This window comes from Pristiophorus japonicus, chromosome X (genome assembly GCF_044704955.1).
Source record: "Pristiophorus japonicus isolate sPriJap1 chromosome X, sPriJap1.hap1, whole genome shotgun sequence".
In the NCBI taxonomy this organism is placed as follows: Eukaryota; Metazoa; Chordata; class Chondrichthyes; family Pristiophoridae; genus Pristiophorus; species Pristiophorus japonicus.
In genome coordinates this window covers 30378755-30450673 of record NC_092010.1, presented here as the reverse complement: position 1 = coordinate 30450673, position 71919 = coordinate 30378755, and the positions used below count along the sequence as shown (strand labels likewise).

General features: G+C 46.7%; 2 protein-coding genes across 2 annotated transcripts; both read left to right on the top strand.

Moving 5' to 3' along the window:
- Positions 1-43375: 43375 nt before the first annotated feature.
- LOC139240849 (keratin, type II cytoskeletal 8-like) lies at positions 43376-50414 on the top strand. The gene is made up of 9 exons (XM_070869335.1): positions 43376-43803; positions 43952-44160; positions 44908-44968; positions 45048-45143; positions 45262-45426; positions 45535-45660; positions 46011-46231; positions 47897-47946; positions 49865-50414. The coding sequence occupies exons 1-9, from the start codon at positions 43405-43407 to the stop codon at positions 50026-50028; spliced, it is 1491 nt and encodes a 496-aa protein (XP_070725436.1). The 5' UTR covers positions 43376-43404; the 3' UTR covers positions 50029-50414.
- A 10013-nt stretch (positions 50415-60427) lies between these two features.
- LOC139240848 (keratin, type II cytoskeletal 8-like) lies at positions 60428-67505 on the top strand. The gene is made up of 9 exons (XM_070869334.1): positions 60428-60855; positions 61004-61212; positions 61961-62021; positions 62101-62196; positions 62315-62479; positions 62588-62713; positions 63064-63284; positions 64950-64999; positions 66956-67505. Exons 1-9 carry the CDS (start codon positions 60457-60459, stop codon positions 67117-67119), a joined length of 1491 nt encoding a protein of 496 aa, XP_070725435.1. The 5' UTR covers positions 60428-60456; the 3' UTR covers positions 67120-67505.
- The last annotated feature ends 4414 nt before the right edge of the window (positions 67506-71919 follow it).

Genomic DNA, 71919 nt, shown 5'->3' with positions numbered 1-71919 from the left:
GTCCTCCTCACAACTTGCTTTCCCACCCATCTTTCTATTATCAGCAAACTTGGGTACATTACACTCGGTGCCTTTATCCAAGTCATTAATATAAATTGTAAATAGTTGAGGCCCCAGCACCGATCTCTGTGGCACCCCACTAGATACCGTTTGCCAACCGGAAAATTACCCATTTATCCCGACTCTCTGTTTTCTGTTAGTTAGCCGATCCGCTATCCAAGTTAATATATTACCCCCAACCCCGTGAGCTTTTCTCTTGTGCAGTAACCTTTTATGTGGCATCTTATCGAATGCCTTCTGGATATCCAAATACACTACATCCCCTGGTCCCCCCTTATCCACCCTGCTCGTTACATCCTCAAAGAACGGCAGCAAATTTGTCAAACATGATTTCCCTTTCATAAAACCATGCTGACTCTGCTTGCCTGTTTTATGCTTTTCCAAATGTCCTGCTACAGCTTCCTTAATAATGGACTCCAGCATTTTCCCAACGACAGATGTTAGGATAACTGGTCTATAGTTTCCAGCGTTTTGTCTGCCTCGGTTTTTAAATAGGGGCGTTACATTTGCGGTTTTCCCATCCGCTGGGACCTCTCCAGAATCCAGGGAATTTTGGTAGAATACAACCAATGCAGCCAATACCTCTGCAGACACTTCTTTTAAGACCCTAGGATGCAAGCTATCGGGTCCAGGGGACTTGTCCACCTTTAGCCCCATTATTTTACCGAGTACTTTTTCTTTAGTGATAGTGAGTGTTTTAAGTTCCTCGGTCCCTATAGCCTTGATGATCCATTATTGGGATGTTTTTAGTGTCTTCTACCGTGAAGACCGATACAAAATATTTGTTCAAAGTCTGACATTTCCCTACTCACCATTATTAATTCCCCAGTCCTTCCAACTAATGTCTACCTGGGCTTTCAGAAAGCCTTTGATAAGGTACCTCATACGAGGTTACTTCACAAGATAGAAATTTGCGTTATCTGTCGGAATTTGATACACTGGATTAGGAACTGGCTCCAATCGCAGAGCCAAAATGTAGCTAATGGATGTGTCTCACCTGGAGGCACGTTACTAGTGGTGTTTCCCCAGGGATTGGTCCGAAGCTACCGAATCTTCACTGCCTTTATGAATGACTTGGACAGTGATGTTGGCAGTATGGTCAGTAGGTTTGCAGATGACACCAAAATCTGTGCAATGGTTAAGACAGTAGAAGAATGCAATCTAAGGCAAAGAAATTTGGATGTGTTCAGGGAATGGGCCACACAATGGCAAATGGTACTGAAAGAGGTTGAGAGAGAAAGGGATGTAGGTGTTTGTGTGCACAGATCACTGAAGTTTCATGACCAATGTAGAGAAGCTGTAGCTACAGCTAACAAGGTATTGGGTTGTTTTAATAGAAGCATTCAGTGCAAATCATAGGACATCATTCAGTCATTATAGAGGTCGTTGGTTAGACCGCATCTGGAGTACTGCGGCCAGTTTTAGTCCCCTCTTATGATGGGTGATATAGTGGCCTTAGAAAAAATTCAGAGGAGAGATACAAGAATAATTCCTAGCTTAAAGAACCTTGGTTACTCAGATAGGCTTAAGGAGCTGGGTCTATTTACATTGGAAACATAGAAATCTACAGCGCAGAAGGAGGCCATTTCGGCCCATCGTGTCCACGCCAGCTGACAAAGAGCCACACGGCCCTCGGTCAGCAGCCCTGAAGGTTACATATAAACCTATGAACAATTAACAATGGTGGAAAGGTAAAGAGCACCCAGCCCAACCAGTCCGCCCCACACTACTGCGACACCCCTTGCACCGAAACATTCTACACTCCACCCCAACCAGAACCATGTGATCTCCTGGGAGAGGCAAAAACCAGATAAAAACCCAGGCCAATTGGGGGAAAAAAAAATCTGGGATGATACCTCTCCGACCCATCCAGATGATTGAAACTAGTCCAGGAGATCACCCTGGCCGTATTTGATTCCCTGCAGTACTTACCATCGTATCTGCGCCAGCCAACAAGAGGCTATCCAGTCTAATCCCACTTACCAGCTCTAGGTCTGACACCGCGGTTGGCCACGAAGCAGAAGCCATCACCCGCAGCAGCCCAGCAGGACTCACCACACCAGGCAGCCCTGCAAGGCCAGCTGCACAGCAGCCCAGTGAGGGCTCAACAAAAGTTTCACCAAAACCAGCATTTGCACCGAGAAGATCAACCAGGGAAAGAAAGGCCCCAGATCGACTCACCTTGTAAATAGTTACACTGTTGCCTTTGTGGGGGTAGTATTGTTATGTATGTAAACTGGTATATGTATATACCTTGTACAGCCACCAGAGGGCTCATCCCCTGGGGTCCCAAGGGATCCCACAATCCCTTGAGAGCACAGGTACTTAAGGAGGCCTCACAGGCCATCCAAGCTCCTTTTAAATGTGGTGAGGGTTTTTGCATCCACCACCCTTCGAATTACTGAGTTCCGGACCCCCACAACCCTCTGTGTGAAGAAGCCTCCCCTCATATCCCCTCTGAACCTTCCACCAACCACCTTAAGACTATGCACCCTCGTAATTGACCCCTCCACCAAGAGAAATAGGCCCTTGCTATCCACTATATCCAGGCCCCTCAAAATGTTGTACACCTCAATGAGGTCGCCTCTCAACCTCCTCTGTTCTGATGAGAACAAACCCAGCCTATCCAATCTGTCCTCATAGCTAAGATTCTCCATTCCAGGCAGCATCCTAGTAAATCTCCTCTGCGCCCTCTCTTGTGCAAACACGTCCTTCCTATAATACAGTGACCAGAACTGCACACAGTACTCCAGCTGTGGCTTAACCAGAGTAATTATACAATTTAAGCATAACCTTCCTTCTCTTGTATTCTATGCATCGGCCAATAAAGGCAAGCATTCCGTATGCCTTCTTAACCACCTTATCCACCTGGCCTGCTACTTTCAGGGATCTGTGGACAAGCACTCCAAGGTCCCTTTGTTCATCTACACTTTTAAGTGGCCTACAGCTTAATGTGTATACGCTTTCCTTATTAGCCCTCCCAAAGTGCATTACCTCACACTGGAAACATCCTTCCAGTCACAAAAACATCCATTACCCTTTCCTTCCTATCTCTAAGCCAATTATGGATCCAACTAGCCACTTTGCCCTCGATCCGATGGACTTTAAACTTTGTGACCAGTCTACTATGTGGGACCTTATCAAAAGCTTTTCTAAAGTCCATATATACTACATCATACTCACTACCCTCATCGACCCTCCTGGTTACCTCCTCGAAAAGTTCAATCAGGTTAGTCCAACACGATCTTCCCTTAACAAATCCGTGCCGACTGTCCCTAATTAATCCTTGCCTTTCCAAATGTAGATTTATCCTGTCTTTCAGGATTTTTTCCAATAATTTTCCCACCACTGAGGTTAGGCTGATAGGCTTGTAATTACTCGGCCTATCCCGTTCTCCCTTCTTAAACAAGTGCACCACGTTAGCAGTTCTCCAGTCCTCTGGCACCATGTCCAAATCCAAAGAGGACTGGAAAATGATGGTCAAGGTTTCTGCTATTTCCTCTTTTACCGCGCTCAACAGCCTATGATGCATTGCATCCGGGTCTGGGGACTTATCTACTTTCAAAGCTGCTAAATCCTTTATTACCTTCTCTCTCAGTATGTTTATTTCATCCAGAATTTCACACTCCTTCTTGATAGCAGTATCTGCATTGCGCCTTTCCTTTATGAAAACAGGCGCAAAGTATTCATGAAGAACCATACCAACATCTTCCACCTCCACACAGAGATTACCCTCATGGTCTCTAATAGACCCTACCCTTTCTTTAGTTACCCTCTTGCTCTTAATATATTTATACAAAACCTTTGGGTTCTCCTTAATTTTACTAGCCAAGAAATTTTCATGCTCACTCTTACCATTCCTAATATCCTTTTGAATTTTCCCTCTTAACTTTCTATATTCCTCCAAAGATTCTATAGTATGTAGCCATCGGTATATGACATAAGCTTCCCTTTTTTTCTTTATCCTCCCCTGTAAGTCCCTAGACATCTAGGGCGTTCTAGAATTGTTATTCCCACCCTTTTTCTTTAAGGTCACATGTTTGGCCTGAACCTTCCGGATCTCCTCCTTGAATGCCTCCCACTGTTCTGACACTGATTTACCCACAGGTAGCTGTTTCCAATCCACTGTGGCCAAATCACTCCTCAACTTAGCAAAATTAGCTTTTCCCCAATATGAGACTTTTATTCCAGGTCTATCCTTGTCCTTATCCATAACTAACTTGAATCTGACTGAATTATGGTCACTGGCACCCAAGTGCTCTCCCACTAATATCCCTTCAACCTGCCCAGCTTCATTCCTCAAAACTAAATCCAAAACCGCCCCCCTCTCGTGTTGGACTTGTTACATACTGACTAAAAAAGGTTCTCTTGAATGCATTTTAAGAATTTAAGAATTAGAGCAGTGTAGACTTGGAGGCAGCCAGATAGAGGTTTATAAAATAATGAAAGGTGCTCGATAGTGCGTCTATTGATAGATTATTCCAGTTTAACAGATTATAGGGGACATGTGGTTAAACTACGCAAGAGTAGGAATCGACTGGGTGTTAGGCGGTTCTTGATAAGTGTCCAGTAGTCATTAACAGGTCTGTGCACTAAGTTTTCTGTGTGGTTGTATTTTTAAACTGATTGAGGCATGTAACAGTTGTGTTTCACAGCCTGAGGCAGGTAACTCTGCTGATCAGTTTCCAGATCTGCACGAAATCCCACCCCAGACCAGGAAATCGAACCCATCACGCCTAACAGCCCAGCAAGGCCAGGCTCACCTAGCAGCCCTGCAGGGCTAACAACACACCAGCCCAGCGAGGGCAGAACCAACACACCAGAACAGACATTTGTACCGAGGCGGTCCACCAGGGAAAGAAAGCCTCACCTTGTAAATAGTTTTCACTTTGACTTTGCGGGGGAGTGATGTTGTGTATCTGTAAAGCATGCACTCCCATGTTCCGCCACCAGGGAGTGCATCCCCTGAAGTCCCAAGGGATCCCAGCATCCCTTGGGAGCACTGTATATAAGCCGGCCTCTAAGGCCTGTTCCTGACTCTGCAGTGTCTTAATAAAGACTGAGGTCACTGTTACTTTAACCTCCCTGTGTGCAGTCTCATCTGTGTTTGGAACACAACAACATCCACTGGTTCTCCCCTGTCCACTCTACTAGTTACATCCTCAAAAAATTCTAGAAGATTTGTCAAGCCTGATTTCCCCTTCATAAATCCATGCTGACTTGGACCGATCCTGTCACTGCTTTCCAAATGCGCTGCTATTTCATCTTTAATAATTGATTCCGACATTTTCCCACTACTGATGTCAGGCTAACCAGTCTATAATTACCTGTTTTCACTCTCCCTCCTTTTTAAAAAAGTGGTGTTGCATTTTCATAGGAACTGATCCAGAGTCGATAGACTGTTGGAAAATTATCACCAATGCATCCACTATTTCTAGGGCCACTTCTCTAAGTACTCTGGAATGCAGACTTTCAGGCCCCGGGGATTTATCGGCCTTCAATCCCATCAATTTCCCGAACACAATTTCCCGCCTAATAAGGATATCCTTCAGTTCCTCCTTCTCACTAGACCCTTGGTCCCCTAGTACTTCCAGAAGGTTATTTGTGTCTTCCTTCGTGAAGACAGAACCAAAGTATTTGTTCAATTGGCCTGCCATTTCTTTGCTCCCCATTATATATTCACCTGAATCTGATTGCAAGGGACCTACGTTCGTCTTCACTAATCTTTTTCTCTTCACATATCTATAGTAGCTTTTGCAGTCAGTTTTTATGTTCCCAGCAAGCTTCCTCTCATACTCTATTTTCCCCTTCCTAATTAAACCCTTTGTCCTCCTCTGCTGAATTCTAAATTTCTCCCAGTCCTCAGGTTTGCTGCTTTTTCTGGCCAATTTATATGCCTCTTCCTTGGCTTTAACACTATCCTTAATTTCCCTTGTTAGCCACGGTTGAGCCACCTTCCCCATTTTATTTTTACTCCAGACAGGGATGTACAATTGTTGAAGTTCATCCATGTGATCTTTAAATGTTTGTCATTGTCTATCAACCCTTTAAGTATCATTTGCCAGTTTATTCTAGCCAATTCAGGTCTCATACAATCGAAGTTACCTTTCCTTAAGTTCAGGACCCTAGTCTCTGAATTAACTGTGTCACTCTCCATCTTAATAAAGAATGCTACCATATTATGGTCACTCTTCCCCAAGGGGCTTCGCACAACAAGGTTGCTAAGGGGGGAGTACAATTAGGGGGATAGATATTGTTCTCTGCAGCCGAGAGCGTGAGTCCCGAAGGCTTTGTTGCTTGCCCGGTGCCAGGGTTAAGGACATCTCTTTTGGGCTGGAGAGGAACTTGGAGTGCGAGGGGAAAGATACAGTTGTTGTGGTCCATGTAGGTACCAACGACATAGGTAGAACAAAGAAAGAGGTTCTGCTGAGGGAGTATGAGCAGCTTGGGACTAAATTAAAAGCAGAACCACAGAGGTAATAATCTCTAGATTACTACCTGAGCCACAAGCAAATTTGCATATGGTAAATAGGATCAGAGAGATGAATGCCTGACTCAAAGATTGGTGTGGGAGGAATGGGTTTCAATTCATGTGGCACTGGCACTGGCACTAGTACTGAAATAGGAGGGAGTTGTTCCGTCGGGACGGACTTCACTTGAACCAGGCTGGGGCCAGTGTTCTGGCGAATCGAATAACTAGGGCTGTAGATAGGGATTTAAACTAAATAGTGGGGGGATGGTGGTGAGGAGGGATTTGATGAGCGGAAATTTTAAAAGTCAAACAGAAAGGAGAAGGCAAAAGTGCAGGGTAGCGATAGGGGTAATGATAATCAGAGTGTGACAGGAAAGGACAGAGCATATACACATAAAACAAAATTAAAAGCTCGATATCCGAACGCACAAAACATTTGTAACAAGACAGATGAGTTGACGGCACAAACAGAAATAAATAGGTCTGATCTGATTGACATTACAGAGACGTGGTTGCAAGGTAACATAAGAACATAAGAAATAGGAACAGGAGTAGGCCATTTGGCCCCTCGAGCCTGTTCCGCCATTCAATAAGATCATGGCTGATCTGATCATGGACTCAGCTCCACTTCCCTGCCCGCTCCCCATAAACCTTCACTCCCTTATCGTTCAAAATCTGTCTATCTCTGCCTTAAATATATTCAGTGACCCAGCCTCCACAGCGCTCTGGGGCGGAGAATTCCACAGATTTACAACCCTCTGAGAGAAGAAATTTCTCCTCATCTCAGTTTTAAATGGGCGACCCCTTATTCTAAGACTATGTCCCCTCGTTTTAGTTTCCCCTATGAGTGGAAATATCCTCCCTGCATCCACCTTGTCGAGCCCCCTCATTATCTTATAAGTTTCAATAAGATCACCTCTCATTCTTCTGAATTCCAATGAGTAGAGGCCCAACCTACTCAAGTTATCCTCATAAGTCAACCCACTCATCTCTGGAATCAACATAGTGAACCTTATCTGAACAGCCTCCAATGCAAGTATAACTAAGGCTGGGAACTAAATATTCAGGGGTATTTGCCATTTTGTAAGGATAGGCAGAAAGGAAAAGGAGGTGGGGTAGCTCGGTTAATAAAATATGAGATTAGTGCAGTCGTGAGAAATTATATTGGCTCAGAAGATCAAGATGCAAAATCAGTTTGGGTGGAGATAAGAAATAATAAGGGAAAGAAGTCACTGGTGGGAGTGGTCGACAGGCCCCCAAACTGTAGCCACACTGTAGCATAGAGTATAAATCAAGAAATAATGGAGGCTTGTAAGAAAGGTACAGCAATAATCATGGGCGATTTTAATCTTCATATTGAATGGACAAATCAAATTGGCAAAGGTAGCCTTGAGGAAGACTTCATAGAGAGTATGTGGGATGGTTTCTTGGATCAATACGTTGTGGAACCAATCAGGGAGCAGACTATTTTAGATCTGGTAATGTGCAACAAGTCTGGATTTTGTAGTGAAGGATCCCCTTGGTAGAATTTCAAATTCAGTTTGAGGGTGACCTGAACTTAAATAAAGGTAATTACAAAGGTATGAAGGCAGAGTTGGTTAAGGTGGACTGGGACTGGGAAAATATATTAAAGGGTAAGACTGTCATCATCATCCTAGGCAGTCCCTCAAGATGGCGGTTGGGATAGCAGCTCCCCCGGGAGCTCTCCCTGAACAAACCTTCCTCTGGCCATCTGCTGTCATCGTTCACCTCTCTCCCCTTCAAACCGCATCCCCCCCCCGCCCCCCGCACTGTTTAAGCCCCCCTGGCCCTAACTTCGCCCCCAAAATATTTTCTTACGCCTAAAACCCATGCTGCAAGGGCCCACTGCCCATCCCCCAATCAAGACTTACCTTCCAGGTCAACCTCCCTGCTGCCAAGTCCCTCCAACTGGACCCTCGCTTCTCAATCCCCATTGGCCGACTCAGCTTCTCCAACCGATCCCCAGCGATCTCAACGGTGGTGAGCCTCCGACTAGCTCCAACCACAGGTTTGGGCCCTACCTTCACTCCTCGCCCTGACGCACAGGCCTTCCCTCCGGCTACGTTCAGGCCTCCATCCCCCGGCGACATTCGGGCCTCCATCCCCCGGCGACGTTCAGGCCTCCATCCCCCGGCAACGTTCAGGCCTCCATCCCCCCGGCGACGTTCAGGCCTCCATCCCCCGGCAACGTTCAGGCCTCCATCCCCCCGGCGACGTTCAGGCCTCCATCCACCCAGCGATGTTCGGGCCTCACTCCCTCCGGCTACGTTCAGGCCTCCATCCCCCCGGCGACATTCGGGCCTCCATCCCCCCGGCGACATTCGGGCCTCCAGCCCTCCGGCGACATTCGGGCCTCCATCCCCCGGCGACGTTCGGGCCTCCCTCCCCCGGCGACGTTCGGGCCTCACTCCCTCCGGCGACGTTCAGGCCTCCATCCCCCCGGCGACGTTCAGGCCTCCATCCCCCCGGCGACGTTCGGGCCTCACTCCCTCCGGCGACATTCGGGCCTCCCTCCCCCGGCGACGTTCGGGACTCCATCCCCCCGGCGACGTTCAGGCCTCCATCCCCCCGGCGACGTTCGGGCCTCACTCCCTCCGGCGACATTCGGGCCTCCCTCCCCCCGGCGACGTTCGGGCCTCACTCCCCCCGGCGACGTTCGGGCCTCGCTCCCCCCGGCGACATTCGGGCCTCACTCCCCCCGGCGACGTTCGGGCCTCGCTCCCCCCGGCGACATTCGGGCCTCACTCCCCCCGGCGACGTTCAGGCCTCGCTCCCCCTGGCGACGTTCGGGCCTCACTCCCTCCGGCGACATTCGGGCCTCCCTCCCCCCGGCGACGTTCGGGACTCCATCCCCCCGGCGACGTTCGGGACTCCATCCCCCCGGCGACGTTCGGGACTCCATCCCCCCGGCGACGTTCGGGACTCCATCCCCCCGGCGACGTTCGGGACTCCATCCCCCCGGCGACGTTCGGGACTCCATCACCCCGGCGACGTTCGGGACTCCATCCCCCCGGCGACGTTCGGGACTCCATCCCCCCGGCGACGTTCGGGCCTCCCTCCCTCCGGCGACATTCGGGACTCCCTCCCTCCGGCGACATTCGGGACTCCCTCCCTCCGGCGACATTCGGGACTCCATCCCCCCAGCGACGTTCGGGCCTCGCTCCCCCTGGCGACATTCGGGCCTCGCTCCCCCTGGCGACGTTCGGGACTCCATCCCCCCGGCGACGTTCGGGCCTCCCTCCCTCCGGCGACATTCGGGCCTCCCTCCCTCCGGCGACATTCGGGACTCCATCCCCCCAGCGACATTCGGGACTCCATCCCCCCAGCGATGTATGGGCCTCCCTCCCTCCGCCGATGTTCGGGCCTCACTCCCTCCGGCGATGTTCGGGCCTCGCTCCCCCCGGCGACGTTCGGGACTCCATCCCCCCGGCGACGTTCAGGCCTCCCTCCCTCCGGCGATGTTCGGGACTCCATCCCCCCGGCGATGTATGGGCCTCCTTCCCTCCGGCGACGTTCAGGCCTCCCTCCCTCCGGCGACGTTCAGGCCTCCCTCCCTCCGGCGATGTTCAGGCCTCCTTCCCTCCGGCGACGTTCAGGCCTCCCTCCCTCCGGCGACGTTCAGGCCTCCCTCCCTCCGGCGACGTTCGGGCCTCCTTCCCTCCGGCGACGTTCAGGCCTCCCTCCCTCCGGCGACATTCGGGACTCCATCCCCCCGGCGACGTTCGGGCCTCCTTCCCTCCGGCGACGTTCAGGCCTCCCTCCCTCCGGCGACATTCGGGCCTCCTTCCCCCCGGCGACGTTCAGGCCTCCCTCCCTCCGGCGACATTCAGGCCTCCCTCCCTCCGGCGACATTCGGGCCTCCTTCCCCCCGGCGACGTTCAGGCCTCCCTCCCTCCGGCGACATTCAGGCCTCCCTCCCTCCGGCGACATTCGGGCCTCCTTCCCTCCGGCGACGTTCAGGCCTCCCTCCCTCCGGCGACATTCGGGACTCCATCCCCCCGGCGACGTTCGGGACTCCATCCCCCCGGCGACGTTCGGGACTCCATCCCCCCGGCGACGTTCGGGACTCCATCCCCCCGGCGACGTTCAGGCCTCCCTCCCTCCGGCGACGTTCAGGCCTCCCTCCCTCCGGCGACGTTCGGGCCTCCTTCCCTCCGGCGACGTTCGGGCCTCCCTCCCTCCGGCGACGTTCGGGACTCCATCCCCCCTGCGATGTATGGGCCTCCCTCCCTCCGGCGACGTTCGGGACTCCATCCCCCCGGCGACGTTCGGGCCTCCCTCCCTCCGGCAACATCCAGACCTCCATCCCTCCGGCGATGTTCGGGCCTCCCTCCTTCCGCCGATGTTCGGGCCTCCCTCCCTCCGGCAACATCCAGACCTCCATCCCTCCGGCGATGTTCGGACCTCCCTCCCTCCGGCGATGTTTGGGCTTCCACTCCATCGGCGACGCTCGGACCTTCTTACCACCTGCGACATCCTGGCCTCCCCCCGGTTGCTGCCCCACTCAACGGCGGAGTCTCTGTCCAGCAGGTGGTGTGCACAATGATTGTGGCCACTCTGACCTCTCTGGTAAGACTGTCGAAAAGCAGTGGCAAACATTTAAGGAGATATGTCATAAGTCTCAGCAAAGATTTATTCCAGTGAGAAACTAAGAGAAGGATGAACCATCCCTGGTTAACCAAGGAAGTAAAGGATGCTATCAAAGCTCATCATAGGCAGTCCCATGGAATCGAGGAAAACATGCTTCCACTCTTAAAATGAGTCCTTAGGTGGCTGAACAGTCCAATATGAGAACCATAGTCCCTGTCACAGGTGGGAAGGGGTGGGTGGGACTGGTTTGCCGCACGCTCTTTCCGCTGCCTGCACTTGATTTCTGCACGCTCTTGGCGATGAGACTCGAGGTGCTCAGCGCCCTCCCGGATGCACTTCCTCCACTTCGGGCGGTCTTTGGCCAGGGAATCCTAGGTGTCAGTGGGGATGTTGCACTTTATCAGGGAGGCTTTGAGGGTGCCCTTGTAACGTTTCCTCTGCCCACCTTTGGCTCGTTTGCCGTGGAGGAGTTCCGAGTAGAGCGCTTGCTTTGGGAGTCTCGTGTCTGGCACATGAACAAAATGTGGCCTGCTCAGCGAAGCTGATCAAGTGTGGTCAGTGCTTCAATGCTGGGGATGTTGGCCTGGTCGAGGACGCTAATGTTGGTGCGTCTGTGCTCCCAGGGGATTTGTAGGATCTTGCGGAGACATCGCTGGTGGTATTTCTACAGCAACTTGAGGTGTCTATTGTACATGGTCCATGTCTCTGAGCCATACAGGAGGGTATTACTACAGCCCTGTAGACCATGAGCTTGGTGGCAGATTTGAGATCCTGGTCTTCAAACACTCTTTTCCTCAGGCGGCCGAAGGCTGCACTGGCGCACTGGAGACGGTGTTGGATCTCATCATCAATGCCTGCTCTTGTTGATAAGAGGCTCCCGAGGTATGGGAAATGGTCCACGTTGTCCAGGGCCGCGCCGTGGATCTTGATGACTGGGGGGCAGTGCTGTGCGGCGAGGACAGGCTGGTGGAGGACCTTTGTCTTACGGATGTTTAGCGTAAGGCCCATGCTTTCGTACGCCTCAGTAAATATGCTGACTATGTTGTGAAGAACAGTGGAAGGCCAAAGGATTGGGAAATTTTTAGACACCAGCAAAAGACGACTAAAAAAATGATAAAGACAGAGAAGATAGCATATGAGAGTAAACTAGCAAGAAATATTAAAACAGACAGTAAGAGCTTCTACAGGTATATAAAAAGGAAGCGAGTAGTTAAAGTAAATGTTGGTCCCTTCGAGGCTGAGACTGGAGAATTAATAATGGGAAACAGGGAAATGGCAGAGACTTTGAATGGTTTTCACGGTAGAAGACACTAAAAACATCTCAATAATTGATAATCAAGGTGCTAGTGGGGATGGGGGAGGGGGACTTAAAACAATCACTATCACTAGAGATAAAGTACTAGGCAAACTAATGGGACTAAACGTGGACCAGTCCCTTGGACCTTATGGTTTGTATCCTAGGGTCTTAAAAGAAGTGGCTGCAGAGATAGTGGATGCATTGGTTGTAATCTACCAAAATTCCTTGAATTCTGGAGAGGTCCCAGCGGATTGGAAAACCGCAAATGTAACGCCCCTATTTAAAAAAGGAGGGAGACAGAAAGCAGGAAACTATAGACCAGTTAGCCTAACACCTGTCATTGGGAAAATGCTGGAGTCCATTATTAAGGAAGTAGTAGCTGGACATTTTGAAAATCAGAATGCAGTCAAGCAGAGTCAGCATGGTTTTATGAAAGGAAAACATGTTTGACAAATTTGCTGGAGTTTTTTGAGGATGTCACGAGCAGGGTGGATAAAGGGGAACCGGTAGATGTCTGTATTTGGATTTCCAGAAAGCATTCGATAAGGTGCCACATAAAAGGTTGCTGCACAAGATAAAAGTTCACGGGGTTGGGGGTAATATATTAGCGTGGATAGAGGATTGGCTAACTAACAGAAAACAGAGAGTCGCGATAAATGGGTCATTTCCAGGTTGGCAATGTTATGTATGGAGAAAGAGTCAGACTGAACACTGTGAGCTCAAAGTAAAGTGTGACCTTAGTCTTTTATGGCAGGTCTCCAGAGTGCCTCTCCAACCTGTGAGGCTTCCTTAAATACCTGTGTTCCTAAGGGATTATGGGGTCCCTTGGAACTCCAGTGGATGAGCCCTCTGGTGGCTGTACAGAGTAAATACAAGTTTACATATATAACAACACTCCCCCCAAAGTCAATAGTGTAACTATTTACAATGTGAGTCGATCTGGGGCCCTTCTTGTCCTGGTTGATCGTCTTGGTGTGAAAGCTGGTGTTGTTGAATCATTTGTTGGGCCCTCGCTGGGCTGCTGCGCAGCTGGCCTGACTGGGCTGCCTGGTGTGTTGGGCCCTGCTGGGCTGCTGTGGATGATGGGTTCTGCTTCGTGGTGCCGGTTGCCACTGGTGTGTATGTTGGAGGGTCAAAGAAGGTAGGGTCCAAGGTGGGTTGCTCAGGATAGTCCGTGCATCTGAGTTTGATTTGGTCCAAGTGTTTCCGGTGAATGAGTCCATTTGAAAGTTTGACCCGAAACACCCTGCTCCCCTCTTTGGCCACGAAAGTGCCGGGAAGCCACTTGTGACCTTGTCCATAATTCAATACAAATACAGGATCATTGATTTCAATCTTGCTTGACACATTTGCGCTATCATGTTATGCACTTTGTTGACGTCGCCTGCTCTCTACCTGTTGGGCAATGGCAGCCTACTGAGAGTATCAGCACAGTTTTCAGTGCCTGGCCTGTGACGGATGGCTTAGTTGTATGCAGACAACGTGAGCGCCCATCTCTGGATGCGGGCCGATGTGTTGGTATTTATCCCTTTACTCTCGAAAAACAGGGATATAAGTGGCTTGTGGTCAGTTTCCAATTCGAATTTTAGCCCAAATAGGTATTGATGCATTTTCTTTACTCCATAGACACACGCTAACGCTTCTTTCTCAATCATGCTGTCGGCTCTCTCAGCCTTAGACTCCTGGATGCATAAGCAACCGGTTGCAGTTTCCCAAAATCATTAGCTTGTTGCAATACACACCCGACACCATATGACGACGCATCACATGCTAATACCAAATGCTTACATGGATCATACAGCACGAGCAATTTGTTTGAGCATAACAATTTTCTCGCTTTTACAAAGGCATTTTCTTGGCTTTTGCCCCAAACCCATTCGTCCCCTTTTCATAGTAAGACATGCAGTAGTTCTAACAGTGTGCTGAAACCCGGTGAGAAGTTACCAAAGTAGTTCAGGAGTCCCAGAAACGACCGCAGCTCCGTCACGTTCTGTGGCCTCGGTGCCTTCTCGATTGCCTCCGTCTTCGCATTGGTGGGCCTGATGCCATCCGCCGCAATCCTCCTTCCCAAGAACTCCATTTCAGGCGCCAAGAAAACGCACTTCAAGTGTTTTAACCTGAGCCCCACGTAGTTGAGTCAACTAAGAACCTCCTCCAGGTTCTGCAGATGCTCGACTATGTTCCGACCTGTGACCAAGATGTCGTCCTGGAAGACCACGTTTTGGGGGACTGACAATGTGAATGTTTAAAAATGTATAGAGACATTGAAGTTGAGAACGTGGGAATTGTATAGGGACAGTATAAGCTAACAAAGAATTCATGGAGGAATAGCCATGACATCTCTGACTCGAGACTGCGAAATGTTACAACACTAACACATATTGAAACAAAACCCACAGCTTGCAGAAAAACCTCAAGGTCTTATTAAATCATGTTATTAACCTGAAACATTAACAGAAGGTCTTTGTTTAAAATCAGACCATACTTAGGTCGGCTTATGAGTGGACAAAGGGAAAGAGGGATCAAAAGAGATAGGTTGAACTAGGATGTCACTCTGGCCCTATCTTGTTATCTTTTGCCGAAAATGTATAACCATCGTCCCTTTACAATGTAACGTCACTTTTTCCGTAGAAAGTGGGTGCGTTCGAACAGACTTGCATTCCTTCTGTCTGATAAAGTCCCCGATCGGGATTTGCTTTTTAAATAAAAGCTTGCTTTGTTTAAAGCACAAACGGTATTCGTTTCAGTAATTTTGCTGAAGCAGATTGAGGTAAAAGAATCCAGGAATCAACATTTGGTGTCAGAAGTGGGATCTCAACGGACGACTGCCGAAAACTTGTGAATTAAGAGCCAGACTAGCCTTGGACGAGACGAGGGGAAAGTGGCCACTGGAGTGAGTATGATTTCAATACTGCTCCAGTTTCCCCCGGTTTCAAAAGTCTGAGGAAAGTTTAGCCACTCGCTGGTTCTCAGGTAGTGTCTGAACGAGATCCAGGACAATCTGGTGAATACCTTTCAAACTTAGAATAGGGATAGAGATAGGGAAATTGCGCGGTGACGCAAACCAAACAGCGACTTGGAAAGATAGGTTATAGTTAGAGCTAGATAGGGATAGATGATCAATCATGGATCCAAAAATTAATAGGAAAGAAAAGAGACTCTTGTGAACGTCTGTTTAACTGAGAAATGCTTCTGTGATTTTTACTGTAAAAAAAAAAGCTGGGGTGTGTTTTAGCTCCACCCACTTTTTCAAACAGAATGAAAGTTTTTTTAACCCTTCGTAGTGTTGTCCTGTATGTGGGAAGTTTAAGAGTGTGAACCTTATTGAATTACGTATATGAAAGTTTTTTGTAACCCTTCGTAGTGTTGTCCTGTATGTGGGAAGTTTAAGAGTGTGAACCTTATTGAATTACGCATATTCGGATGATAAGTTACGGAGCCAGGAAATGCACAAAGGATAGGTTTGTTGAGTAAAAAAAAAGAAAAAAAATACATGGTCCCGGTGGTTAAAAAAAAAGGATTTAACATGCTCACTTACTTGTCGAAAGAAAACATTCAGAGAAGGCACAGCAAAACAACTGAGATGGATTCAAAAGGATTAAAAAAAAAAATATTATATTAAATAACACGACCTTGAGGCTGGAACAATTGAGATAACGAAAAGCAGTCCACAGCCTACGTGCCAGACTTCTCTCTAGTTATGGAAAAGACAAAAAAAAAGTAACGTACAAAATAGGTGCTAAAAAATTTTTTTTTCGGAGATTTTAAATTATGAGAAAAATTCCACTGCAGTCTATAAAAAAAAATCACTCCTGTCCAGTTGGCAGAAAAACTCCATTAAATTAGGGCTTTCATTGACTGATTGGATTTAAACTGCGCAGTGACGCGAAAGGATAGGGAAATTTGGAGACTAAAAGAAATTAAATAAGGCTCATAAGAAATCAAATTTAGAAAATTGGGCTCACAGGGAATTAAGTAAGGCTTATGGGAAATTAAATAGAGGATAGGTGTTCAAGTGAGGTGTGACGTCGACCTCGTATATCACTTGGCCCGTCGAGGCACTGATTGAATTTAAATCACGCAGCAACTCGAAAGGTAGGGCTGGATAGGCGCGCGGCGGCGCGAACGCGCAGCGGCGTGGGACGTGCGGCGGCGCAAGCGTGCGGCGGAGTGAACGTGGGCCGACACAGACGCGCAGCAGCGTGAAACGCGTATCGACGTGGGACGTGCGGCGGCGCGAGGCCGAGTGAACGTGGGCCGACGCGAACGCGCAGTAACGCGAACCGCGGGGTGATACCAAAGTCAGTGCTGGTTTCAGTAAGTCTGTTTGTTTTAAGTTTGTTTCAAATCGCGCGGCAACGCGAACCGCGGGGCGACGCAGATCAGTGTTAGTTTTAGTAAAGTCTGTTTATTTTAAGTGTTTCAAATCACGCGGCGACGCGAACCACGGGGCGACGCGGATCAGTGTTAGTTTTAGTAAAGTCTGTTTATTTTAAGTGTTTCAAATCGCGCGGCAACGCGGACCGCGGGGCGACGCGGATCAGTGTTAGTTTTAGTAAAGTCTGTTTATTTTGAGTTTGTTCAAAGTCAGTGTTAGTTTCAGTAAAGTCTGTTTGTTTTAAGTTTGTTCAAATCGCACGACGACGCGAACGCGTAACGACACGGTAATATGAGGGACAGCGTGAAAATGGGTAATCAGTTGGATAAAACAACGGATACGGATAGTCCGCTACAAAAGTTATGTGAGGAATTCCCTGAAAGAGCTGAAGACTTTAGAACATTATCAGGAGCCCTGAACAAATTATTAGGAGATGACCAGTGGCCTCTAGGTGGCACTAGAAGCGTAGAGGTAGCAAAAAAAGCACAGGGATTAATTTGGAGAAGGGGACGAGTAAAAGGGGACAAAAATTTAATTGCAATATGGCGACACTATTGTCAAAAATTAAAAGATGCATCACTTCTGTCAAGTTGGCAAATAAATGCTATTAAATTAGGATTCTCATTGACAGAGGGAACACATGTTAAAACTGTAGACGTCTTAAAAAAAGAATGTGCGCATGAGAAACTTACTAAGAGATCCTCTGGGACCTCTGAGAAAGGTATTGACCGACTACGTAGTCAAATGGCTGGCTTTGTGTTAACCGAGGCTGATGATGAAATTGATGAGTGGTCACTGACTCAGCGCCCAACGGCGCCTCCCGCACCCCTTGGCCCCTTGCTCCAGTCCTCTTCCCAACACCCTCCACCTTACACTCCGGCGAGAGGAGTTAAAAAATAACCCCATACCACCAAAGCAACAAACCCAAACTGACTCCTCATCCTCTGATAGCGATTCGGATCCCCAGTTCACAAGCAATATAGCCGAAAGGACCAGATCTCACACTCGAAAGGGCAGAACTATATCTCTATATCACAGACAGTCCCGTAAATCTTCTAGTCAATCTACCAGTCCAAGTTGTGAAAGACATAGCAAACACCCCCACCGATCGAGACGCAGAACTGTCAAGCAGTCAGACAGCTCCGAAACATCCTCCGACCTAGAAATGATTTCCAAGATCCCAAAGTCCCGACACCAATTCCCTGTCAGACCAACGCCAAACCCTGATGCACAACAAGCTGCAGACCACCCCACTATTTCTAACTCACCTAGGACGTGCTACTCATGATGCATTGTTGGTTGCTCACCCTAACGATATCCAGGATCGCCTAAACGCTATCTTCAATTCTCTCACCACGACCCTTCAGAAGCCCATCAGTATGGCCACAGTATTAGAAACTAAACCCAAGCGTGAAGAAACTGCCGATTGAAATATACGGGAGTCAATCAGGAGATAATGCCTTCAGGGCAGGAGAGCATTCTCCTCAATTCTGCGCTATCCTACTTCAGTGCCTGCCCTATTCGATTGCTCATGCTATCTGGACAAATGGAAAGGGCGGTTAGATATTATTGGCAGGAAAAGAAAGGGGAGGGGGGAGGTGCGCCCCCAACCCGGGTCAAGACTGAATACGTGACTAGAAAGGAAGAGCCATCTCGGGAGGAAGGACCAATAGGACAGCAGTGTTGCATACAGGATTGGATGGATAAGCAAGGATACGGTTATACTAAACAACCAAACGGCCCAAGCCCTGCTAATAAACTTCTATATTGTCCCCGGCATGGTATGGGAAGAGGCCGGGACTGGGTAAGAGGAATTGACTGTTTTAATTGTGGGCAGGAAGGACATTGGAATAAAAATTGCCCCTACCGTCAGCATGGAAAAGGAAGTGGAGGAAGAGGAGGGGGGCAAGGGGGGAGAGGACAGGGATCTTACACTAACTTCTCCCAGAACAACCCCTTTGGCCAACCGTCCCCCGATTCGTATTGACTACGCAGGGACCCTCCCCGGATGACGAACCGATGATATTGTTAAAAACTCGGAATGAGTGGCAACCCTTCTTGATAGATACGGGAGCCTTCATGTCTTCTGTACAATCAAAGCTTAAACTCCCCGCCTTCACTGAAACAAAGTGACTGTCAGGATTACTGGGACAAGTCTCTACATTCCCGGTGTCAGAACCGGTTAAAATGGGTTACCAGGAAGAATCGGTGGAACATCGATTTGTTATCACAACCAATCTGGACTGTAACTTGATGGCTAGAGACTTCCTCTGCAAATTCCAGTTGCATTTGGAGTGCGGAGATGATGGGATTATTGTAAAACAGGGAAACCTTAAGCGGCAGTATACCACTAGAACCCCTCAGTGGTGGTCTCTGGACCTGCCGCAGGCACCCTATCACGTGACCCTAGCATACGATCCCAGTGGAAATGGGAAGACCTCTTCACTCCAGCAATCGATGTCCCCCATGCTCAGAGGCAGAGCAAAACCTCACCTTTGCTTGGGCCAGGCACCAGAGAACAGACCAGTGCAGCACCTGAGGCACAGACCATCCATCACGACTGCGTGGCAATGATCCGACTGGAACGATCTAAAAATACCTTCCCAGCTCCAGTGGCAGGACTCCTGGGGAAGAAGATCAATTTCATAGGTACCCTTCCAGCAGTTGTGGCAGAATCGCGGGAGAGAAGGATCAAGGCAGTCGACCTCAAGGAGAGAGGCAAGATGGCGTTCCTGCTGCAGCGAGGGGCAGCGTGGTTGAAAAAGAGATGGCCGTGGCAACATCACGAGATGCAACGCTGAGGGATCAAAACATGGTGTCTAACAAAGGATTTGATTGGGGTAAAGCCAGCAGGGTTCTCTTAAAGGAGACCTGAACTGAACTTAAAGAAACATTGTATGCATGGCAATTAATGTAACTCTGCAGCATCATACTGGCTCTGGCATACCTGACTATGTGGATCCTCATGTGTGGGCAGAGGACCCCTCCCAAGTGGGTTATACTCCCATTGATCCGATTGAGATCCCAGTGCAGGGCAATGTGGACTGGCCCTCCATCCGACAGAACCCACTGAAATCACAGGCAATCCTAAACTGACCTTTCGGCACTGTACTGCAATTAATCCGGTCTGTTTTCTTACTGAGCCACCTAAGATGAGGAAGAACCCAGTCATGATTGTTTATCTTTAATTTATGAGGCCACATCAGTCAGGGAAGATTTTGTTGATGCACCAATTGAAGATCCAGACTGTATTATGTATGTTGACGGAAGTCCTTCTATTAATCCAGAAGGTACACGAATCTCAGGATACACCATAGTAAACCAGGAGAATCAGGTCTTGAAACCGCCGCTTTTGAAACCGCCTATTCTGCCCAACAAGCTGAACTATTCTCTCTCACCCGAGCCTGTATCTTGACCAAAGACCTCAAAGTCAATATCTATACCGACTCTAGGTATGCCTTTGGGGTGGCCCATGATCTGATTTGTTGCAAGCCCTCATGCTCCCCAAGCACATTGCCGTTGTTAAATGTACCGCCCACACCATTGGAAAATCTCCGTTTGAAATGATGAGTCAGACTAAAAATCCTGCGAAGGATAAGTTAGCCTCGGAAAAACCAATGCCAACCATCCAAGATGTTATCAAAGCACAGGAGGACGCTCCTGAAAAAGATAAACTGTTGTGGAAATATTATGGATGTACTTATGACAATGTTTCTAAACTCTGGACCACTCCCGCGGAACAGACTTGCAAGTCTGACGAGTTGGCTCTATGGGTTATTGAATGTATGCATTTTGCTACTCATTGTGGAGCAAGGACCACGAGTGACACACTTTTGGCTACTTGGTGGCACCCTAGACTCCAGGCGCTCACCCAGAACATCAGTAGTCGTTGCCTGGTTTGCCAGCAACATAATCCAGGGAAGGGAGTTCCCTGTGATTGGGGTAAAACGCCCCTACCCGAAGGTCCCTTTGAGACATTTCAGTTGGACTACATTGAGTTGCAAAAAGTTCAGTGTTACAAATATGTGTTAGTAATAGTAGATGTGTTTAGCAGATGGATTGAAGCCCACCCTACCCTGGACAATAAGGCTCAAACTGTTGTTAAGGTGTTAAGGAGGGAAATTGTTCCTAGATATGGTATCTCAGCTCGACTGATGACCACCTATGTTCTTTCTCTGACTAAGGCTCTGCGACTAGCTCACAACCAGGTTCAAGATGCTCACCTCGACCTCCCACTTTTACCCGAATTGTCCCTCGTGGCACCAGGGAAGTATGGATTCGGAAGGGATTAGAGCCACAATGGGAGGGGCCTTTTCAGGTGTTACTCACGACCCCCACTGCAGCCAAGGTTGAGGAGAAAAGTGCCTGGGTTCACCTGCACCACTGCAAGCTCACCACCCTCTAACGAACCTATTTTACTGGTTATTCTAACTCCTGTTTCTGTTCCAGACTTCATCTTCTCCATAGCTGAACAAGGCCGTTGGCATCCTAATTGGAACGTGGACCAGTTTGAACTTTTACCCATAGTGATAGACAGCCAGCTACACCGACGGTGACCTGAGAAGAGAGACGGGAAAACTGAACTCTTTTAATCAGCAAAATAATTGGACTATTTATCTGAATCCTGAGCCATAAGATGAAACTGTCTGTATGCCACAGTCTGTATAATAGTGTTGATATATGACAGTTTCGGCGCATGGGAGGGGAGACAGAGACGAGAGCTCCATGTAAACACCTTTTTGTACATGTCTTGTTTATGCGCAAAATGGAAACTTGTCTAGATGTTGGGTGTGTTCACATTCCCTATACATTCCCTATACATTCCAAAGGGGGAATTCCTTTGCGCTCCGTTCCACTAACCCTAACTGAGACTGTCAGATGGATTCAGAGCCAAACTATCACGAGAGGAGGGGGGCCAATACAATACTGCTGAAGCTCTGGAGGGCATCACAGCTGAAATGGTAGCAATAAGGACCGTAGCATTACAAATGGCCCTCAATTACCTGTTAGCTGAGAAAGGGGGAACGTGTGCCCTGATAGGATCTGAATGTTGCACTTACATTCCTGATAGTTCAGAAAACATAACCAATCTCGCTGATCACATAAGAAGGAAGGTGAAGAAGTTATCTACACCAGCAGAAGGATCTAGCTGGTTTGATTGGCTATCAGATGGATCTTGGAGATCCTATCTAATTGTTGGTTGCCTTAACCTTTGTTGTAAAGTAATGATGGCAAGGTTAGCAAACCCTCTTGTGGTCAAGGGCTCCCGAGTTATGATCCAACGAACTAAAGAACTACTCGACACTAACAACAATATGATTCAGGAAATAGAGTGTGAACGGATGAATGCGATACTCCTAGAATGATCCTAAGTGTTATCATGGAATGATAAAAGGGGGGAATGTGAATGTTTAAAATGTATAGAGACATTGAAGTTGAGAACGTGGGAATTGTATAGGGACAGTATAAGCTAACAAAGAATTCATGGAGGAATAGCCATGACATCTCAGACTCGAGACTGCGAAATGTTACAACACTAACACATATTGAAACAAAACCCACAGCTTGCAGAAAAACCTCAAGGTCTTATTAAATCATGTTATTAACCTGAAACATTAACAGAAGGTCTTTGTTTAAAATCAGACCATACTTAGGTCGGCTTATGAGTGGACAAAGGGAAAGAGGGATCAAAAGAGATAGGTTGAACTAGGATGTCACTCTAGCCCTATCTTGTTATCTTTTGCCGAAAATGTATAACCATCGTCCCTTTACAATGTAACGTCACTTTTTCCGTAGGAAGTGGGTGCGTTCGAACAGACTTGCATTCCTTCTGTCTGATAAAGTCCCCGATCGGGATTTGCTTTTTAAATAAAAGCTTGCTTTGTTTAAAGCACAAACGGTATTCGTTTCAGTAATTTTGCTGAACCAGATTGAGGTAAAAGAATCCAGAAATCAACAACTTCAGTAAAATTTCCATGTTTTTCTGGAATATCGCCACCGCTGATCAGATTCCAAACGGGCATCTGTTATAAACAAAAAGACCTTTGTACGTGTTGATGCAGATGAGGGCCTTCGATGATTCCTCCAGTTCCTGCGTCATGTAGGCTGAAGTCAGATCCAGCTTCATGAACGTCTTTCCTCCCGCGTTGCAAAGAGGTCGTCAGCCTTTGGTAGTGGAAATTGATCCTCCAGGGAGAAACGATTGATAGTTACTTTGTAATCGCCACAGATTCTGAAGGTGCCGTCTCCCTTGAGGACTGGGACGATAGGACTGGCCCACTCGTTGAACTCGATCGGTGAAATGATGCCCTCTCTTTGCAGCCGGTCTTGTTCGATCTCTACCCTTTCTCTCATCACGTACGGTATTGCTCTCGCCTTGTGATGGATGGGTCGCGCCCCCGGAATTAGATGGATCTACACTTTTGCTCCTTGGAATTTCCCGATGCCTGGTTCGAACAGTGAAGGAAATTTGTTTAAGACCTGGGCACACGAAGTGTCGTCAGCGGGCGATAGCGCTCGGACATCATCCCAGTTCCAACGTATCTTTGCCAGGCAGCTCCTGCCGAGCAGTGTGGGACCATCGCCCGGTACTACCCAGAGTGATAGCTTGTGCACCGCTCCATCATAGGAGACCTTTACGGTAGCACTGCCGATTACAGGAATCAGTTCTTTTGTGTAAGTTCTTAGTTTCGTGCGAACTGGAGTTAAGACTGGCCTTGAGGCCTTGTTGCACCACAATCTTTCGAAAGTCTTTTTGCCCATGATGGACTGGCTCGCGCCCGTGTCCAGCTCCATTGACACCGGGAGTCCATTTATTTCAACATTCAGCATTATCTGGGGACAATTCGTGGTGAATGTGTGCACCCCATGTACCTCTGCCTCCTCAGTCTGAGTGAGGCTCTGGTTCGTCGTGATCCTCCGTGGATCTGTCCTCCTCTGCAACATGGTGATTTGCAGGTTGGAGGTGTCCCATTGTTTCACAGCCCTTGCAAACGTATCCTTTGAATCAGCATGAATGGAAACGATGATCACCCCCACAGCGCCAACAAGGTGTTAATGGCCTTGCATTCATCACCCTTGATGGTGGACTCTGAGATATCTGCGGACGTGCAGCTGCAGGTATGTGTGACCTGCCCTGTACGTTACGATTCGAAAGCAACATCACTTTGTTCACAATACTTGTAGCAGCACTTGCGTGCCGAGAGATTTGCTTCGTATTGTCACTGGTGGCAATGAACGCCTGGGCAATCGCTATGGCCTTACTCAAGGTTGGGGTCTCTACAGTCAAACGTTTGCGAAGTATGGTTTCGTGGTCAATGCCAAGTACGAAAAAGTCACTGAGAATGTGCTCCAAATGTCCTTCAAATTCGCAATGTCCTGCAAGGCGTCTTAGCTCGGCGACATAACTCGCCACTTCCTGGCCTTCAGACCTTTTGTAGGTGTAGAACCGGTACCTCGCCATCAGAACGCTTTCCTTCAGGTTCAAATGCTCTCGGACAAGTGTGCACAAATCGTCGTACGATTTCTCCGTGGGTTTCGCTGGAGTGAGCAGATTCTTCATGAGGCCATACGTTGGTGCCCCACAGACGGTGAGGAGGATTGCCCTTCATTTGGCAGCATTCTCTTCCCCATGCAGCTCGTTGGCCACGAAGTATTGGTCGAGTCGCTCCACTAAAGTTTCCCAATCATCTCCCTCCGAGAATTTCTCCAGGATGCCCACTGTTCTCTGCATCTTTGGGTTCGCTATCTGTACCTCGTCGCTAGTTGTTATGTATGGAGAAAGAGTCAGACTGAACACTGTGAGCTCAAAGTAAAGTGTGAGTTTAGTTTTTTATTGCAGGTCTCCAGAATGCCTCTCCAACCTGTGAGGTCTCCTTAAATACCTGTGCTCCCAAGGGATTATGGGATCCCTTGGGTCTCCAGGGGATGAGCCCTCTGGTGGTTGTACAGAGTAAATACAAGTCTACATATATAATACGCAAACTGTAACTAGTGGGGTGCCACAGGGATCAGTGCTGGGGCCTCAGGTATTTACAATCTATATTAATGACTTGGATGAAGTGTAATGTAGCCAAGTTTGCTGATGATACAAAGATAGGTGGGAAAGAAAGTTGTGAGGATGACACAAAGAATCTACAAAGGGATATAGATAAGCTCAGCAAGTGGGCAAAAATTTGGCAGATGGACTATAATGTGGGAAAATGTGAGGTTATCCACTTTGATAGGAAAATTAAAAAAGCAAATTATTGTTTAAATGGGGAGCGATTACAAAATGCTGCAGTACAGAGGGATCTGGGGGTCCTTGTGCATGAAACACAAAAAGTTAGCATACAGGTACGTGATCAGGAAGGCAAATGGAATGTTGGCCTTTATTGCAAGGGGGATAGAGTATAAAAGTAGGTAAGTCCTGCTCCAATTGTACAAGGCGTTGGTAAGACCACACCTGGAGTACTGAGTACAGTTTTGGTCTCCTTATTTAAGGAAGGATATACTTGCATTGGAGGCAGTTCAGAGAAGGTTCACGAGGTTGATTCCTGAGATGAAGGGGTTGTCATATGAAGAAAGGTTGAGCAGGTTCTGCCTATACTCATTGGAGTTTAAAAGAATGAAAAATGATCTTATTGAAACATACAAGATTCTGAGGGGGCTTGACAGGGTAGATGCAGACAGGAATTTTCCCCTCATGGGGGAATCTAGAACTAGGGGGCATAGGTTCAGAATAAGGAAAAAAACAGAAATGAGGAGGAATTTCTTCCCACAGAGGTTCGTGAATCTTTGGAATGCTCTGCCCTAGAGAGCTGTGGAGGCTGGGTCTTTGAATATATTTCAGGTGGAGATAGACAGATTTTTGAATGATAATTTTGAATCAAGGGTTATGGGGAGCGGGCGGGGAAGTGGAGTTGAGGCGAGGATCGGATCAGACATGCTCTTATTGAATGGCGGAACAAGCTCAAGGGGTTAAATGGCCTACTTCTGCTCCTATTTCTTATGTTCTTATGAAATATGGCAGCCAATTTGTACACAGCCAGCTCCCACAAACAGCGATATGATAATGACAAGATTATCTGCTTTAGTGATGTTAGTTGAGGGATATATATTGGCCAGTGGTTGCATGCTCGCCTCTGAGTCAGAGGGTTGTGGTGTTCAACTCCCACTCCAGAGATTTGAGCACAAAAATCTAGGCTGACACTCCAGTGCAGTACTGAGGGAGTGCTGCACTGTTGGAGCTGCCGTCTTTTGGATGGGACGTTAAACCGAGGCCCCATCTGTCTTCTCAGGCACTATTTCAAAGAAGGGTTTTCCCCGGTGTCCTGGCCAATTTTGTTCCTCAATCAACATCACTAAAAAAACAGAGTATCTGGTTATTATCACATTGTTGTTTGTGGGAGTTCGCTGTGCGCAAATTGGCTACCGCATTACAACAGTGACTGCACTTCAAAATTATTAGTTGTAAAGCACTTCAGGACATCCTGAAGCCATGAGGCATATAAATTGGCTAGAAAAAGCAGCAAACATGAGGACTGGAAGAAATTTAGAATTCAGCAGAGGAGGACAAAGAGTTTAATTAAGAGGGGGAAAATAGAGTACGAGAGGAAGCTTGTCGGGAACATAAAAACTGACTGCAAAAGCTTCTATAGATATGTGAAGAGAAAAAGATTAGCGAAGACAAACGTAGGTCCCTTGCAGTCGGATTCAGGTGAATTTATAATGGGGAACAAAGAAATGGCAGACCAATTGAACAAATACTTTGGTTCTGTCTTCACGAAGGAAGACACAAATAACCTTCCGGAAGTACTAGGGGACCGAGGGTCTAGTGAGAAGGAGGAACTGAAGGATATCCTTATTAGGCGGGAAATTGTGTTCGGGAAATTGATGGGATTGAAGGCCGATAAATCCTCAGGGCCTGATAGTCTGCATCCCAGAGTACTTAAGGAAGTGGCCCTAGAAATAGTGGATGCATTGGTGATCATTTTACAACAGTCTACAACTCTGGATCAGTTTCTCTGGACTGGAGGGTAGCTAATGTAACACCACTTTTTAAAAAGGGAGGGAGGGAGAAAGTGGGTAATTATAGCCTGACATCAGTAGTGGGGAAAATGTTGGAATCAATTATTAAGGATGAAATAGCAGTGCATTTGGAAAGCAGTGACAGGATCGGTCCAAGTCAGCATGGATTTATGAAGGGGAAATCATGCTTGACAAATCTTCTGGAATTTTTTGAGGATGTAACTAGTAGAGTGGACAAGGGAGAACCAGTGGATGTGGTGTATTTGGACCTTCAAAAGGCTTTTGACAAGGTCCCACACAAGAGATTGGTGTGCAAAATCAAAGCACATGGTATTGGGGGTAATATACTGACGTGGATAGAGAACTGGTTGGCAGACAGGAAGCAGAGAGTCGGGATAAACGGGTCCTTTTCAGAATGGCAGGCAGTGACTAGTGGAGTGCCGCAGGGCTCAGTGCTGGGTCCCCAGCTCTTTACAATATACATCAATGATTTAGATGAAGGAATTGAGTGTTATATCTCCAAGTTTGCAGATGACACTAAACTGGATGGCGGTGTGAGCTGTGAGGGGGACGCTAAGAGGCTGCAGGGTGACTTGGACAGGTTAGGTGAGTGGGCAAATGCATGGCAGATGCAGTATAATGTGGATAAACGTGAGGTTATCCACTTTGGGGGCAAAAACGCGGAGACAGAATATTATCTGAATGGCGGCAGATTAGGAAAGGGGTAGGTGCAACAAGACCTGGGTGTCATGGTTCATCAATCATTGAAAGTTGGCATACAGGTACAGCAGGCGGTGAAGAAGGCAAATAGTATGTTGGCCTTCATAGCTAGAGGATCTGAGTATAGGAGCAGGGAGGTCTTACTGCAGTTGTACAGGGCCTTGGTGAGGCCTCACCTGGAATATTGTGTTCAGTTTTGGTCTCCTAATCTAAGGAAGGACGTTCTTGCTATTGAGGGAGTGCAGCGAAGGTTCACCAGACTGATTCCCGGGATGGCTGGACTGACATATGAGGAGAGACTGGATCAACTGTTCCTTTATACATTGGAGTTTAGAAGGATGAGAGGGGATCTCATAGAAACATATAAGATTCTGACGGGACGGGACAGGTTAGATGCGGGTAGAATGTTCCCGATGTTGGGGAAGTCCAGGACCAGGGGACGCAGTCTTAGGATAAGGGGTAGGCCATTTAGGACTGAGATGAGGAGAAACTTCTTCACTCAGAGAGTTGTTAACCTGTGGAATTCCCTGCTGCAGAGAGTTGTTGATGCCAGTTCATTGTATATATTCAAAAGGGAGTTAGATAAGGCCCTTACGGCTAAGGGGATCAAGGGGTATGGAGAGAAAGCAGGAAAGGGGTACTGTGGGAATGATCAGCCATGATCTTATTGAATGGTGGTGCAAGTTTGAAGGGCCGAATGGCCTACTCCTGCACCTATTTTCTATGTTTCTATGAATGGCATTATAGAAATGCAAGTCTTTCTTTCTTTACTATGTAATTTTATAAAATTTAGAGGATGGAAATTATGTTGACATAATTCAAGGACAGGATAGCTTTCTCACCGCTAAGTCACAAGGCTATGAGTACAAGCCTTCCTCCAGAATTGGGGCACATAATCTCGGCAGACACTCCAGTGCAGTACTGAGGGATTGCTGATTTGTTGTAGGTCACATTCTTCAGATGGAACTTTAAACCAAAGCTCTATCTGCCTGTCCCAGTGGTTCAGGTGGATGTTAAAGATTCCAGAGCACTATCTGAAGAAGAGCAGGGAGTTCTCCCAGTGACATGACAATACTGTTGCAATAATCAACACTACTGTCATCCTATTGTTGCTTGTGGGAACAGGCTGTATGGAAAATGGCTGCCTTGTTTGCTTACATAACAAGTGACTGCAATGCAAAGCCATCCGTTGTGTGTGAAGTGCCCTGGGATGTTTTTGAGAGACGTAATCTCCTATATAAACATGTCTTTCTTTCAAGAAACAAAAATATTACTGGGACTAACATCATACCCCAGATCTATTCCGTTTTCTTAAGCAACACTGCCTCTTCGTGGCAGACACAGTACTTGACTGGAAGCAACATGTCTGACAGCTATCGCCACAACAGTGTGTTTATGGCTCGATTGCATGTAGTAGCGTGGTGATTAAACTTGAATGTTTGTCAAGGAAGGTAACAATGGGTTATTTACATAGAATACATTTTTCCTCATTTGAAGCTTTGCTCCCTCTATGTCTGCTTTTGTATAAACGATATATTGAGCACTGGATGGTGCAGTGGGTTAGAACAAAGCTCGAGGTTCAGTTCCAAGCAAACTGATAGGATCACACTCTGATAGCTGAAAGGGCCACAAAATAAAATGCGTTTGCCAGTCTCAACCCAGTTTATAATGGTACACAGCACAAAACTTCTGAAATTGTGGTTAAGGCAGATTGCAGTCGGAGCTTCACTTTGTAACCGGCAATGTTCTACCTATGCCAAGCCTGACCAATAAATAAAGAAGTTGGAACCTCGCTGATTCTTTGTACACAAACAGTAGAAAGATTTTCCATCCCCCAGCACATGTATTCGTAACCTCAATTATGTCACAGAAACTGCACATTAACGTAAAGCTGTCATCAAAAATGGAAGAAATTCATGAAAGATTTTAAAAGGCTGGATTTTCGGTTGTCTAACGCCTCAGTTAGTGCCCAGAGGGGGTGTTAATGGGAGCGTTAGAGCTTAGCGACCGGGAGCACTGCTTTTAGCGCCCCGAAAATTCATTCGAGGCTCACCGGGGGCACAAACCATTAGCGCCTGGCTGCTGGCGATCGCTCCGATCCTGACGTGTTCCTGGTGCAACGCCCACACTTGCGCCCCGGTCGGTAAATTCAGTGCGTGCGCCTCACTGAGCGCCCGCCAATAACAACGTCTGGAAAAACAGTCAGTCCAGGCTTGCAGAGTCGTTAACTGGCGGCTGCTTAAAGGGATGAGGAAGCACTTCCCTCAGAGGTCACAGTCAGTGCAACGTTTACACACAGCACGGTGCGTGAGACTCCCAGTTTGCAGCAGCAGACAGTTCAGCGTGACAAAAAGTAATTTGCTAAACGTTGATGGGTGCATTACTATGCTGCCAGCATCGCACTCTACATGCTCGAGTAAGACGGCATCAATAGAGAAGGAGGAGAGCCCCTAGACATCAGGGCAGGAGGCCTCACCCCCCACGGCTTTACCGGTGGCAACGGACCTGTCCGAGGAGCAGTGTGTCAGAAGGCTGCGCTTCCGAAAGGAGGTAGTTACAGAGATATGCCATCTCCTGCAGGCAGACCTGCAGCCTCACATCGGCACCAGGACTGCGTTGCCCGTCGCAGTGAAGGTCACGGTGGCACGCACCTTCTCTGCCTCCGGCTCCTTCCAGACTGCATCAGAGGACATATGCAGCATCTGACAATTCGCAACACATCGCTCCATCCGTGACATCACACAGGCACTCTACACAAGCAGCATGGACTTCATTATTTTACAGAGGACGAGGGAGAAAGAGGATGAGTGCGCGTGTGGGTTTGCCAGGAAAGCGGGCTTCCCGAGGGTGCAAGGAACAATTGACTGCACGCACGTGGCCTTGCGAGCACCAGTCGAGAATGCTGGGGTATTCAGAAAAGAAAGGGATACCACTCCCTAAATGTGCGACCACACGCAGTGCATCCTCGCAGTCAATGCTCGGTATCCTGGGTGCGTACATGATGTGTTTATCCTGCGGGAGAGCACTGTGCCACGACTGTTTCAGCCACCATGGGAAGGCCGAGTCTAGCTGCTCGGGGACAAGGGATGGCCACCTGGCTAATGACCCCCCTCCGCAAACCCACCACACAGCCGGAGGAACGCTACAATGAGAGCCATGCCGCCACCCGCAACATCATTGAGCAGACAATAGGGCTGCTGAAGCAGCAATTCCGACGCGTGGATTGCTCTGGAGACAGCCTTCAATACTCCCCTCAACAGGTTTCGCTATGCATTGTGGTGTGCTGCATGCTGCACAACTTGGCCAGCATGAGGGCCCAGGCCTTGGCAGTGGGGATCACAGACCCACCTGAGGAGGAGATGGAGGAGCCTGGTGATGCCCCGAATCTCCAGCAAGAGGGCGACGACCAGGAGCAGCCACGAAGGAGGCAGTGCGTCAATGTTGGCGGCACCAGGGCTATTTGGCGGCGGCTCATAAGGGAGCACTTCACTTAAATGGAGTGAGCTGAGGGATGCAGCTAATAATGAGCGCATATTGAGGCACAATAACGGCACACCTCTGTCACAACTGAACAGTCAGACATCAGAGGCTGAATGAAATGGTTGAACTAACATTTTATTTGGCAAACGTGCCTCAAACAACCCCAAAAACCTCACACCCTCCAATAAAACAAAATGGAGCACCCGGCCCTTCAAAAAACACAACAGATGCTGAAACTTCCCAACATGTATATAGGTTCCATGGGGATACATTTATTCAGTGCGTCTTCCGCTGGCATTTCCCACCTCTCTGCCTCAACCCCCTCCCTCGCCGACTGCTCCTCCTCAATGGGTCCTCAGTGCCTGAAGTAAGGCCGCTTGAGGGCTGCTGTGTGTCTGAGGAAAAGACAAAGTGTCCGCAAAATTTACCGATCAAACTTTTGTTATCGCCCCCCCCCCCCCACACCTCAGCTCTGGTGTGCACCGGCTGATTTATCGCCCCTGTCAGTTCTTCGATCAATTCTGACGAATTTCTGGTCAGGAGGCACAAACTTTTTCAAGGCACTAAAAGTACCACTTCACCTGGATTAACGCCACAACAGAGGTGCGACTGAATTTCTACCTGTAAAGTCCGGTCCCCTCAGTACAGATTCACACGAGGCATGTAGTGAAGTCAAGGTCACTCTGGACCTGCACCTTTATTTCACAGCTCTGGAATGCTGCACTTGCCTGAGACCTGTCCTTATATACCTATCTCTTGCAAGTGCACCCCTGGTGGTAAGGTTTTTCTTGAGGTTACAGGTCATATCTTATTACAGTCATGTATAGCATGTTAGGATACAGTTATATATAATAATGTAAGATACATGACATCACCCTCCCCCAAGGTCTTATTGTCTTTACAGGTTCAGTCTCTCAGGTGGTCTACGCTCTCGCGTGGAGCGCCTGAGTTGTGGTTCAGTTGTTTGCCTTGGTGTCTGTTTTTCTTTGGGTGTGGTTGCTGGTATCTCGCCTGGGCTGTCTGTTTCCATTGGTGTGATTGCTGTTGACTCGCCTGGGCTGTCTGTTGGGATTGCCCTTTCCTCAGGTTGTTCCCTCTGTCTGTCCACCAGGTGTGGTGCGAGTTCCACATTGTAGTCTGCCTCTGGTTCCGCAGTGTTGTTGGTAAATCTGCTTTTGACTTAGTCTACATGCCTCCGGCAGGTTTTGCCATTGTCCATTTGTACTACCAGTAGCCTGTTTCCTTCCTTGCCCGTTTCTGTCCCTGCAAGCCATTTGGGACCCCTGCCATAGTTTAGTACAAACACTTTGTCCCCTATCTCATTCCATCTCCCCCTCGAATTTCTGTCATGGTACTCATGCAGCTTACGACGCTTTGCCTCAACGATTTCGTGCATGTCTGGGAGGATTAATGAGAGCCTTGTTTTTAAAGTCCTTTTCATCAACAGTTTCATCCCAGTCAATGAGTGCGGATGAGATCTGTATGCCAGCAGCAGTCGCGACAGGTGACCCTGCAGCGTGTGACCTTGGATTTTAAGCATGCCTTGTTTAATGATTTGCATTGCTCTCTCCACCTGGCTGTTGGAGGCTGGCTTGAACGGTGCCGTCGAGATATCATTTATTCCGTGGTCAATTGTAAAGTCTTGGAATTCTGCGCTGGTGAAGCACGGACCATTGTCACTGACCAATATGTCAGAGATTCCGTGCATTGCAAACATGGTTGCGAGGCTCTCCACAGTGGTGGAGGTTGTGCTCGAGTTTAAAATGCTGCATTCGATCCACTTTGAAAATGCATCTACAACTACGAGGAATATTTTGCCCATGAATGGGCCCGCATAGTCTACGTGCACCTGCGACCACGGTTTGGTAGGCCAGAGCCAGGGGCTCAGGGGAGCCTCCCTGGGGGCATTGCTGAGTTGGGCACAAATGGTGCACCTTCGGACGTAGAGCTCCAAGTCTGCGTCAATACCAGGCCACCAGACGTGGGATCTGGCTATGGCCTTCGTGAAAACGATCCCCGGGTGCTCGCGGTGGAGCTCCCGGACAAATGCCTCTTTGCCTCGCAGAGGCATGACTATTCGGCTGCCCCACATCAGGCAGTCTGCTTGTAGTGATAGCTCATGCATGCGCCTGTGAAAGGGTTTTAATTCCTCGGGGCAGGCATCGCGAGCCTCTGCCCAGTCACCGGTTAGGACACATCTTTTTTACTAAGGATAACGTGGTGTCGCTGACGGTCCAGGCTCTGATTTGGCGAGCCGTCATGGGCGAACCTGTGGACTCAAAGGCATTGATTACCATGACTATCTCACAGTCCTGTTCGTCAGACCCTTCCGTGGTCGCCAGGGGTAACCTGTTGAGCGCGTTGGCACAGTTGTCTGTGCCTGGTCTGTGCCTTATGGTATAGTCGTAGGACGCCAGCATGAGTGCCCACCGTTGAATTCGCGCCGAGGCGTTGGCGTTTATTGTCTTGCTCTCGGATAGGAGGGACGTGAGGGGCTTGTGGTCGATTTCTAATGCGAACTTGGCCCCGAAAAGGTATTGGTGCATCTTTTTGACACGGTACACGCACGCGAGCGCCTCCTTCTCTACCATTCCGTACCCGCGCTCCGCCCGTGAAAGTGATCTGGAGGCATAAGCTATGGGTTGTAATCTGCCCGCACTATTGACATGTTGCGAAACACACCTAAGAACTCATGCTCAGAGTGAAAGCAAGTCTTCCTCAATTCCGAGGGACTGCCTATGATGATGATGATGATGATGATGATGTGAATGTGTGTGTGTGTGTGTGTGTGTGTGAATGTATGTGTGAAAATGTGTGTGTGAAAATGTGTGTGGGGTACCGCAAGGATCAGTGCTTGGGACTCAGCTATTCACAATCTATATCAATGATTTGAATGAGGGGACCAAGTTTGCTGATGATACAAAGCTAGGTGGGAATGTAAGTTGTGAGGAGGATGCAAAGAGGCTTCGAGGGGATATAGATAGGCTAAGTGAGTGGGCAAGAACAAGACAAATGTGGAGAAATATGAACTTATTCACTTTCTTTGGAAAAATAGAAAAGCAGAGGTTTTTTAAATGGTGAGAGATTGGGAAATGTTGGTGTTCAGAGGGACCTGGGTGTCCTTGTTCATGAATCACTGAAAGTTAACATGCAGGTCCAGCAAGCAATTAAAAAAGCAAATAATATGTTGGCTTTTATTACAAGAGGATTTGAGTATAAGAGTAAAGACGTCTTACTGCAATTATATAGGGCCCTAATGAGACCACACCTGGTGTATTGTGTACAGTTTTAGTCTCCTTACCTGAGGATATACTTGCCATTGAGGGAGTGCAATGAAGGTTTGCGAGATTGATTCCTGGGATGGGGGGATTGTCCTATGAGGAGAGATTGAGCAGACTAGGCTTATATTCTCTAGAGTTTAGAAGAATGAGAGGTGATCTCATTGAAACATACAAAATTCTTACATTGCTTGACAAGGTAGATGCAGGGAGGATGTTTCCTCTGGCTGGAGAGTCCAGATCCAGGAGTCACAGTCTCAAAATAAGGGGTCAGCCATTTAGGACTGAGATGAGGAGAAATTTCTTCACTCAGAGGGTGGTGAATCTTTGGAGTTCTCTATCCCAGAGGGCTGTGGATGTTGAGTCACTGAGCATATTCAAGGCTGAGATAGGTAGATTTTTGGATATTAAGGGAATCAAGGGATATTGGGATCGGGTGGGAAAGTCGAATTGAGCTCAACGATCAGCCACTGAATGGTGGAGCAGGTTCAAGGGGCCGAATGGCCTACCCCTGCTCCTAATTCTTAGGTTCTTATGATCTTAGTGTCAGCTGTGGCTCAGTGGGTAGCACCCTCGCCTCTGAGGCAGAAGGTTGGGGGTTCAAATCCCACTCCAGGGTCTTGCGCACATAAATCTAGGCTGACACTCCCAGTGCAGTGCTGAGGGAGTGCTGCACTTTCAGAGGTGCCATCTTTCAGCTGAGACATTAAACCGATGCCCTGTTTGCCCTCTCAAGTGGGCATAAAAGATCCCATGGCACTATTTCGAAGAACAGCAGGTGAATTATCCCCAATGTCCTGGCCAATATTTATCCCTCAATCAACATAACAAAAACAGATTATCTGGTCATTATCCCATTGCTGTTTGTGGGAGCTTGCTGTGTGCAACTGCCACGTTTCCCACATTACAACAGTGACTACACTCCAAAAGTACTTCATTGGCTGTAAAGCGCTTTGAGACTTCCAGTGGTCGTGAAAGGCGCTATAGAAATGCAAGTTTTTCTTTTCCTTTTATATTATCTTGACCCCTCCACGGTCTCTAAATTGTCAGGCTGCTTGTTCGACATCCAGTTCTGGATGAGCAAAAATTATCTCCAATTAAATATTGGGAAGACAGAAGCCATTGGGGCCGAAATTCAGGCCTTCCAGAAAGCTGGCGCACTTACCACCTTTTAGATGTTTTTACCATCGGGTTCGATGAGGCGGGCTCTCGATCGATTTTCTTCTCTTTGCCGTTTTTTTCGCGTCAGACGGTCATAATGGGGGCGGAAGTGCGGCGGTAAGTGCTGGAAGTGGGGGCGGGACGGAGTCTCCGCCACTGTCACTCAGCGGCGGAGCGGTGGTGACGTCAGTGCGCGTGTGCATCACCACGTTTCCCTCTCCCCCCCGCCTCACTTAAAGGGGAGAGAAGCACCATTTTTTAGGTTCAGCCATTGGGCCACCAGGGAGGGTTTCGGCCGGGCCAGTGGCCTGGCACCCAAGAGGGGATGCCAGGCTGCCTGTTGGCGGCCCGGCCGAACCTGGGGCATAATTGTCCAGCCGATCGGGAAGTCGGCCGGCAAATAAAAAATATGGCAGCCGTGGCAGTGTGCCCTCCCATTGAAGGGTCACCACACTGCCATGGCTCACACACAAAAAAACAGGTGCACCGACAGAAAAAGCTGTCGGGGGCACCGCGCGACAGATCAACGATTTTCTGAGGTAAATTTCACGCGGAGTGGGATGGAGGTGCGGGAGAGCAGCAGTGCGCAATTTGATGATGCGTTTGGGGCGGCCGGCAGCAGCGGGGTGAAAGTGGGGACCGCTCGTAAAATCACCACGGTGAATTTGGATTGGGGCCACCAATGGACTGCAACACAGCGGCTACTTGATTCCGCCGCATGGCCATCGCAAAACGATGGTAACAGGCCTGATCCAGACCCTGAATTTCGGTGCCATTGTTTTCGGTCCCCGCCACAAACTCCTTTCCCTAGCCACTGACTCCATCTGTCTCCCTAATATTTGTCTGAGGCTGAACCACACTGTTCGCAACCTTAGTGTGATATTTGACCCTGAAATGAGCTTCTGACCACATATCTGCAGCATAACTAAGACCACCTATTTCCACCTCTGTAACATCGCCCATCTCCGCCCTTGCCTCAGCTCATCCACTGCTGAAACCCTCATCCATGCCTTTTTTACCTCTAGACTTGACTATTCCAATGCACTCCTGCCTGGCCTCCCACATTCTACCCTACGTAAACTTGAGGTCATTCAAAACTCGGCTGCCTGTGTCCTAACTCGCACCAAGTCCCGCTCACCCATTGACTCCCAATTCAGCAACACCTCAATTTCAACATTTTCATCCTTGTTTTCAAATCCCTCCATGGCCTCGCCCCTCCCTATCTTTGTAATCTCCTCCAGCACCACAACCCCCCCCTCCCCCCCCACCGAGTTATTTGCGCTCCTCTAATTCTGCACTTCTGAGCATCCCTGATTGTAATCATTCAACCATTGATGACCGTGCCTTCTGTTGCCTAGGCCCCAAGCTCTGGAACTCCCTCCCTAAACCTCTCCACCTCTCTACCTCTCTTTCCTCCTTTAAGACGCTTCTTAAAACCTACCTCTTTGACCAAGCTTTTGGTCATCTGCCCTAATTTCTCCTTATATGGCTCAATGTCAAATTTTTGGTCTTATAATACTCCCGTGAACCACCTAGGGACATTTCACTTCGTTAAAGGCGCTATATAAATAAACATTGTTGTTGTTGGTGTTATGCGAGTTGAGGAAGTTAGACCTTTTACTCCTTTTATTTTTGCACTTGTCATACAACTAATTTGAACTTATTCTCTCTGGTTATGTATTTCGTCAAAGCATGTAGATATCCAACAGCTAGGCATGTCGTAACGATCGCAGAACAATTTTAAAGTAACATGTAGATATGAGGATATGCTGAAGGGACATGGACTTCTCAGCCTGGAAATAAAGCATCTGAGAGGTGATTTTATGGAGATATAACAAGATGGTAAATCGTATGGAAAAAGTTAATCCAGGATATTACATTAAATTAAATTGTGGGAGTATACAGATTCAAACTTGCAAAAAATCATCCCAGGACTGATATCGGTAGGTTCTTCAAACGGAGAGTGATCAACACTTGGGATGGACCTCAGGGCAAACTGGTGCAGACAAAAACCCCAGATGCATTTAAGAAACAATTCAGTGCTGCAATGGGGAGACTTTAGGGTGTTTCTGGCTGGATGACCAAATATGGACCAAATTACCTTCCACATCCACAATTATCTTGTGAATAAAGATTATGAAAAAAAAGAAAGGACATTAAAATGTCAACATAATTCTTTGTAACACATTTTGCAAAGAATACAGACTGTGGGACTCCTTCAACTCAACATATATCTTTTAAAGCAACAGAAATAGTCTGAAAACATTAGAAGAATGATAATTTGTCAAAATAATTTGAACTGTTTGCTTTTGAAACCAGACGGAGATTGTGAGGCTCCACCATCTTGTTTGTCTCCATGGGTTGTCACAACCACTTATGGCCTGTAGATGGCATGGTTTAACTTCAAATGAACAGCAAAATTTTGTGGCAGGCTGATTTTTGCGTTAAATTTTACATTTCAAACTTTAAAGATCACCCTCCCGAATCCATGAGGAAAATAGTCCTTTATCTAATAAAAAATTATAAGTAATTTTAATAACGCTTGGCTCTGGAATACCCTCCCTCAACCTCTCCACCTCTCTCTCCTCCTTTAAGACGCTCCTCAAAACCTACCTCTTTGGACAAGCTTTTGGTCATCTGCCCTAATAAGTCCTTATGTGGCTCGGTGTCAGATTTTGTTTGATACTGCTCCTGTGAAGTGCCTTGGGACGTTTTACTACGTTAAAGGCGCTAGATAAATGCAAGTTGTTGTTTTCATGACTTGAGGTATAATTGCAAGGAATCATTTAGCAGAAGACCACTGAAGGGCTTTATACTGGAGAACTTCTTTAAAAATTGGAACGTTCTCAGAAATTTATCATTCACATCTAATAAAACCATCCCATCTGGAAGCTGATGGCACAGCAACAGTGTCTGGGCATGCCATTCCACACCTTTGTTTTTAAAGGAAACAAGCCAACTTGATGACCCTGGAATTACTTGAATCAAATAAAATTCGGGTGATTGTGAATTAACCCCAGAATTCAATATGTGCCACATTTCTTTGATATTTTCCTGTATATTTCATTGAACTAGAACCAAAGTGCCTGTGTTTCATTGCTCCCTCATTACTTTTGAGGTAATCTCTCTCTCATTATTGGCTCTTTACTTTCTTTTCGGGCTCTCTTTCGGGGCTGCACTCGTGATTTGGCTTTCCCTGCCTCACTCACATAGAAATAACAAAAATAGTCAATCTTAAAGAGGCCACAGATGTTCTCAGAGAGTCTCTGCAGCCATTTTGAAAAGTAGGGCAGGGGAAGATGTGTTGGTTCTGGCCTTTCCCTTTGAACTCTTATCTTCTGCTACCGATTCAGTGGACAAGGTATTTGGGCGGGGGGGGTGTGCTGTATGGGAAGGCAAATTGGTAATTGGAAAGCATAAACTGTCAGGATCAAGTGGTCAAGTTCCTTTTGTGTCTCCTCATACTCAAGCTTCTCATCCCTGCTGTCTTCTAACTAAATCCCTTCTGCTTTCCTCTCCATAGCGTTGCCATCCAAACGTCATCTCAGAGCTTTCTGCAGAGATAGTGAATAGATGTTGTCAACAAATATTCGAGAGATTCACTTAGAACCATAGAATGGTTACGGCACGGAAGAAGGCCATTCGGCCCGTCGAGCCCGTGCCGGCTCTCTGTAAGAGCACCTCAGTTAGTCCCACTCCCCCGCCCTTTCCCCGTAGCCCTGCAATTCTTTTTCCTTCAGGTACTTATCCAACCCCCTTTTGAAAGCCACGATTGAGTCTGCCTCCACCACCCTCTCAGGCCGTGCATTCCAGATCATAACCACTCGCTGTGTACAAGTTTTTCCTCATGTCGCCTTTGGTTCTTCTGCCAATCACCTTAAATCTGTGTCCTCTGCTTCTCGACCCTTCCACCAATGGGAACAGTTTCTCTCCATCTACTCTGTCCAGATCCCTCATGATTTTGAACACCTCTATCAAATCTCCTCTTAACCTTCTCTGCTCTAAGGACCCCCAGCTTCTCCAGTCCATCCACGTAACTGAAGTCCCTCATCCCTGGAGCCATTCTTGTAAATCTTTTCTGCACCCTCTCTAAGGCCTTCACATCCTTCCTAAAGTGCAGTGCCCAGAATTGGACACAATACTCCAATTGAGGCCGAACCAGTGTTTTATAAAGCTTCATCATAACTTCCTTGCATTAGTCCTCTAGGCCTCTATTTATGAAGCCCAAGATCCCATCCGCTTTTTTAACTGCTTTCTCAACCAGCCCTGCCACCTTCAACGATTTGTGCACATATACCCCCAGGTCTCTCTGTTCATGCACCCTCTTTAGGATTGTACCCTTTAGTTTATATTTCCTCTCTTCATTCTTTCTACCAAAATGTATCACATCACACTTCGCTGCATTAAATTTCATCTGCCACATGTCCACCCATTCCACCAGCCTGACTATGTCATCTTGAAGTCTATCACTATCCTCCTTACTGTTCACTATACTTTCAAGTTTTGTGTAATTTGCAGATTTTGAAATTGTGCCCTGTACACCCACATCCAAGTTATTAATATATATCAAGAAAAGCAGTGGTCCTAGCACTGACCCCTGGGGAACACCGCTGTATACCTTCCTCCAGTCCGAAAAACAACCGTTCACCACTACTCTCCGTTTCCTGTCACTTAGTCAATTTCTTATCCAGGCTGCCACTGTCCCTTTTATTCCATGGGCTTCAACTTTGCTGGCAAGTCTATCATGTGGCACTTTGTCGAATGCCTTTTGGAAATCCATGTACACCAAGTCAACCGCATTACCCTCATCAACCCTCTCTGTTACCTCATCAGAAAACTTGATAGCGTTTAAAGTGCTTTTGCGACCCTGGTCTCAGAAGGTGAAATGGATGGGGGTAAATCAATTGGCCTCAAATTTAGAATTCTCCCCCTTGTGTTCAAAGCTCCCCATGGCTTCACCCCTCCCTATCGCTCCAGTCCTCTTCCAGTACAACCCTCCGAGATCTCTCCGCATCTCCAATTCTGGCCTCTTGAGCATTCCCGATTTCCTTGACCCCACCGTGGGTGGCCCTGCCTTCAGCTGTCTAGGCCCCAAGCTCTGGCATTCCTTCCCTAAACCTCTCCACCTTTAAGATGCTCCTTAAAACCTCCATCTTTGACCTGTCCTAATATCTCCCTATGTGGCTCGGTGTCAAATTTTGTCTGATAACGCTCCTGTGAAGCGCCTTGGGATATTTCACTACGTTAAAGGTGCCAGATAAATGCAAGTTGTTGTTGTCGAGTCCATGATAGGGTATATTGTGTGTACCCAGTGAATGGAGAGGGGTTGGTGGGACAGATTCTCATTCCACAATTTCTAATATTCTGATGTTCAAGGTTAACAATATCCCTTTTGGAGGCATTCCAATATTCATTTAAATCTAAGATTATGTTTTTTTTTCTCTTTTTAAAAAACTAGGTAAAGCTTCACAGTGAGACAATAATTTGTTTGAGACAACCCGCTGAACCAGTTTGTCTTCCTGATATAGCTCCAGGGTGATGGGTGGTAACACTGCCTTAGTCACGAAAGCAATAAAGTATGTAATCGGATTGGCACACTGTTAAGAGAATCCATGTTAACCTAAATCACAGATTTAACGTTTTCAACTGGAGTAATGGACATCGCGCATACAGGAGATTAGCACTGTACGATTTATAGCAAACAGTAATTCCCATAAACCGAATTAAACAAGTATTCTCATGTATTTCCGAGTTTGCAGAGGTTCGGAAGTAAGGCACAATTCTCTATCTCAGAGTTGTAAAGACAGACTTGTTAATTACATTGACAATTTCCATCAGATATCCCAGGCACACAAAAAAATTAAAAGTCGGAAGAATGATGCAGGCTGTTTAAAAATTCTGCACCAATTTATATATTGCGGCCAATCACTTCACTTCCGCAGAGCTGGTGATCCGATTTTTAGCAAGATTGTGTTCATCACACCTAAAAACTGAGTGAAAGAAAAACGTAGGAGCTCGCTACACTATACACAGAAAAGAGATTTTGCTTTTGGAAGGGTGAGAAATCAGGGCAGTACGTGACTTTGGCAAACAACAGAGCCGAATGCACCCCGAAAAACGGCAGTGATTCAGTAAACGGTGACAGAGAAGGAAAGTCTTGGCAACACCGCCAATGGGAGACACACGGAACCAAGTTCTCAATCACCTTTCTCCTCGACTCCTCAGTGCTCATGGGCTATTTTAACCCTCTCTTCCCAGCTGAGTCAACGCTTCCTGTCCGAATAAACATTTCTCCAATTTGAGACTGTTCTAAAATAAACCGGTTGCATTGTTCTTTACAGATTGACAAGTGACTGTTTACGGTAAACTCTCACTTGGAATTCCGACTGGTTGGGAAAAGCTTTCCAAGATTGTTTTGATCTCACACTTTTTTTGCCCCTTTGACAGTCGCTCGGTATTTTGTGCTAACCTGTGAACACTGCAAGGGGCACACGGTGGGCTGTCTCCTTGGAATAGAATCAGAGAATGGTTGCAGTATGGAAGCTCATTCGGCCCGACGACACGTGTCGGCTCTGTGCCCGTGTCCCACTCCGCCACCCCTTTCCCCACAGCCCTGCAAATTTATCTCCTTCATGTATGTGCCCAACCTCCTTTGGAAAGCAGCGATTGAGTCTGCCTCCACCACCCTCTCGGGCATTCCAGATCCTAACCACTCGCTGCGTAAAAAAAGGGTTTCCTCATGTCGCCTTTGGTTCTTTTGCCAATCACCTTGAATCTGTGTCCTCTGGTTCTGGACCCTTCCACCAATGGGAACAGTTTCTCTCTCCCTATCTCTGTCCACACCCCTCATGATTTTGAACACCTCTATCAAATCTCCTCTCAACCTTCTCTGCTTCTCCAGTCTGTCCACTGAACTGAAGTCCCTCATCGCTGGTACAATTCGTGTAAATCATTCTTGCACCCTGCCTTCACATCTTTCTCAAATTGTGGTGCCCAGAATTGGACACAATACTCCAGTTGTGGCCCAACCAGTATTTTATAAAGGTTCATTATGAGTTCCTTTTTTAAGTGCCTCTCTTTATAACGCCCAGGATGCCGAATGCTTTTTTAACCGCTGGAGAGTAAGAAGCGGCTCCACACTCTTTCCCCTCACCCACACCGTCTCCTCGTGTTGTTCTGCACTGAATTCTCTCAATACATTGGGCTTCCGACCTGTTTGGGGACAACTGGCATTGCTTGTGCTGCGGGTCCGCGACCTGGAACCCTGCCCAAACAGACAGCCCCAGACACAAGCCCAAGGGTGTGACCGAAATGCGAGCTCAGGCAATCCCTCCATCAGGATTTAACGCTTTATTTACCGCACCGTGCAGCTACCAACAGCGAATAGGCGACTTGAACATCTACAAATTCGTAAGCCCATTTGTCCAAGCACAGAAAGCAAGTGAGCCATGGACAAACGGTGCAGATACATCAACAAGTGATGACCCCCACCGCCCCCCAACACTTAATGTCACGGAATGACCCTCACTAATGGACTATCTGCTGTCGAATACTGCGAGCTGCTATCTCCATTTACAATAATGATATGAACAGGAGTTGCTGGGCTAGCAAGCAGCTCCTCCACATGGCCACTTCACAGACCCACACACAGCTGATGATTTGCAGGCTTCCAAGATCCACACATTGTTGCTGACGCCAAGGTGGCCTGTGGAGGTAAAAGCAATATGCAGGTGTTGCTGCTCGGCAGAGGGACAGGTTGGAACCCATGCCACAGGGCGGCGGGTGGCTCCTCCTCTATATCGGCTGCTCCATTCCTGTCCCTGTTACCCGATACCCTGACCAAGCCCAGATCCACACAGCCCATAAAAGCAGCTAAAGTCGCCCTCACCACCACCAGCCCTTCAGTTTCGGACTCTCCGGTCTCTCAAACAGCCTCAACATGCAAAGCAGCAGGACGAAAACCATTATCTCCAGTTCCAGCGGTGGATGGGGCGGGAGCGGGAGCACGAGATCCGCCGGCATAAGCGGCTCATTTACCCCAGGGAGACGCGCATACAGTATGGTCCAATCTCCCGGGACGAGAATGTCAATCTCTCAGGGCCACAGTAGCATCAGAGGTTTCGGTAGCAGTATCGGTAGCGGTCGCGTTTTCGGTAGCGGTCGCGCTAGCGGTCGCGCTTTCGGTGGCAGTATCGGTGGCGGGTTGATCCAAGCAGTCTCTCAGCTTGACCTGAGTACCCCTTTCCCCCAAAATGACACCAGCCTGCAACAGGTCCGGGCGAATGAGAGGCAGCAGATGATGGGGCTCAACAACCAGTTCGCCAGTTTCATCGACAAGGTAATTTTAACAGTTCTCCAGTCGGTCGTGTTTGTAACCCAGTGTTTTGTGTCCCTGCTCAATGACTTGGCGTGACTCTGGAAATGGCTCATCTCACTTTGCGACCAGTTCAGTTCAAATCTAACCGTGCATTCATTCTATCCGTCAGGTTGTTTTCTTGGAACAGAGAAATAAGGAACTGGAGATCAAACTGAAACTTATGAAAGAACAGGGAACTTACAAATCCAACATCGACAGCATGTTCCAGGCTTACATTGACAACCTCAAAAGGCAACTGGATACTCTTGGGCAGGAGAAGCTGAAGTTCGAGGCTGATCTTCTGCAAATGCAAGGTCTCGTTGAGGACTTTAAGGGCAAGTAAGTGTGGTGCTGCTGAATTTCGTAATCCATGTGTACTGATCCTGTCATGTCTCAACTCAACAAAGTCCCAGGCGAACAATAAGACCATTTTGACAAATTGACCAGGGCCCGGCAAAATGTCACCTGGAGAAATAATCCGCAGGAAAGTCATGTATCCTAAAGTGAAGGGGTGACCATAAATGGTTGTACTCGTCACAGTTCCATTCCTCTGTGCTAGCTGTGCTGCCACATTTGCCCTCAGTATCCCGGGTTGTGGACAGGGAAACATCAAACAGCGTCCTTGCTCCTGAAGGTCTGGGGTGTACCCGACGGGACGGGGAAGTTACTGAGTCGGGACAGCTGTGTCTTGAATCTGAGCTGTGGTGAGGGTGGAGTCTCCCAGAGCTTTGAAGGTCATTTGGGTAAATAAAAGGTGGGGTTAGTAAACTGGGGGTTCTAGTCGAGCTGATCCCATCTGTTGAAGCGCCAGCAAGACTGATGGTTCCAAGAGCAGAGTTGTTTACACTTTGGGGACGGTGTGGATCTTGTGGAGGGAAGCCGATGAAGAATGGTGCATACGTGGATGGATGTTTCATAAAGGAGTGTGTAGAAATGACGGCTCAGCGCCGCGGAGCATGCATTTACTCGGTGCAAGGGGGCAGATCAGTAACTTAGGACGGGACAAGCCAGAATTGGTTCACCACGCAAACGGGCACAGAGGGTTATTTCCTCGGGATTACCAGTAAATAATCTGTTTCATTCCAGGTATGAAGATGAAATTAACAGGCGCACAGAAATGGAAAATGAGTTTGTCCTGGTCAAGAAGGTGAGCATTACTTTTTATCTGTCTGCAAAGGGATCTCTTGCCAGAGTTGTTCAAAGTAACGTGTCCCTCTCCTCTTTAGGACGTCGACGACTCTTACATGAACAAGGTAGAACTGGAAGCGAAACTGGAAAGCCTCACCGATGAAATCGACTTCCTCAGATCAATCTTTATAGAGGTAAAAATGGGACATAGTCCAAGAGTTGTCCTTTTGCTGTTTAATCAAATTAAGTCTAACCCAATCCAGCTCCAATGCTTACAATCTCATTTCAATATTTTTCCCCGACGATCTTTAGGAAATCAATGAGCTACAAGCACAGATTCAGAACACTTCTGTCTCCGTGCAATTGGCTTGCAGACCCGCTCTGGACGTCAACAGCATCGTGAGTGAAGCCAAAGCGCAGTACCAAGCACTCGCAGCGAGAAGCCGTGAGGAAGCTCTTCAATGGAAAGCGAACAAGGTTAGCTCTTTGAGATCCCGATCCCCATGGACCACAGTATTGATAGGTCTGCAGCCGCTGCTGAAATGTGAAATCTTGTACTAACCAGTTGCAAATGTTTCATTGCAGATGCAGGAACTGTCCAATTCATCTGGACAATACGGCGACGACCTCCGTTCGTTGAAATTAGAAATAACTGAGCTGAACAATCGTATCCGGTCACTGACTACTGAAATCGACCGTCTTAAACAGGAGGTAGGCAAAGAACTGAAACCAAACAGGATACCGGTACCATTTGAATAACTGTTGTAAAGTCTGTCTGTCTCTCTGGGTTTTTCTCTTCTCCCCCCTCGCCTATCCAAAAAATTGGTCAAGAAACGGTTGAAGGGGCAGCTCAACCTGGTCCAGTTGTGCCACTCTTGGTCGCTCAGTAATGATTACATTTCGAATGGGAATCCAATCCCAGTCAGCCTACAATACTCACCGCACTGCTCTTCCCAATTCATTGACATGAGGGAGAGGGTTTCCCGATGACTCAATTTGAGTGCTGCTCTGATAGGCGAAATGCCAATGAAACTGACCATATTAATATTTGTGCTACTTAGCGTCTCAAACTGGAAGCTGCAATCGGAGAAGCCGAGGAACGCGGAGAGATGTCCCTCAAAGACGCCAAGCTTAGGATTCAAGAGCTGGAAGCTGCCATCGTCAAAGCAAGCCAGGAGTTGGCCATCCAAGTCCGCCAATACCAGGAACTGATGACTGTCAAGCTGGCTCTGGATCTTGAAATTTCCACCTACGGGACTCTACTGCAGGGAGAGGAGCAGAGGTAGGACATGGGACAGTTACAAATTCCAGCCACACACTGAGCATAGTCCAGTGTCCTATACTGGCACATTACAATCTGTACTTTCATTTTATTGGTATCTTCATTGCTATAGCTTTGATCTCTGATAATGGAATGAAGTCCATGCACTGGGAGTGGCAGGGCACTCTACAATCACTTCCTTAATGATTTAGACGAGGGGATTAAATGTGGTATCTCCAAATTTGCGGATGACACTAAGTTGGGTGGCAGTGTGAGCTGCGAGGAGGATGCTATGAGGCTGCAGAGTGACTTGGATAGGTTAGGTGAGTGGGCAAATGCATGGCAGATGAAGTATAATGTGGATAAAAGTGAGGTTATCCACTTTGGTGGTAAAAACAGAGAGACAGACTATTATCTGAATGGTGACAGATTAGGAAAAGGGGAGGTGCAACGAGACCTGGGTGTCAGGGTACATCAGTCATTGAAGGTTGGCATGCAGGTACAGCAGGCGGTTAAGAAAGCAAATGGCATGTTGGCCTTCATAGCGAGGGGATTTGAGTACAGGGGCAGGGAGGTGTTGCTACAGTTGTACAGGGCCTTGGTGATGCCACACCTGGAGTATTGTGTACAGTTTTGGTCTCCTAACTTGAGGAAGGACATTCTTGCTATTGAGGGAGTGCAGCGAAGATTCACCAGACTGATTCCCGGGATGGTGGGACTGACCCATCAAGAAAGACTGGATCAACTGGGCTTGTATTCACTGGAGTTCAGAAGAATGAGAGGGGACCTCATAGAAACGTTTAAAATTCTGACGGGTTTAGACAGGTTCGATGCAGGAAGAATGTTCCCAATGTTGGGGAAGTCCACAACCAGGGGTCACAGTCTAAGGATAAGGGGTAAGCCATTTAGGACCGAGATGAGGAGAAACTTCTTCACCCAGAGAGTGGTGAACCTGTGGAATTCTCTACCACAGAAAGTAGTTGAGGCCAGTTCACTAAATATATTCAAAAGGGAGTTAGATGAAGTCCTTACTACTCGGGGGATCAAGGGGTATGGCGAGAAAGCAGGAAGGGGGTACTGAAGTTGCATGTTCAGCCATGAACTCATTGAATGGCGGTGCAGGCAAGAAGGGCTGAATGGCCTACTCCTGCACCTATTTTCTATGTTTCTATGTTTGGTTTAAAGGCTGGTTTGTATCTAACCAGACACAAACATCACATTCACTCCCAGAATGAACACACAGATGGCGATTCATTCTTCCCTTTATAGAGATAGGCTTGTAAAGCTCTCCCGATGGCTCAGTGGGTGAAGGCATTGTGGAACGGAGCCACACTGAGCAGAAGTTCCACCAGGGCAGCAGTTGTGGACTATGGTTGGGCTCTGTGCCCTGAGCAAGAGAGGGTAAAACCAGCCAAGGATCCTGTTCCTGATTGCTACACAGTGAGTCCTGCTGTAGATCTTCCTTCCCCATGGTCAATTAGCCTGCTGGCATTTGCTGTCTGTGCTCACACATGAAGAATGGGCACTTTGGGCAAGGGGCTGGAGGGTGACTGTGCCCATGGAGCTTCACCCCAGCAGAAGCCAGTGTCCCAGGGAGAGGGAGAAAGTTGGTAAACTAGAGGGAAATATGACTGTGAATACACTGCAAATACCTATTATAATGTGATGTGTTTCCTTTATCAACAGGATGATAACTGGGGTAAAAACCCTCAACATCCAGCAAGTACAGGGACAGGGTAAGAAAATTTATATAATTCCTAGTTTGAGCTAATAATTCCTCGAGGAAATACTATAACTCGGATCCAAAAATGGGAAATTGTGGAAAGACGCAGTAGGCCCGTCATCAACTGAAAAGGGAAAAAACAGTTTGTCATTTCAGGTTTCCACCCTTGGTGCCCTTGTTCTGAAGAAGGGTCTGCAGTGCTCCCCAAACCTTAACCTCTCCTTGTTCTGATTTCAGAGGCTGATGGACCCGCTGTGTATTTCCAGCATTTCTGTTCTCATTATAGTCAATCATAATTGTTATCAATGTCGCTGTGTTTAATGATGAGAGCAGCAGTTATTTTATGTTAGGACATGAAGCAATTACTTCTAATAATGCTGACTACCCAACTTGCTTTTCTGGCCCCCAAGCTGACTGATATTGTTAATGCTTCCCTCTCCTCTAGTACTGTCCCCCTCCCTTTCACATCACCCTCCACCTCAAAAAACCCACACTTGACCCTCTGCCCTTGCAAACTGTCACCCCGTCTCCAACCTTCATTACCTCTTCAAAGTCCTCGAATGTGATGTTGCCTCCCAAACCCATCTTTCCTAAAACTCCATGCTTGAAATTCTTCCGTCAGGTTTCCACCCCGCCACAGCACTGAAACAGCCCTGATCAAAGTCACAAATGACATCCTATGTGACTGTGACCGTGGCAAACTATCCATCCTCATCCTTCTCTACCTGTCTGCAACCTTTGACATGGCTGACCATACCATCCTCCTCCAATGCCTCTCCTCCATCGTCCAGCTGGATGGGACTGCCCATGCCTGGTTCCATTCCTGTCTGTCCAGTCATAGCCAGCGAATTTCCTGTAATGGCTTCTCTTTCCACCCCAGCAGTGGTACCTCTGGAGTCCCCCAAGGATTTATTCTTGGCCCTCTCCTATTTCTCATCTACATGCTGCCCCTCAGCGATATCATCCAAAAACACAACATCAGGTTACACATGTACGCTGACGACACCCAGCTCTACCTCATCACCTCTTTTGACACATCCAATGCCTCTGATTCATGCAGCATTGGATGAGCAGAAATTTCCTCTAATTTAATATTGGGAAGACCAAAGCCATTGTCATGTGCTTCGCCACAATCTCCAATCATGAACCACTGACTCCATTCCACTCCCTGGCCACTGTCTTCGGCTGTACCAGATGTTTGCAACCTTGGCATCCTATTTGACCCCGAGTTGAGCTTCCGAACCCATAACCATCCCATCACTAAGACCGCCCACTACCACCTCCGTAATATCATCTGTCTCCACCCCTGCCTCAGCCCATCGACTGCTGAAACCCTTATCCATGCCTTTGTTATCTCCAGATTTAACTATTCCAATGCTCTCTTGGCTGGCCTCCCACCTTCCACACTCCATTAACTTCAGCTCATCCAAAATTCTGCTGCCTATATCCTAACTTGCACCAAGTCCCGATCACCCATCACCCTTTGTACTCATTGACCTACACTGACCTCCCGATCTGCCAATGCATCGAATTGAAAATTCTCATTCTTGTGTACAAATCTCTCCATGGCCTTGCCCCTCCCTTTCTTTGTAATCTCCTCCAGCTCTACAACACTCCGAGATCTCTGTTCGTCTCCAAATCTGGCCTCTTGTGCATTCCCGATTTCCATCATCCCGCCATTGGTGGCCGCGCTTTCAATTCCCTCCCTAAACCTCTCCGCCTCTCCCGCCTCCTTTAAGACCTATGTATTTGAGCAAGCTTTTGGTCACTGTCCTAATATATGTGACTTGGTGTCAATTTTTTTCTTGATAAAGCTCCTGCGATGTTTTGCTAAATTAAAGGTGCTATATAAATGCAAGTTGTTTTTATTGTTGTACTTGTTCTTTTAATTGTAGGACCCAGATTTTAAGAGTATTTTTCCCCCTATACAGGTCAATTTCAGCAGTTTAATGACACGAGTAAGGCATTGACTGGATTTGGCCTGGAAACCTCTATGATCGGTCATCAGCAATCTGGCGGCAGTATTGGTATGGGAGGTAACAAAAGCGTGATTGTGAAATCAGTGCAGATGAGCAGCAGTGGATATACAGCTTGAACTTGAATCAGCGAGGGATCAACTAATGCCAGTAGTGTCTTTTACCAGCCCACTGATGAGCTCATTGTCAGAGGCTGTATTTCCTCTACGTACTGTGCAGCGGTTAACATATTTGGATTAACTTCATGTCTGCTATTTGGAACACCTTCATTAACCTGTTCATTTTCCATAGTTGAACAACATGAAATTAACATCGACATCTTAACCAGTGCACAGAGGAAATTAAACCTAGTAAAGGCCTTTCGTTTGGGTTTATGAGAAAGTTGGTTAAGAAACTCACACTTTATTTGTTGGTCCCTTTAAAATGGGAAATAAACCAAAGTTTTCGGTGTTGAACTATTTCTTGATTCTCTATCATTTTGTACTGGGGAGTTACCTTTACATGACATTCCTGTTATACTGAATAAATTTCTAATCTACAAATCTGGACTGTATTTTGCTTAAGCACAATGTTAAGTTACTGAAAAGAACAAGTTTCATACTTTGAAATATTGTAACATTAAGGTTGGAGCAATGTTATGAAATATAGAAAGATTACTTTGTGTATTCCATATAAAAACACAACAGACCATCACTGAAGTCATTCAGTGCACATATACAGATAGAGCAAAGTTTAGCAGCAATTTAACTTCACCTCCTCCACCAATGATATTACTGTTGCCATCCTGAGATTATCAGCACTGCACACATGATTATTTTGAATCTCCAGAACATTCTCCTTTCACAATGGTCACAATGCAGCTTGTGTACCAAAAAGGCAGCTCACCTCATATCTATGGGATAGTGAGAGATGCATTGGGTTAGAACACTAATCCTGGGATCTGTGTTCACATCCAGTCCAGACTGATTGAGGAACGTATCCTTCAGCTACAGGCTGTAAGTGTCCTACATGAAATGAGTTTGTACAGTCTCTAACCTGTTCCGAGTAAGTACAGGCCTACAGTACAAATGGTCCCTAATTTACAGTAATAACCACTAAGTAAGCAGCGACACTCAGAGACCACAGGATAGTTCAGGACTGAAGCATATTCTTGGGGCAGAGAAGAGGAGCTCTACCCCGTGCTTCCAAAACTGACCTGGGCATGCTTGATGTTGACTGGGTGACCAAAATGGAAAGTGTCCCATTCCCCAGCACTATATCTGTTAAGATTACGTTACAGTATAACTCGGGAATCCATAAGGAGGGCTTCTGTGAAAATGGAAATGTCCCTCAGGTGTAATAAAGAACTATATAATAATTGCGTACAATGTTGAAGTTGTAGTTCAGGCACATTTTGGGATAAAATCAGAAGGTTTTTTAATTCCCACATAGTACACAACCTGGGAGCACTTGATGATGACACTGAGTGTTAACAGTGGGAAATATTATATTGCCCAGTGGTGACACCCTTTACAATGATGGGCACAAGGAATTCCCCAAGAATTGTTGTTAAAAACATATAGTGGTACACATGGTGTACAGGCTTAGCTGCTTGTTCAGATTTAGTTACCAATAGAATAATATATGAAAACCAGGAGATGTAGATTTCAAGACACTAATAACATCATCAACAACAACAACCTGTATTCATATAGCACCTTTAACATAGAAGATTTGCAAAGGCGTGTTACAGAGAGGACAGAGAAAATAAATAAAATGCATAAAGCTATAGGTCGAGAGCCATGGTCGGAGAGTTTGAGGAAATGATCAAAGGCTTGTTTGTAAAGATGGGTTATGAGAGAGAGAAGTGATGAGTCAAAGGGATTTGGAGGGAGGAGGAGAGTTCCAAAGACCAGGTCCAAGGTGGCTGAAGACTCTTACCACCAACAGTAAGGTGAAGGGAGTACAGGATATACAAAAGGCCAGAGTTGGAGGAAGAAAGAGAGCAGCAGGGGATATAAGGCGGGAGAAGGATGCAGAGACAAGGAGCATCAAGTCTGCAGAAGGATTTCAAGACTTGGAAGAACATTTTAAATTCATGCATTGGGAGACAGGGAGTCAATGGGAATAAGCTGATGGGTGAATGGGGCTTCGATTAGGGAAAAGTTGGAATTTATGATAGATGGGTAGCCATTAAGAAGAGTTATCGGTCTTGATTTTAAACAGCCTAACACCGGCGGGCAGGAAAGGGTCAGGCGAGGGGTTCAGAAATGGTGATCCCGTCCCCAACCGGCGTTCCCAGCCTCTACGATATTAACAGCTGCGAATGGTAACAAAGGAACTGGAGTAGGCCATTCAGCCCCTCGAGTCTTATCCTCCATTCAGTTAGATTATGGCTAATCTGTATCTTAACTCCATCGACCCACCTTGGCCCTGGAACTCTTTATCCCCTTGCCCAACAAAATCGATCAATCCCAGTTTTGAAATTGTCAATTGACCCCCCCAGCATCAACAGCTGTTTGGGGGAAGAGAGTTCCAGGTTTTCACTATCCTTTGTGTGAAGAAGTGCTTCTTGACATCATCCCTGAACAGCCTAACTATAATATCATGGTTATTCCCCATTGTACTGGATTCCCCCACCAGAGGAAATCATTTCTCTCTATATATCGTATTAACTACTTTAATCATCTTAAACACCAATTAGATCATCCCTTAATCTTCCGTGCTCAAGGAAATACAAGCCTAGTCAGTGAAACCTGGCCTCATAATTTAACCCTTTAATTCCAGTATCATTCTGCCGAATCTGCAACTCCTCCAAGGCCAATATATCTTTCCTGAGGTACGGTGTCAAGAACTGAATGCAATACTCTAACTGGGATCTAACCAGAGCTTTATATAACTGTAACATAACTTGCACCCCTTTGTATTCCAGCCCTCGAGATAAACGTCAGCATTCCATTAGTCTTTTAAATGATCTTTGTATCTGCCCACTAGCTTTTAGTGATCGACGAGAGGCGGGGAGGCTCATGAATATACATACATCGTAGTCCGATGATACAATTAGATCCGATAGGATTGCATGCTAACTGATCAGTGTGCTGAAACTAAAGGGGACCCGATCTGAATAAAGGTGCAACACCCACACGTGCTCTTTCAGTTCATTGTGGGCTATGATTCTGTGATCACTGTTTCAGTTGGGTTGTGCTTTCGATACTCTTTGTTAATAGAAAACAAGAATGTGATAATGCGTTCTGCTCTCGCTGCACTCTATTGGAGTGAAGAAGAGGAGGAGGAAGAGGAGCACCAGCAGCAAGGGCATACTGTAGAAGGAGTTGCAGGTGGACTGCAGCGAAGTCAACAACAGAGGTGGCATGCGCGCAACAGGCCTTACCCATCTCACAGGATGTACACACAGGCTCAGCTTCCTTGACCTGTCCGAGGAGCAGTGCTTCAGGAGGCTCTGACTGTTAAGGCAGTTGGTCGCAGAGCTCTGCAGTCTCATCGTTGAAGTCACAGTCAGCCACCCACAAATGCATCAGGCAGGTGACCGATGCATTATTAGCCAGGGCAAGTCGATATAAGAACATAAGAAATAGGAGCAGGAGTAGGTCATTTGGCCCCTCGAGCCTGCTCCTCCATTCAATAAGATCATGGCTGATCTGATCATGGACTCGGCTCCATTTCCCTGCCCACTCCCCATAACCCTTTACTCCCTTATCGCTCAAAGTCTGTCCATCGCCGCCTTAAATATATTCAATGACCCAGCCTCCACAGCTCTCTGGGGTAGAGAATTTCATAGATTTACAACCCTCAGAGAAGAAATTCCTCCTCATTTCAGTTTTAAATGGGCGACCCCTTATTCTGAAACTATGCCCCCTAGTTCTAGATTCCCCCATGAGTGGAAACATCCTCTCTGCACCAACCTTGACGAGCCCACTCAGAATCTTATATGTTTCAATTAAGATCACCTCACATTCTTCTAAACTCCAATGAGTATAGGCCCAACCTACTCAACCTTTCTTCATCAATCAACCCCTTCATCTCAGGAATCAACCTAGTGAACCTTCTCTGAACTGCCTCCAATGCAAGTATATCCTTCCTTAAATATGGAGACCAAAACTGTACGCAGTACTCTAGGTGTGGCCTCACCAATACCCTGTTCAGTTGCAGTAGGACTTCTCTGCTTTTATACTCTATCCCCCTTGCAATAAAGGCCAACATTTCATTTGCCTTCCTGATCACTTGCTGTAACTGCATACTCACGTTTTGTGTTTCATACACAAGGATCCCCAGGTCCTTCTGTACTGCAGCCTTTTGTAATTTATTTCCATTTAAATAATAATTTGCTTTTTTATTTTTCTAGCCAAAGTGGATAACGTCACACTTTCCCACGTTATACTTCATCTGCCAAATGTTTGCCCACTCACTTAGTCTGTCAATATCCCTTTGAAGATTTTTTGTGTCCTCCTCACAACTTGCTTTCCCACCCATCTTTCTATTATCAGCAAACTTGGCTACATTACACTCGGTCCCTTCATCCAAGTCATTAATATAAATTGTAAATAGTTGAGGCCCCAGCGCCGATCTCTGTGGCACCCCACTAGATACCGTTTGCCAACCGGAAAATTACCCATTTATCCCGACTCTCTGTTTTCTGTTAGTTAGCCGATCCGCTATCCAAGCTAATATATTACCCCCAACCCCGTGAGCTTTTCTCTTATGCAGTAACCTTTTATGTGGCATCTTATCGAATGCCTTCTGGATATCCAAATACACTACATCCCCTGGTCCCCCCTTATCCATCCTGCTCGTTACATCCTCAAAGAACGGCAGCAAATTTGTCAAACATGATTTCCCTTTCATAAAACCATGCTGACTCTGCTTGACTGTATTATGCTTTTCCAAATGTCCTGCTACTGCTTCCTTAACAATGGACTCCAGCATTTTCCCAACGACAGATGTTAGGATAACTGGTCTATAGTTTCCAGCTTTTTGTCTGCCTCGGTTTTTAAATAGGGGCGTTACATTTGCGGTTTTCCCATCCGCTGGGACCTCTCCAGAATCCAGGGAATTTTGGTAGAATACAACCAATGCAGCCAATACCTCTGCAGACACTTCTTTTAAGACCCTAGGATGCAAGCTATCAGGTCCAGGGGACTTGTCCACCTTTAGCCCCATTATTTTACCGAGTACTTTTTCTTTAGTGATAGTGAGTGTTTTAAGTTCCTCGGTCCCTATAGCATTGATGATCCATTATTGGGATGTTTTTAGTGTCTTCTACCGTGAAGACCGATACAAAATATTTGTTCAAAGTCTGACATTTCCCTACTCACCATTATTAATTCCCCAGTCCTTCCAACTAATGTCTACCTGGGCTTTCAGAAAGCCTTTGATAAGGTACCTCATACGAGGTTACTTCACAAGATAGAAATTTGCGTTATCTGTAGGAATTTGATACACTGGATTAGGAACTGGCTCCAATCGCAGAGCCAAAATGTTGTAGCTAATGGATGTGTCTCACCTGGAGGCACGTTACTGGTGGTGTTTCCCCAGGGATTGGTCCGAAGCTACCGAATCTTCACTGCCTTTATGAATGACTTGGACAGTGATGTTGGCAGTATGGTCAGTAGGTTTGCAGATGACACCAAAATCTGTGCAATGGTTAAGACAGTAGAAGAATGCAATCTAAGGCAAAGAAATTTGGATGTGTTCAGGGAATGGGCCACACAATGGCAAATGGTACTGAAAGAGGTTGAGAGAGAAAGGGATGTAGGTGTTTGTGTGCACAGATCACTGAAGTTTCATGACCAATGTAGAGAAGCTGTAGCTACAGCTAACAAGGTATTGTGTTGTTTTAATAGAAGCATTCAGTGCAACTCATAGGACATCATTCAGTCATTATAGAGGTCGTTGGTTAGACCGCATCTGGAGTACTGCGGCCAGTTTTGGTCCCCTCTTATGATGGGTGATATAGTGGCCTTAGAAAAAATTCAGAGGAGAGATACAAGAATGATTCCTAGCTCAAAGAACCGAGGTTACTCAGATAGGCTTAAGGAGCTGGGTCTATTTACATTAGAAACATAGAAATCTACAGCGCAGAAGGAGGCCATTTCGGCCCATCGTGTCCACGCCAGCTGACAAAGAGCCACACGGCCCTCGGTCAGCAGCCCTGAAGGTTACATATAAACCTATGAACAATTAACAATGGCGGAAAGGTAAAGAGCACCCAGCCCAACCAGTCCGCCCCACACTACTGCGACACAACTTGCACCGAAACATTCTACACTCCACCCCAACCAGAACCATGTGATCTCCTGGGAGAGGCAAAAACCAGATAAAAACCCAGGCCAATTGGGGGAAAAAAAAATCTGGGATGATACCTCTCCGACCCATCCAGATGATTGAAACTAGTCCAGGAGATCACCCTGACCGTATTTGATTCCCTGCAGTACTTACCATCGTATCTGCGCCAGCCAACAAGAGGCTATCCAGTCTAATCCCACTTACCAGCTCTAGGTCTGTAACCCTGCAGGCTACGGCACTTTAAGTGGCCATCCAAGCTCCTTTTAAATGTGGTGAGAGTTTTTGCATCCACCACCCTTCGAATTACTGAGTTCCAGACCCCCACAACCCTCTGTGTGAAGAAGCCTCCCCTCGTATCCCCTCTGAACCTTCCACCAACCACCTTAAGACTATGCACCCTCGTAATTGACCCCTCCACCAAGAGAAATAGGCCCTTGCTATCCATTAATAGGCCACTCAAAATGTTGTACACCTCAATGAGGTCGCCTCTCAACCTCCTCTGTTGTGATGAGAACAAACCCAGCCTATCCAATCTGTCCTCATAGCTAAGATTCTCCATTCTAGGCAGCATCCTAGTAAATCTCCTCTGCGCCCTCTCTAGTGAAATCACGTCCTTCCTATAATACAGTGACCAGAACTGCACACAGTACTCCAGCTGTGGCTTAACCAGAGTAATTATACAATTTAAGCATAACCTTCCTTCTCTTGTATTCTATGCATCGGCCAATAAAGGCAAGCATTCCGTATGCCTTCTTAACCACCTTATCCACCTGGCCTGCTACTTTCAGGGATCTGTGGACAAGCACTCCAAGGTCCCTTTGTTCATCTACACTTTTAAGTGGCCTACAGCTTAATGTGTATACGCTTTCCTTATTAGCCCTCCCAAAGTGCATTACCTCACACTGGAAACATCCTTCCAGTCACAAAAACATCCATTACCCTTTCCTTCCTACCTCTAAGCCAATTATGGATCCAACTAGCCACTTTGCCCTCGATCCGATGGACTTTAAACTTTGTGACCAGTCTACTATGTGGGACCTTATCAAAAGCTTTTCTCAAGTCCATATATACTACATCATACTCACTACCCTCATCGACCCTCCTGGTTACCTCCTCGAAAAGTTCAATCAGGTTAGTCCAACACGATCTTCCCTTAACAAATCCGTGCCGACTGTCCCTAATTAATCCTTGCCTTTCCAAATGTAGATTTATCCTGTCTTTCAGGATTTTTTCCAATAATTTTCCCACCACTGAGGTTAGGCTGATAGGCTTGTAATTACTCGGCCTATCCCGTTCTCCCTTCTTAAACAAGTGCACCACGTTAGCAGTTCTCCAGTCCTCTGGCACCATGTCCAAATCCAAAGAGGACTGGAAAATGATGGTCAAGGTTTCTGCTATTTCCTCTTTTACCGCGCTCAACAGCCTATGATGCATTGCATCCGGGTCTGGGGACTTATCTACTTTCAAAGCTGCTAAATCCTTTAATACCTTCTCTCTCACTATGTTTATTTCATCCAGAATTTCACACTCCTCCTTGATAGAAGTTTCTGCATTGCACCTTTCCTTTATGAAAACAGGCACAAAGTATTCATGAAGAACCATACCAACATCTTCCACCTCCACACAGAGATTACCCTCATGGTCTCTAATAGGCCCTACCCTTTCTTTAGTTACCCTCTTGCTCTTAATATATTGATACAAAATCTTTGGGTTCTCCTTAATTTTACTAGCCAAGAATTTTTCATGCTCACTCTTAGCATTCCTAATATCCTTTTGAATTTTACCTCTTAACTTTCTATATTCCTCCAAAGATTCTATAGTATGTAGCCATCGGTATATGACATAAGCTTCCCTTTTTTTCTTTATCCTCCCCTGTAAGTCCCTAGACATCTAGGGCGTTCTAGAATTGTTATTCCCACCCTTTTTCTTTAAGGTCACATGTTTGGCCTGAACCTTCCGGAACTCCTCCTTGAATGCCTCCCACTGTTCTGACACTGATTTACCCACAGGTAGCTGTTTCCAATCCACTGTGGCCAAATCACTCCTCAACTTAGCAAAATTAGCTTTTCCCCAATATGAGACTTTTATTCCAGGTCTATCCTTGTCCTTATCCATAACTAACTTGAATCTGACTGAATTATGGTCACTGGCACCCAAGTGCTCTCCCACTAATACCCCTTCAACCTGCCCAGCTTCATTCCTCAAAACTAAATCCAAATCCGCCCCCCTCTCGTGTTGGGCTTGTTACATACTGACTAAAAAAGGTTCTCTTGAATGCATTTTAAGAATTTAAGAATTAGAGCAGTGTAGACTTGGAGGCAGCCAGATTGAGGTTTATAAAATAATGAAAGGTGCTCGATAGTGTGTCGATTGATAGATTATTCCAGTTTAACAGATTATAGGGGACATGTGGTTAAACTACGCAAGAGTAGGAATCGACTGGGTGTTAGGCGGTTCTTGATAAGTGTCCAGTAGTCATTAACAGGTCTGTGCACTAAGTTTTCTGTGTGGTTCTATTTTTAAACTGATTGAGGCATGTAACAGTTGTGTTTCACAGCCTGAGGCAGGTAACTCTGCTGATCAGTTTCCAGATCTGCACGAAATCCCAATCGCTCCAGTTTGATTACCCCAACCAACCAACCCCCGCCGCCCACCAATTAACCAGCATCTGGGCACGTGCAGAACAGGCGTTATTTTTAACATGAAAAAAATTATCGCCATCTTTAAAAACGGTGGTATTTTAACACTATGTCAAAAAAAATTAAACTTTTGGCGAAACTTAGGCCTTTTTTGGCGCTATTTCGGCATAGAAAATCGGCTGTTATCGCAAATAGCGCCAAAAGACGATGCTATTCTTAAATGCGGAATTTCTAGCCCCTGCAGTTCTTAACCGGGGCATATGGAAGGTCAGTGGCTTCAACGCTTGTTCCATGTGATCTCCTGGACAGATTTTGATCACCTGAGCGGGTTAGAGAGGGCTTATTGGGCCTTGTTTTATCTCCGTTATTTGATCTCTCCAGGAAATAACATGGCTAAATTCCTTAGACTACAGACAACCAGATTGCATGGAATAGGAAAATTCCTTCTAAGAATTGTCCATGTAAATATGGATCCTCTTTCCCCTTTAAATCATTTTTATTTAAACTATTTATTCCCCAAATTTATCAATCTGAAAGTTATCAATGGATAAAAAGAATACACCAGGGATCCTCCTGAGCTTCCACACTGAACCAGCAGGTGGGCCCCTTGGTACATAGCACACTGGGAATGTTATTGCTCTGGAAAGTCGATTCTTTCAATCCGCTCTCACACACTGCTGCCATCTATTCTGCGAAGCTGAAAGAGCGCAAAGCGAGTTTAATCCTCAGCCGCGTGTGGCGAGGAACCTCTGCTACAATGTGGGGGTGCTCCTTCTGATGGAGTGGATATGGGTAGGGCAGCTCACAGTGAAGAAGCGGCTCCACACTCTTTCCCCTCGCCCACACCGTCTCCTCGTGTTGTTCTGCACTGAATTCTCTCAATACATTGGGCTTCCGACCTGTTTGGGGACAACTGGCATTGCTTGTGCTGCGGGTCCGCGACCTGGAACCCTGCCCAAACAGACAGCCCCAGACACAAGTCCAAGGGTGTGACCGAAATGCGAGCTTAAGCAATCCCTCCATCAGGATTTAACCCTTTATTTACCACACCGTGCAGCTACCAACAGCGAACAGGCGACTTGAACATCTACAAATTCGTAAGCCCATTTGTCCAAGCACAGAAAGCAAGTGAGCCATGGACAAACGGTGCAGATACATCAACAAGTGATGACCCCCACCGCCCCCCAACACTTAATGTCACGGAATGACCCTCACTAATGGACTATCTGCTGTCGAATACTGCGAGCTGCTATCTCCATTTACAATAATGATATGAACAGGAGTTGCTGGGCTAGCAAGCAGCTCCTCCACATGGCCACTTCACAGACCCACACACAGCTGATGATTTGCAGGCTTCCAAGATCCACACATTGTTGCTGACGCCAAGGTGGCCTGTGGAGGTAAAAGCAATATGCAGGTGTTGCTGCTCGGCAGAGGGACAGGTTGGAACCCATGCCACAGGGCGGCGGGTGGCTCCTCCTCTATATCGGCTGCTCCATTCCTGTCCCTGTTACCCGATACCCTGACCAAGCCCAGATCCACACAGCCCATAAAAGCAGCTAAAGTCGCCCTCACCACCACCAGCCCTTCAGTTTCGGACTCTCCGGTCTCTCAAACAGCCTCAACATGCAAAGCAGCAGGACGAAAACCATTATCTCCAGTTCCAGCGGTGGATGGGGCGGGAGCGGGAGCTCGAGATCCGCCGGCATAAGCGGCTCATTTACCCCAGGGAGACGCGCATACAGTATGGTCCAATCTCCCGGGACGAGAATGTCAATCTCTCAGGGCCACAGTAGCATCAGAGGTTTCGGTAGCAGTATCGGTAGCGGTCGCGTTTTCGGAAGCGGTCGCGCTAGCGGTCGCGCTTTCGGTGGCAGTATCGGTGGCGGGTTGATCCAAGCAGTCTCTCAGCTTGACCTGAGTACCCCTTTCCCCCAAAATGACACCAGCCTGCAACAGGTCCGGGCGAATGAGAGGCAGCAGATGATGGGGCTCAACAACCAGTTCGCCAGTTTCATCGACAAGGTAATTTTAACAGTTCTCCAGTCGGTCGTGTTTGTAACCCAGTGTTTTGTGTCCCTGCTCAATGACTTGGCGTGACTCTGGAAATGGCTCATCTCACTTTGCGACCAGTTCAGTTCAAATCTAACCGTGCATTCATTCTATCCGTCAGGTTGTTTTCTTGGAACAGAGAAATAAGGAACTGGAGATCAAACTGAAACTTATGAAAGAACAGGGAACTTACAAATCCAACATCGACAGCATGTTCCAGGCTTACATTGACAACCTCAAAAGGCAACTGGATACTCTTGGGCAGGAGAAGCTGAAGTTCGAGGCTGATCTTCTGCAAATGCAAGGTCTCGTTGAGGACTTTAAGGGCAAGTAAGTGTGGTGCTGCTGAATTTCGTAATCCATGTGTACTGATCCTGTCATGTCTCAACTCAACAAAGTCCCAGGCGAACAATAAGACCATTTTGACAAATTGACCAGGGTCCGGCAAAATGTCACCTGGAGAAATAATCCGCAGGAAAGTCATGTATCCTAAAGTGAAGGGGTGACCATAAATGGTTGTACTCGTCACAGTTCCATTCCTCTGTGCTAGCTGTGCTGCCACATTTGCCCTCAGTATCCCGGGTTGTGGACAGGGAAACATCAAACAGCGTCCTTGCTCCTGAAGGTCTGGGGTGTACCCGACGGGACGGGGAAGTTACTGAGTCGGGACAGCTGTGTCTTGAATCTGAGCTGTGGTGAGGGTGGAGTCTCCCAGAGCTTTGAAGGTCATTTGGGTAAATAAAAGGTGGGGTTAGTAAACTGGGGGTTCTAGTCGAGCTGATCCCATCTGTTGAAGCGCCAGCAAGACTGATGGTTCCAAGAGCAGAGTTGTTTACACTTTGGGGACGGTGTGGATCTTGTGGATGGAAGCCGATGAAGAATGGTGCATACGTGGATGGATGTCTCATAAAGGAGTGTGGAGAAATGACGGCTCAGCGCCGCGGAGCATGCATTTACTCGGTGCAAGGGGGCAGATCAGTAACTTAGGACGGGACAAGCCAGAATTGGTTCACCACGCAAACGGGGCACAGAGGGTTATTTCCTCGGGATTACCAGTAAATAATCTGTTTCATTCCAGGTATGAAGATGAAATTAACAGGCGCACAGAAATGGAAAATGAGTTTGTCCTGGTCAAGAAGGTGAGCATTACTTTTTATCTGTCTGCAAAGGGATCTCTTGCCAGAGTTGTTCAAAGTAACGTGTCCCTCTCCTCTTTAGGACGTCGACGACTCTTACATGAACAAGGTAGAACTGGAAGCGAAACTGGAAAGCCTCACCGATGAAATCGACTTCCTCAGATCAATCTTTATAGAGGTAAAAATGGGACATAGTCCAAGAGTTGTCCTTTTGCTGTTTAATCAAATTAAGTCTAACCCAATCCAGCTCCAATGCTTACAATCTCATTTCAATATTTTTCCCCGACGATCTTTAGGAAATCAATGAGCTACAAGCACAGATTCAGAACACTTCTGTCTCCGTGCAATTGGCTTGCAGACCCGCTCTGGACGTCAACAGCATCGTGAATGAAGCCAAAGCGCAGTACCAAGCACTCGCAGCGAGAAGCCGTGAGGAAGCGCTTCAATGGAAAGCGAACAAGGTTAGCTCTTTGAGATCCCGATCCCCATGGACCACAGTATTGATAGGTCTGCAGTCGCTGCTGAAATGTGAAATCTTGTACTAACCAGTTGCAAATGTTTCATTGCAGATGCAGGAACTGTCCAATTCATCTGGACAATACGGCGACGACCTCCGTTCGTTGAAATTAGAAATAACTGAGCTGAACAATCGTATCCGGTCACTGACTACTGAAATCGACCGTCTTAAACAGGAGGTAGGCAAAGAACTGAAACCAAACAGGATACCGGTACCATTTGAATAACTGTTGTAAAGTCTGTCTGTCTCTCTGGGTTTTTCTCTTCTCCCCCCTCGCCTATCCAAAAAATTGGTCAAGAAACGGTTGAAGGGGCAGCTCAACCTGGTCCAGTTGTGCCACTCTTGGTCGCTCAGTAATGATTACATTTCGAATGGGAATCCAATCCCAGTCAGCCTACAATACTCACCGCACTGCTCTTCCCAATTCATTGACATGAGGGAGAGGGTTTCCCGATGACTCAATTTGAGTGCTGCTCTGATAGGCGAAATGCCAATGAAACTGACCATATTAATATTTGTGCTACTTAGCGTCTCAAACTGGAAGCTGCAATCGGAGAAGCCGAGGAACGCGGAGAGATGTCCCTCAAAGACGCCAAGCTTAGGATTCAAGAGCTGGAAGCTGCCATCGTCAAAGCAAGCCAGGAGTTGGCCATCCAAGTCCGCCAATATCAGGAACTGATGACTGTCAAGCTGGCTCTGGATCTTGAAATTTCCACCTACGGAACTCTACTGCAGGGAGAGGAGCAGAGGTAGGACATGGGACAGTTACAAATTCCAGCCACACACTGAGCATAGTCCAGTGTCCTATACTGGCACATTACAATCTGTACTTTCATTTTATTGGTATCTTCATTGCTATAGCTTTGATCTCTGATAATGGAATGAAGTCCATGCACTGGGAGTGGCAGGGCACTCTACAATCACTTCCTTAATGATTTAGACGAGGGGATTAAATGTGGTATCTCCAAATTTGCGGATGACACTAAGTTGGGTGGCAGTGTGAGCTGCGAGGAGGATGCTATGAGGCTGCAGAGTGACTTGGATAGGTTAGGTGAGTGGGCAAATGCATGGCAGATGAAGTATAATGTGGATAAATGTGAGGTTATCCACTTTGGTGGTAAAAACAGAGAGACAGACTATTATCTGAATGGTGGCAGATTAGGAAAAGGGGAGGTGCAACGAGACCTGGGTGTCAGGGTACATCAGTCATTGAAGGTTGGCATGCAGGTACAGCAGGCGGTTAAGAAAGCAAATGGCATGTTGGCCTTCCCAGCGAGGGGATTTGAGTACAGGGGCAGGGAGGTGTTGCTACAGTTGTACAGGGCCTTGGTGAGGCCACACCTGGAGTATTGTGTACAGTTTTGGTCTCCTAACTTGAGGAAGGACATTCTTGCTATTGAGGGAGTGCAGCGAAGATTCACCAGACTGATTCCCGGGATGGTGGGACTGACCCATCAAGAAAGACTGGATCAACTGGGCTTGTATTCACTGGAGTTCAGAAGAATGAGAGGGGACCTCATAGAAACGTTTAAAATTCTGACGGGTTTAGACAGGTTCGATGCAGGAAGAATGTTCCCAATGTTGGGGAAGTCCACAACCAGGGGTCACAGTCTAAGGATAAGGGGTAAGCCATTTAGGACCGAGATGAGGAGAAACTTCTTCACCCAGAGAGTGGTGAACCTGTGGAATTCTCTACCACAGAAAGTAGTTGAGGCCAATTCACTAAATATATTCAAAAGGGAGTTAGATGAAGTCCTTACTACTCGGGGGATCAAGGGGTATGGCGAGAAAGCAGGAAGGGGGTACTGAAGTTGCATGTTCAGCCATGAACTCATTGAATGGCGGTGCAGGCAAGAAGGGCTGAATGGCCTACTCCTGCACCTATTTTCTATGTTTCTATGTTTGGTTTAAAGGCTGGTTTCTATCTAACCAGACACAAACATCACATTCACTCCCAGAATGAACACACAGATGGCGATTCATTCTTCCCTTTATAGAGATAGGCTTGTAAAGCTCTCCCGATGGCTCAGTGGGTGAAGGCATTGTGGAACGGAGCCACACTGAGCAGAAGTTCCACCAGGGCAGCAGTTGTGGACTATGGTTGGGCTCTGTGCCCTGAGCAAGAGAGGGTAAAACCAGCCAAGGATCCTGTTCCTGATTGCTACACAGTGAGTCCTGCTGTAGATCTTCCTTCCCCATGGTCAATTAGCCTGCTGGCATTTGCTGTCTGTGCTCACACATGAAGAATGGGCACTTTGGGCAAGGGGCTGGAGGGTGACTGTGCCCATGGAGCTTCACACCAGCAGAAGCCAGTGTCCCAGGGAGAGGGAGAAAGTTGGTAAACTAGAGGGAAATATGACTGTGAATACACTGCAAATACCTATTATAATGTGATGTGTTTCCTTTATCAACAGGATGATAACTGGGGTAAAAACCCTGAACATCCAGCAAGTACAGGGACAGGGTAAGAAAACTTATATAATTCCTAGTTTGAGCTAATAATTCCTAGAGGAAATACTATAACTCGGATCCAAAAATGGGAAATTGTGGAAAGACGCAGTAGGCCCGTCATCAACTGAAAAGGGAAAAAACAGTTTGTCATTTCAGGTTTCCACCCTTGGTGCCCTTGTTCTGAAGAAGGGTCTGCAGTGCTCCCCAAACCTTAACCTCTCCTTGTTCTGATTTCAGAGGCTGATGGACCCGCTGTGTATTTCCAGCATTTCTGTTCTCATTATAGTCAATCATAATTGCTATCAATGTCGCTGTGTTTAATGATGAGAGCAGCAGTTATTTTATGTTAGGACATGAAGCAATTACTTCAAATAATGCTGACTACCCAACTTGCCTTTCTGGCCCCCAAGCTGACTAATATTGTTAATGCTTCCCTCTCCTCTAGTACTGTCCCCCTCCCTTTCACATCACCCACCACCTCAAAAAACCCACACTTGACCCTCTGCCCTTGCAAACTGTCACCCCGTCTCCAACCTTCATTACCTCTTCAAAGTCCTCGAATGTGATGTTGCCTCCCAAACCCATCTTTCCTAAAACTCCATGCTTGAAATTCTTCCGTCAGGTTTCCACCCCGCCACAGCACTGAAACAGCCCTGATCAAAGTCACAAATGACATCCTATGTGACTGTGACCGTGGCAAACTATCCCTCCTCATCCTTCTCTACCTGTCTGCAATCTTTGACATGGCTGACCATACCATCCTCCTCCAATGCCTCTCCTCCGTCGTCCAGCTGGGTGGGACTGCCCATGCCTGGTTCCATTCCTGTCTGTCCAGTCATAGCCAGCGAATTTCCTGTAATGGCTTCTCTTTCCACCCCAGCAGCGAATTTCCTGTAATGGCTTCTCTTTCCACCCCAGCAGTGGTACCTCTGGAGTCCCCCAAGGATTTATTCTTGGCCCTCTCCTATTTCTCATCTACATGCTGCCCCTCAGCGATATCATCCAAAAACACAACATCAGGTTACACATGTACGCTGACGACACCCAGCTCCACCTCATCACCTCTTTTGACACATCCAATGCCTCTGATTCATGCAGCATTGGATGAGCAGAAATTTCCTCTAATTTAATATTGGGAAGACCAAAGCCATTGTCATGTGCTTCGCCACAATCTCCAATCATGAACCACTGACTCCATTCCACTCCCTGGCCACTGTCTTCGGCTGTACCAGATGTTTGCAACCTTGGCATCCTATTTGACCCCGAGTTGAGCTTCCGAACCCATAACCATCCCATCACTAAGACCGCCCACTACCACCTCCGTAATATCATCTGTCTCCACCCCTGCCTCAGCCCATCGACTGCTGAAACCCTTATCCATGCCTTTGTTATCTCCAGATTTAACTATTCCAATGCTCTCTTGGCTGGCCTCCCACCTTCCACACTCCATTAACTTCAGCTCATCCAAAATTCTGCTGCCTATATCCTAACTTGCACCAAGTCCCGATCACCCATCACCCTTTGTACTCATTGACCTACACTGACCTCCCGATCTGCCAATGCATCGAATTGAAAATTCTCATTCTTGTGTACAAATCTCTCCATGGCCTTGCCCCTCCCTTTCTTTGTAATCTCCTCCAGCTCTACAACACTCCGAGATCTCTGTTCGTCTCCAAATCTGGCCTCTTGTGCATTCCCGATTTCCATCATCCCGCCATTGGTGGCCGCGCTTTCAATTCCCTCCCTAAACCTCTCCGCCTCTCCCGCCTCCTTTAAGACCTATGTATTTGACCAAGCTTTTGGTCACTGTCCTAATATATGTGACTTGGTGTCAATTTTTTTCTTGATAAAGCTCCTGCGATGTTTTGCTAAATTAAAGGTGCTATATAAATGCAAGTTGTTTTTATTGTTGTACTTGTTCTTTTAATTGTAGGACCCAGATTTTAAGAGTATTTTTCCCCCTATACAGGTCAATTTCAGCAGTTTAATGACACGAGTAAGGCATTGACTGGATTTGGCCTGGAAACCTCTATGATCGGTCATCAGCAATCTGGCGGCAGTATTGGTATGGGAGGTAACAAAAGCGTGATTGTGAAATCAGTGCAGATGAGCAGCAGTGGATATACAGCTTGAACTTGAATCAGCGAGGGATCAACTAATGCCAGTAGTGTCTTTTACCAGCCCACTGATGAGCTCATTGTCAGAGGCTGTATTTCCTCTACGTACTGTGCAGCGGTTAACATATTTGGATTAACTTCATGTCTGCTATTTGGAACACCTTCATTAACCTGTTCATTTTCCATAGTTGAACAACATGAAATTAACATCGACATCTTAACCAGTGCACAGAGGAAATTAAACCTAGTAAAGGCCTTTCGTTTGGGTTTATGAGAAAGTTGGTTAAGAAACTCACACTTTATTTGTTGGTCCCTTTAAAATGGGAAATAAACCAAAGTTTTCGGTGTTGAACTATTTCTTGATTCTCTATCATTTTGTACTGGGGAGTTACCTTTACATGACATTCCTGTTATACTGAATAAATTTCTAATCTACAAATCTGGACTGTATTTTGCTTAAGCACAATGTTAAGTTACTGAAAAGAACAAGTTTCATACTTTGAAATATTGTAACATTAAGGTTGGAGCAATGTTATGAAATATAGAAAGATTACTTTGTGTATTCCATATAAAAACACAACAGACCATCACTGAAGTCATTCAGTGCACATATACAGATAGAGCAAAGTTTAGCAGCAATTTAACTTCACCTCCTCCACCAATGATATTACTGTTGCCATCCTGAGATTATCAGCACTGCACACATGATTATTTTGAATCTCCAGAACATTCTCCTTTCACAATGGTCACAATGCAGCTTGTGTACCAAAAAGGCAGCTCACCTCATATCTATGGGATAGTGAGAGATGCATTGGGTTAGAACACTAATCCTGGGATCTGTGTTCACATCCAGTCCAGACTGATTGAGGAACGTATCCTTCAGCTACAGGCTGTAAGTGTCCTACATGTACAGTCTCTAACCTGTTCCGAGTAAGTACAGGCTTACAGTACAAATGGTCCCTAATTTACAGTAATAACCACTAAGTAAGCAGCGACACTCAGAGACCACAGGATAGTTCAGGACTGAAGCATATTCTTGGGGCAGAGAAGAGGAACTCTACCCCGTGCTTCCAAAACTGACCTGGGCATGCTTGATGTTGACTGGGTGACCAAAATGGAAAGTGTCCCATTCCCCAGCACTATATCTGTTAAGATTAAGTTACAGTATAACTCAGGAATCCATAAGGAGGGCTTCTGTGAAAATGGAAATGTCCCTCAGGTGTAATAAAGAACTATATAATAATTGCATACAATGTTGAAGTTGTAGTTCAGGCACATTTTGGGATAAAATCAGAAGGTTTTTTAAATCCCACATAGTACACAACCTGGGAGCACTTGATGATGACACTGAGTGTTAACAGTGGGAAATATTATATTGCCCAGTGGTGACACCCTTTACAATGATGGGCACAAGGAATTCCCCAAGAATTGTTGTTAAAAACATATAGTGGTACACATGGTGTACAGGCTTAGCTGCTTGTTCAGATTTAGTTACCAATAGAATAATATATGAAAACCAGGAGATGTAGATTTCAAGACACTAATAACATCATCAACAACAACAACCTGCATTTATATAGCACCTTTAACATAGAAGATTTGCAAAGGCGTGTTACAGAGAGGACAGAGAAAATAAATAAAATGCATAAAGCTATAGGTCGAGAGCCATGGTCAGAGAGTTTGAGGAAATGATCAAAGGCTTGTTTGTAAAGATGGATTATGAGAGAGAGAAGTGATGAGTCAAAGGGATTTGGAGGGAGGAGGAGAGTTCCAAAGACCAGGTCCAAGGTGGCTGAAGACTCTTACCACCAACAGTAAGGTGAAGGGAGTACAGGATATACAAAAGGCCAGAGTTGGAGGAAGAAAGAGAGCAGCAGGGGATATAAGGCGGGAGAAGGATGCAGAGACAAGGAGCATCAAGTCTGCAGAAGGATTTCAAGACTTGGAAGAACATTTTAAATTCATGCATTGGGAGACAGGGAGTCAATGGGAATAAGCTGATGGGTGAATGGGGCTTCGATTAGGGAAAAGTTGGAATTTATGATCGATGGGTAGCTATTAAGAAGGACACTTGAGTTATCGGTCTTGATTTTAAACAGCCTAACACCAGCGGGCAGGAAAGGGTCAGGCGAGGGGTTCAGAAATGGTGATCCCGTCCCCAACCGGCGTTCCCAGCCTCTACGATATTAACAGCTGCGAATGGTAACAAAGGAAATGGAGTAGGCCATTCAGCCCCTCGAGTCTTATCCTCCATTCAGTTAGATTATGGCTAATCTGTATCTTAACTCCATCGACCCGCCTTGGCCCTGGAACTCTTTATCCCCTTGCCCAACAAAATCGATCAATCCCAGTTTTGAAATTGTCAATTGACCCCCCCAGCATCAACAGCTGTTTGGGGGAAGAGAGTTCCAGGTTTTCACTATCCTTTGTGTGAAGAAGTGCTTCTTGACATCATCCCTGAACAGCCTAACTCTAATATCATGGTTATTCCCCATTGTACTGGATTCCCCCACCAGAGGAAATCATTTCTCTCTATATATCGTATTAACTACTTTAATCATCTTAAACACCAATTAGATCATCCCTTAATCTTCCGTGCTCAAGGAAATACAAGCCTAGTCAGTGAAACCTGGCCTCATAATTTAACCCTTTAATTCCAGTATCATTCTGCCGAATCTGCAACTCCTCCAAGGCCAATATATCTTTCCTGAGGTACGGTGTCAAGAACTGAATGCAATACTCTAACTGGGATCTAACCAGAGCTTTATATAACTGTAACATAACTTGCATCCCTTTGTATTCCAGCCCTCGAGATAAACGTCAGCATTCCATTAGTCTTTTAAATGATCTTTGTATCTGCCCACTAGCTTTTAGTGATCGACAAGAGGCGGGGAGGCTCATGAATATACATACATCGTAGTCCGATGATGCAATTAGATCCGATAGGATTGCATGCTAACTGATCAGTGTGCTGAAACTAAAGGGGACCCGATCTGAATAAAGGTGCAACACCCACACGTGCTCTTTCAGTTCATTGTGGGCTATGATTCTGTGATCACTGTTTCAGTTGGGTTGTGCTTTCGATACTCTTTGTTAATAGAAAACGAGAATGTGATAATCGGTTCTGCTCTCGCTGCACTCTATTGGAGTGAAGAAGAGGAGGAGGAAGAGGAGCACCAGCAGCAAGGGCATACTGTAGAAGGAGTTGCAGGTGGACTGCAGAGAAGTCAACAACAGAGGTGGCATGCGCGCAACAGGCCTTACCCATCTCACAGGATGTACACACAGGCTCAGCTTCCTTGACCTGTCCGAGGAGCAGTGCTTCAGGAGGCTCTGACTGTTAAGGCAGTTGGTCGCAGAGCTCTGCAGTCTCATCGTTGAAGTCACAGTCAGCCACCCACAAATGCATCAGGCAGGTGACCGATGCATTATTAGCCAGGGCAAGTCGCTATAAGAACATAAGAAATAGGAGCAGGAGTAGGCCATTTGGCCCCTCGAGCCTGCTCCTCCATTCAATAAGATCATGGCTGATCTGATCATGGACTCGGCTCCATTTCCCTGCCCGCTCCCCATAACCCTTTACTCCCTTATCGCTCAAAGTCTGTCCATCGCCGCCTTAAATATATTCAATGACCCAGCCTCCACAGCTCTCTGGGGTAGAGAATTTCATAGATTTACAACCCTCAGAGAAGAAATTCCTCCTCATTTCAGTTTTAAATGGGCGACCCCTTATTCTGAAACTATGCCCCCTAGTTCTAGATTCCCCCATGAGTGGAAACATCCTCTCTGCACCAACCTTGTCGAGCCCACTCAGAATCTTATATGTTTCAATTAAGATCACCTCACATTCTTCTAAACTCCAATGAGTATAGGCCCAACCTACTCAACCTTTCTTCATCAATCAACCCCTTCATCTCAGGAATCAACCTAGTGAACCTTCTCTGAACTGCCTCCAATGCAAGTATATCCTTCCTTAAATATGGAGACCAAAACTGTACGCAGTACTCTAGGTGTGGCCTCACCAATACCCTGTTCAGTTGCAGTAGGACTTCTCTGCTTTTATACTCTATCCCCCTTGCAATAAAGGCCAACATTCCATTTGCCTTCCTGATCACTTGCTGTAACTGCATACTCACATTTTGTGTTTCATACACAAGGATCCCCAGGTCCTTCTGTACTGCAGCCTTTTGTAATTTATTTCCATTTAAATAATAATTTGCTTTTTTATTTTTCCGGCCAAAGTGGATAACGTCACACTTTCCCACGTTATACTTCATCTGCCAAATGTTTGCCCACTCACTTAGTCTGTCAATATCCCTTTGAAGATTTTTTGTGTCCTCCTCACAACTTGCTTTCCCACCCATCTTTCTATTATCAGCAAACTTGGGTACATTACACTCGGTCCCTTTATCCAAGTCATTAATATAAATTGTAAATAGTTGAGGCCCCAGCACCGATCTCTGTGGCACCCCACTAGATACCGTTTGCCAACCGGAAAATTACCCATTTATCCCGACTCTCTGTTTTCTGTTAGTTAGCCGATCCGCTATCCAAGTTAATATATTACCCCCAACCCCGTGAGCTTTTCTCTTGTGCAGTAACCTTTTATGTGGCATCTTATCGAATGCCTTCTGGATATCCAAATACACTACATCCCCTGGTCCCCCCTTATCCACCCTGCTCGTTACATCCTCAAAGAACGGCAGCAAATTTGTCAAACATGATTTCCCTTTCATAAAACCATGCTGACTCTGCTTGACTGTTTTATGCTTTTCCAAATGTCCTGCTACAGCTTCCTTAATAATGGACTCCAGCA

Bases quoted from the DNA above. Each gene is read 5' to 3' on its own strand.
- LOC139240849 (XM_070869335.1), top strand. From the start codon at position 43,405: ATGCAAAGCAGCAGGACGAAAACCATTATCTCCAGTTCCAGCGGTGGA. The intron at 44,161-44,907 runs GTAAGTGTGGTG...GTTTCATTCCAG, and splicing joins GTTGAGGACTTTAAGGGCAA to GTATGAAGATGAAATTAACA. The intron at 47,947-49,864 runs GTAAGAAAATTT...CCCCCTATACAG, and splicing joins CCAGCAAGTACAGGGACAGG to GTCAATTTCAGCAGTTTAAT.
- LOC139240848 (XM_070869334.1), top strand. From the start codon at position 60,457: ATGCAAAGCAGCAGGACGAAAACCATTATCTCCAGTTCCAGCGGTGGA. The intron at 62,197-62,314 runs GTAAAAATGGGA...GACGATCTTTAG, and splicing joins TCAGATCAATCTTTATAGAG to GAAATCAATGAGCTACAAGC. The intron at 63,285-64,949 runs GTAGGACATGGG...CTTTATCAACAG, and splicing joins CTGCAGGGAGAGGAGCAGAG to GATGATAACTGGGGTAAAAA.